The sequence below is a fragment of the Macrosteles quadrilineatus genome, unplaced genomic scaffold (assembly GCF_028750875.1).
Source record: "Macrosteles quadrilineatus isolate MER2022 unplaced genomic scaffold, UCM_ALF_1.0 Scaffold_9__3_contigs__length_116548681, whole genome shotgun sequence".
Lineage (NCBI taxonomy): Eukaryota > Metazoa > Arthropoda > Insecta > Hemiptera > Cicadellidae > Macrosteles > Macrosteles quadrilineatus.
This window is the reverse complement of record NW_026542602.1, coordinates 3,862,156-3,934,244: the sequence shown is the minus strand read 5'-3', so window position 1 is coordinate 3,934,244 and position 72,089 is coordinate 3,862,156. Positions and strand designations below refer to the sequence as shown.

The window sequence follows — 72,089 nt, the reverse complement described above, 5'->3', positions numbered from 1 at the left end:
CATCTGGGTTTCCTGGCGTTACATAAAATTGAAAGAGATAATTAAAGTTTTTATTCTGTTATAACTACTGAAATCTGTTATCAGAACTCCCTATTCAAGTTACAAAGTATTTCAAGGTAGTTGATCGTGGTTTGCCTTGCAAACTAATAACATTTTGTCAATTGGACGTTCTATAACATTGTGTGCAACCTTAAAACAATTAAACCCTTTATGTTTTTGAAAGCCAACAAGTGATGAAATAGATTCTATAGTAAGCGAAGAAGTAGAATCTGTTGAATTAAAGAACAGTTAGTCTCAGATAACATAAAAAGCTCCAGTTCTTGGCACTCCAATTATGAACGATTAGAAACCAATTTGTGTCTAACACACCTCATTATTTCTTCGGCAGTTAGCAATAAATTAGAGAACCTTTTTTAAATATTGGATACGTTACTTTACGCCAATGCTATTTTTTATTGAATAATAACACTTTTAAATGGGGAAGTGTCCGATCCTGGATTAAGTAATAATCTATAATATTACAAATCTTGTGCCTAGAGATGCTATAACCCCTAGGTTAAACACAACATTATTAAAATAACATAGTTCATAGCACAGAGAAGTTATGTGTGCTAATTCACGTTTTGAAATAACATCGTCCAAATTATTTCACGGGTAGGCTTAACTCTTAAAAAGTGGTTGAATGGTTGTATCCAATTGATCTAACAAGTTTCTCGTAGAAAACTGCAAATGAAACATTGCAGGCTCGAGATCGTGAGGAGGTAAGCTATAAATGTAATAAAGAATAATTGGGACCTCTATTTAGTAGTTGTAGAACAAATAGTCATCAGTTAAGTAACTAAGTTGTAAATTATAGTTTACTTGAAAAACGAATGTTTTTGTATGGCTTTCATTGAAAATGATTCTTCATACAGAAATTATTAATTAATTGAGTGACGTACCCTGTATGTTTTGCATATAAGTAAATCTCAAGCACGATCTACCAAATAACGGCATTTCTTAGCTGAAAGTAACAGAAGTATTAAGTATGCTAGAAACATCGCAATATAATGCAGGTCCATCGACAATCTCATCTGTTTCATCAGTAATAAGAGAACACATCTGGCTTTCTCGTGGTTCAAATCAATACAGAGAAAAAAATTTTGTTCTCATAAGTTGTTGCTACTGAAATCTGTTTTTAGAATTTTCAATCCAAGCTAAGCTACAGAGTAACTAAAGGTAGTTGATTTTTGTTCAGTATAGTTATAAATTTGGTTTAAAATGCTCTTTGTTCTTTGTTTTAAAGTATTTTAATTGCTTTTCTCAGCAATACGTTTTTGTACTCATATTAAAATATTCCCTTCTACTTATTGTTGTGTTGCATTAGTTATGCTATGTTCTAATTATTTGTTATCTGTTATGTTTTAATAATATCTTATGTTGTATTTAAAATGTATAAATTAAACAATTATGTTCGTTTGTAACCATTATAAAAGTGAGTTGAATTTATCTCTCTCATATTCTTTTATTTTCTAAACTTCCAATTCCTAAGATTACGCCTCTGGTCCTTTGAACTACTCTCAGTTCTTTTCCTATTTTATTTTTTTATATCTCTATCAGTTTTTGTATTTTATTGAAATAACATTTAGTTCCCATACCTAATGTCAACACTCTCTCTGCAACCACCCATTGGTCTACTCGAGCCTGGATATTGGAATAAGTCCTTCCTCTGTACTCAAACAACCATGTTTACATCTTTATAGATAATATTTAAAATGTTGGTTACTAGAAATTCTTTGCATAAGCTGTCCATCAAATTATTAAGACACAATAATTACATTACGATCCACGCATGGGCGGTTAGTCTATATGGACGGGCAAAATGCAAGATTAAAAGAGGCCGCCAACCTCTAAAAAAAAATAAATAATAATAATAAAAATACAATAAATTAATGCGTCTCTTATCGCTGTAATAGAGTATGGCATAAACATATTAGGTATACTTTCCCTTTTTAGACTATAATATTTTATTTCGTCATAGTTTCTTCATAAAAAGATGTATCAAATGCAGCCAATTCATACAATACATTAATCAAACATCATTAAGATGTAAACTCATGTATAAGAATAGCCTTACATCATTTAAGAATATTATACATTATACTTTTTTTAGATTACAGTTTCACAATGATGAATATAATCAATATGCAGAACAGCAATATAATGTTGTTTAATAAATAACTACCACTTGTTAAAACTTACTTCATATCTCTTAGTTAAACGCTAAGTGTTTGAAAGCAAGCAGGTGCGGTAAATAGATGCTTTACCAAGCGAAGAAGGAAAGTCTGTTCAACTTGTAAAGAAAAGGTTGGTCTCAGTAAACTGTAAAAGCTTCAGACTTCTTGGCACTCCAATTATGAACGATTAGAAACAAATGTGTCTCTAACACACCCCACTATTTCTGTAGCAGTTAGCAATCAATTGGAGAATCTGTCTTGTATAATGAATTAGTCACTTTTTATTGCTTTTTTTGTATTTTTATTTTACTTTCAGAGTCCACACCAATGCTGTTATTATTAAATAACCACATACTGTACTATTTAAAGTGGGGATGGCCCAAAGCCAAGTTTTTGTAGAAGTAAAATGTAACCGGCCACTCTTTTGTCCAGAATGACGTAATACAGCAACTTCACTATTTAATTAATGTTCGAAATTAATTACTGTGGTTGATTAACGTAATTTATGTTCTCATTTAAAATAAATTACTTTAATCCGTAATTTAACATACAGATAATTTTTTTGGTAATTTGCTTTTAAAATCAAGACACACCTGTTGACATATTATGCAGATGAGTCCTTTAACCTTTCTAGTATATAATGTAGCAAGTTTTGGTTAACTGGGTGAAATAGCCATAATATTCTGTAGAAGAGTGAGTTCTGAATAACCAAATAACGGAATATCCAAGTATATAAAGACCATAACTAATGAGTGGTATGTGAATCCAAATACAATTGGATAATATTTCTGTTTTATTACGTTTAAGTTGTTCAGCAGTACGACACAGCAAGAAGTATTAAACATGGCAATAATAATACGTTTCATGTTCATAAGCAGTCTCATCTGTTTCATCAGTTTTCACATCTGGTTTTCCCGCGGTTCCCTCAATACGGAGAAAATAAAGTGTTATTCTTATTGTTGCTGCAATCCGTGTTCGAAATTTGAGATCGGGAAAAATAAAAAGTTGTACATAGTGTCTTCATTCGTCAATTACTAATTACAAAGGCTATATCCTTTAAAGTATTAAATAAGTATTGTGGCACTTATTTTATTTACAATAAAATATGGCTTTTGCTCATAATCTAACGCATTATAACTAATAATCTATTTAATAGATTTAATATCCTTATTTGTGAAACAGACAATTTTTAGGCTAGTTCTGTCTGGTTTAAGTAGATATTTTCTTACTAACTACTTGATTCTTGCTATTCAACCAACAAAATCTGTTTAGACTGAATATAACTATATATTTCTAGACTAATGCTTGTCCTTAAAATGTTTTAACAAAATAGTAAACTACTACTATCCTAAATAATACAAACACTCTGAGTGCTGAACCATTTTATCTCTGGTGTTAATATTCCCGCAATGTATTCTATCTAATGACGTTACAACTATTTACTTGTAAATAGATGCTGAGAGACAATGTTTAAAAAACGATACAAGATTCTTCAATTATATTTCCATGATAAAAACGTGTAGCCAAATTTGTGGGTAGTATTAATTTTTAAGTGTGGACAGTAAGTACTGGAAATCCCAAATTGATTATGTTTGAGTTATAGTAGGTTGGCCTCACCAAGTTGTGCCTATTGCTTTGGTGTTATTTAAGTAAGCTAATGCTGATGAAAACCAAATGAAATTCCTCGGGGAAGGATAGTTAATTAACGCCTGCAAAATAGTTGGACTGCAAACCACAACGCAGTGCTGTTGTACAAACTGTATCCAAACAGATGCAGGCGCTAGAGTAATGTTAAAACTTTGATTACTAAACGTGTACCTCTTATCATATTGTAAAATATAAAGGGTTTACAAACACCGAAATAATTATATTTCAAATGTCAAGTTGCGTTTAACGTAATGGCATTCTTCTTACGGTTCTTCAACAATGCAATGGAGTGGCATATTACAAGTAAATAATTATTCTTACTATTTAGTTGTATCAGCTTAAAAGTTGGTAAAATAATGATAAATGCTTAACATCAAACGCACTATACATACTGGACAGAAAATACGTTGAAATAGTTGAGAGCTTATCCGTATGGTAATGGACTGGGGAGTATTGTTTGATCTCAATCTACTGTAAAAGGAAGCAAACACCATTAGCTAGTGCATATTAGGCTAAATTTGTATAACTCCATATTTATGTTGGATTCAACATCATATTATTTAAGTGAATGTAAATTACAGTATTAGGTATACTTAAATGGCTAAGCATTGTGATCTATAATTAACACCGATTCCGATTTAATTTTCCAGGGAAGTACTGTAAACTAAGGAAATTTTTAAATACATAAAGCTAGGTAATTTTGTTAAAAAAATTAAACCGATCGAATTTCACTGATCCCGTGTGTGTGGCAATCGGATTCGTATAATAAAATTCTAATGATTCATTCGGAATGTGGGAATTAATGCATTGCTCGCTGTTTGCTGACTAAAACGTCTGTAGGAACATAAATGTGGTTAATTTAAACACATCAAGTAAAAAACGCTCCGCCATAATGATACAAGCCAAATTATGTTTAAGTGAAATGAAACAGTTATCGCGTTCCAATATTGAACAATAATATTATACACCATAATTACAAGTTAAGTTGTGATTCGATTATTACAAACCTCTTTTTAAAATCGGATTTAAGTTTTTTTTTTTTTTTAGAATGAACACAAAAGGAATTTGCAATTACAACAAACTGTTACAAATCGGACGATTGTTTTGTTTCATACAATGTGTTTCTTAAGGTGTCCAAATGTGAAGTCCTGAACGGAAAACCCATATTTGTGAAATGTATATCAATTATCAGCTCTTTTAATCTGAATATGAATGCAAGGTTAGGGTAGGATCATAGACAAATAGAATAAATCTATGGTAGAATGGAGTGTGGTGATCTGTGTAGCTTTTTTCCTTACTAAGACCAGCTGTTTCATAAGTAAAGATCATTTATTGAATGGTCAATTAATTAACAAGCCGCAAAGACAAAGGATGCAGTGCTTTTGTCCATAGAACAACGTTAACATAAAGAAATTCTGAATCAGAACACCAGTTAGTACAAAAAATACTGCCTCTGGCTTTGATTTAGATAAGATCTTATATATTTTGTGATGTCTAAAATGAATAACTATTGAATTTTTTTATATCAATCACATTTCATTGTTCAATTTTTGACACAATTCCGTTGATTTTTATATTTGTAGGTTTACCGTTACATTCAAGTTATTTTATATACTGATTAATCTTTTTGTTGTACCGACAAGATTTACATTTTTACGCCACACTACATTATTTTGACAAACATCCCATGCAAGGATTTAATCCAGAAAACAGCTGTTTGCCGCCAGCTTATTCAAATGGGGTTTCATTGCGTACTACTGTACTGCAATGGGTTTTACCGGACACCAATCAGCTGATTATACTGTATTTAGGTGGCAATGAATCGTTATAAACAAAAACATAAAGAGGTTATGACTAGTGATTTTTAGTGTAAAAACCACGATTACTAGAAAAAACCCGGTATGGATCATAAACATCAACAAATGACGTTTTTGGCCCGAAAATAAACATGATTTAACATTGGTTAAATGGAACTGCTAAAACATATGTTCAATGCTATTAGTATAGGATTCGGGCCAACAACGTCATTTTGTTTATGTTTATGATCCATACCGGGTTTTTTCTAGTTAAGTTGGTGGAAATATATAAGGATTTGTACGGATTTAGTAGTATGGCGTAAAATATCGTACGTCACTCGTCCAAAATGTGATTACCGGACTCGTATGGTAATCCCGTACTCGACTTCGTCTCGCACGGGAACGACCACACTCGTCCGGCAAACACCTATGGTAATCCCCGACTTCGTCTCGCACGGGAACGACCACACTCGTCCGGCAAACACCTATTTTCAGGACTAGTAACGTAATATACTATTTCAGTGCCGCTGAAAGGGTTATTGAGACTGTTCGGCAGAGTGATATTTAAAGAATTGCCAGAACATACAGTAAAAGATAGAGTTTATGAGACGTATGTTCTGAGTAACTGACTTAACAGTACGTAAAATATTTTTATGAGAATTTTACCCTTAGATCTTAGAGTACACAAAGCTTTATTATGTGACTTAAAAAAATTATTTTGAGACATGTAGCCTATTAATTATCAGTACGTAATGGTTTACTATGTGACATATGAATCTTATACTTATAAAAAAATAAAGGATTTCAATGAAAATTATATGCTAAGACTTTACTGCGTAAGGTTTATTAAAATACCCATACTCTAATACCTACCTGCATAAAATATGTGTTTAACGCAGACTCTAATAATGCGCAATGTAGGACCTAGAGCAAAACATGGATGCTGGCTATCATGCTTGCCTCTGAAGAAACTTAATCTGGACATGTCCCCACAAGAATTTAGAGATGCCCTTGCTCTACGTTATGGGAAAACACCAATAAACCTCCCATTAAAATGTGAAGGATGCGGAAATGAGTTCAATACAGAGCATGCTCTAAAATGTCGAAATGGTGGTCTGATAATAAAAAGACACAATGAAGTAAGAGACACAATAGGTAGCATGATGGAACAAGCTTGGGGAAACTGTATTAAAGAGCCCTTGATAGCAGAAGGCAGTCATCTCAACGAACCTGCACTAAAAGCTGATCTAGCTTTTAGTAATAAGTTGGATAAGATCAAGAACAATTTGTGCTGTTTTAAGGTCAACCAGTATGTGTTTGAGGAGAACAAGAAAGAAATGGCGGTCAGCGAGAAAATTTGAAGATGGAGCTGGGATTCCAATTTTTTTTTTTTTTTTTAATTAATTGTTAATTTCTAATTTTACAGTCCTCTACTCTTTTTTGTAAAATTTCTATTGTAATAAAATGATTGTATATTAAAAAAAAAATTTAAATATTACGGATAGATCTTGAAAAGGGTAAACTTTGTACAAAATAAAAAAAGAATACAGTTCATTGGGAATTAAGTGTAAAAGGATTCTTTTTTGCAATTCAAGTCCGCCTCTGGACCTTACTGAAACGAATGTTGAGACTAGACCTATACAGTATAGACTAGTGGTCGTCCACTGGTCGAAAACTCGACCAAAAATATGTAATAGGACAACTTTTTCACCTCTTTTTTCTCAAATAAAACATGTGATTGGCATTTCTTCCATTTCTTTAGATTTTTCTGTTTATATTTTGTTGTTATTTCGTCACCAGCATGGAAACCCTTAAGCCCATGTAAATTGTTTAATATTTTAAATTAATTTTTGTGCTTATTTTTTAGCCTATTTTAATTTAAGAAGGGATTCTGCACATCTACAGGAAAATATCTGTCCAACAGTATGCGTAGATTTGCCTTGCGATAGACACGATATGGAAAATGGTTTTAAAGAAATATGCTTGTCTATTAATATAGACTAGTTTTACATTCAATTCCAAACCTTGCGTGAATATTATTAGGTATAAGACTCATTCGAATTGCACTAGACAATAAATTGAAAACAATATAAATTGATTGATCTGAAAACAAAGCGATAAATTGGGTTAAGTTGAATACTCAATATTTATGTTTTAAACATCTTAATTGTCACTAAAAGTAACTTTATCTATTTCTATCAAATTTGGTGTTATCAGTTATAGAAAATAGAATTGTAGTCTGGATCGGTGTTACTACAGTATCAAGTTGAAAATAAAAAGAAATACTATAAATATACTTGTCCACAGTTCAAAGAGCCGACATCATTGCTGATAAGACTTTCTAAGCAATGATGAGGTGATGTTCTATGGTTCGTACTTGACTCAGTATCTGGTGATAAAGTTATAGATAAAAGGGTAAAGTTCGCCTTATCAATAGACAAGCTTTGGATGTCTGAGTCATTGAATAGTTTTACTTGCAGACGTAAGGTTTGGGGTTTAAGTGTATTTTCATCCTAAGATCTAGACTTAGTTTAAACAAAAAAAACTCAGTTTGTTTGAACCGGAGAAGGGTGGAGAAGAATGGTCCTTTAAAACTTACTTTAGTAAATGGTAAAAAAAATCACTAAACTAATAACAAAACTTAATCGCAAAAATCCTTAATTTGGGACTCAATAGTCAATATGTCCATTGGTAATTTTAAGTAGGCCTAAATGCATTAATAAATCTATAAAAAAAAAACTCCGTTCAAACAGCCGTGGCACCTGACGGATTAGGACACCCCATGAAAACCCTTGGGGCCTCCTAATCTCTCAGGTGCCACGGCTGTTTGAACGGAGTATATGTTACAGTACCTCAGTTCATGATATAGCCTTCCGGCATAAATGGTTTGATTTTTTACTTTCGATTGACGCAAACACATAGAACCACTTCTTTTGGATATCTAATTGCAATGACAATGAATGCGATATCGTAATGAAATACAAAATTATGGAATATCGACTTAACTAGTAGGCCTACTACTATTAAACAAATAACTTACATTTCAATTGTTATTGCGTTTTCTACGTGTGTAATTGTAATAGCAATAATTACTATTTTTATTGTAGTTGTATTAGTATCTCTTATGAACAAATAATGAAAGTTATAAAATATGAAATATGCACATATCTGGCTAATAGTAGTCCTACGTCAAATATTACGTTAACAGATTTTTAGCCAAATCTTTACCTTCACGCATCTGTAAAAGTTGTTTTTTTTTCAACATCATACGGTCGGTAAGGGGGGTCCTCAGGGCTGTGAGAGCCTAAATTGACCACTGCGTGGAGTTGGACATGTGCCGCGAGGGATCCGAAGTGACCACTGCGCGGAGTTGGACAGTCGGTTTTGGCAGATTTCTGACCACTGCGCGGAGTTGGGATAAGCCCAAGCAAACAACTTCGTATAACAACTGACTATTCAAACATAAAAGGTATAATCCTAAATAATGGTTTGGGTATGGCCATCAAATTACCGTAAACAAACGTCTAAGAGTTGTTTGGCCACCAACACAACCTTCTAGGTAAAAACAGTAATTAATTATCCGTAGACTATATGCCGTGAACAATAATAGCCTAATGCCTTTTAATAATGTTGTTTAGCGATAAACTCCTGTGACTTAAGGTCTTAAGAAGTATAAAAACAAGTTTGCTTCTAACTCACAGTAAACAAACGTCAATAATAGTATATTACTTTCAAGTTTCACGACCGAGGCGAAGCCAAGTTGGGAAAATGAGCGGGGCTTGAAAAACCACTTATTTCCCGTGTGATGAACGATGAACTATGTTTTTCGTCATAATAATACTTAAATTAGCAAAGTAGAAAACGAAAATACTTGTAATGTAAGTATAACCTCTCAAAACACCTTCCAACTTGATTCCAATATTGCTAATTCAAATAAGCTGCTGTTTAATAAGCGATACTATTAATTCGTCTATTACAATTGTGTTACTGTACATTACACGATTGATATGTGTAATGTACGATATGTGTAATTGATATGATATGTGTAATTATTTACAAGAATGGAAAAATAGATCAAGAACCAACTAAATCAATCGATAAATAATTTCGATTTATCCAAGTACTTACAATCGAAGAACTTTTTACAACAGCTGATTTTTACTCCCTAGGAACAAAAAAGCTGTTTGGCCACCATCTTACCTCTATAAAAGTTGTCTGACCATTTTATACTGTAACCAAATGTCTAAAAAATTTTACGTTGAAAATTAAGCTTATTCTCTAAAGTCTTTTGGAAAGTAGGCCTATTACGCAAAAGAAAATCTCCTGAAGGACCTTATAAAAGGATTTTAAGCCGTTAGACTTTAACCACAAGCAATATAGAAATCCCTTCATGTTCTAAACAATGTTTGTATCGACGGCGGGCGTATGCCCATGTGAATGCGATTGCGTCTGCGTGTCTGCGTGTTGCGTGTTGCGTGCTTTATTAGCACGGAGCACGGCCGACCTTGGGGACCGTTACACACGAATCTGTCTGCCCGAAGCGTCTACAGTGGAGTTGTTTTGCCTTTGTGGCACGACTAGAGCCCCATTGGCTATCTATACAACGTTGTACAAACTAGTTAAATACAATACTTATCTATAGTAGTCGAGGGACGTTACACACAAGGATATCGATTTAGGATTATGTATGACGCAAAAAACATAACGGTTTGGAAAATTGGAATCCATACAAATCCAATATAGTAGGCTATAGGCTACCTAATAAGAAAACGAAAAGATACTTGTCAGCAAAAACTTCATGCAAACTTATGGTTAAGGTATGACTCATTCAAGTTTCACGACTAGCAGGCCAATTAAACCATTGGCAATCCTGAGTAGCCTACGTCTAAATGTATGTCCTGTCTTCACTAATCATTTATGGACATTCAACTTTCTACTCCTTGAGAAAATATTCTGAGAACTGTCCAGGAAAGCTGATAAAAAACCATCAGTTGATCATCTTCTTCAATATTGTTGGGAATTTTATAGACCACAACTAACTGTGAAGTCCAATTTTTTTTTTTTTTAAGTCAAATCCTTGCAAGAGCTTAAACAAATTCAGCTCAAGAAAAGGGGTGAAACAATAATGAGTAGACTCAATGAAATTTAAATGACTATACTAATGTTCAAAAATACTAGAAATAATTTTAATTGTTGGTCATCACTCATCAGCTATGTTATAATGCAATTAAAAATTAATTTATTTATTACCCACACCGCGGAAACTATTCAAAGAAGTTTGAACTAAATATTAACAAAATGACAGTGGTAACATTGTGGGTTCGCTCAGTCCTTAGACCCCTGCAACGTCAAAAATTCAGATACTGTAGAGTAGTAATTTTAAACATGTTCAATTTTTCTTCTAGCTTCGTCCAGCAAGTCTTGTGGAAGCCTTTGTCGTAGACTCCTAATTGTTCAGATGCTTCGCCAAGATAAAAAGCCAATGCTGCAGGAATATCACTTAGAGACTTTGATGTTGTTTAGTAAGGGAAAGTTCCAAATACCTAAGTATTTTTTTCCAGGAATAGTTGTATTTTATACAGTATAGCTATAGTTTGTTGCTAAAATATGATACTCTAACCATTTTAACCAACAAAACACTTTACTATCAGAGAAACGTATTTATCTACTCCTCCTGTAATTTATTTTGTTTGGTGCACTATTATAGTGAAGGTCAGGGTTAGTCTGAGGCTGAAGGGTTCCCTCTCTACCTAACGGTATACCCTACAGCAGACGGCTGGGAACATTGACAAAAAGTGAAAGTCCTCTAGCAGGACCGGCTTCTTGGTGACTCCTAAACTAAACGTGTTGATAGCAGCGGAAAAACAAACATGAAAAATTAGCAAATTACCCTATAAAGGGAAGTAGCTATTGCCATAGTTGGCACCGTAAGACCTGGGCCCGGGACCGATTTACTTTTTCATTTTGATGTCCCTAAAGGCTAAAACATTCCTTCATGTATATATAATATTATGTCCGATTATTATTAAATTTGGCTTGAAGTTGTAGGGTGGGATAAACTAATGAGTTCCAGAACCAGCAACTTCAGGCCATAGGAATGGGGTATTTTGGGGTTTTGAAATTTTCAAAAACTGTTTATTTTTCACCCTTAAAAGCATATAAAAATATCCAATTTTAAATACAACCATCGTGTAGAGCTTAAAAACATAATATTGAAGCATCATTGTTGTAAAATTGGACGTTACAAATAAAATTTAAAAAAGTATGTAAAGTACTATTCAACATTTCCATGTTATTCTTATGGATAAAAAGAAATATGTTGTAGTTTGCCTGATTATGGAAAAGTATTTGATTTAATGTAAAAAGTATTTTATTTTGTTTAAAATGTATTTAATGTGCAATGTTGATAAAATTTGGCTAAATATGTTATGTTGGTTATAAAAGTACATCCTCAACCGTAGCAGCACACCAGCTCGAATTTTAATTGTTTTTTTTAGGCACTCGAATTTAGTCCTTATAATTAACCATTAGATTTAATCTCGTGTTATTTAAATGGGAAATAATTAAATACTTTTTTATGTAAATATTTCAGTAAAAATCCAATCTCACAATTGAAATTTAATTGCATAGTCTGCAGGTTTGCTGCGGTAGGTTTATTGGTTTTTTGGCATTGCTACATTATTAATTTCAGTTTAAACAAGGTGCAACACATATAACACATATCAACACATATTATAAGCCAGTCAATCACGAGAATTTACTTTTACATGCTTTTACTTAGTCAGTTGTGGGAAATTTTACCTATAATTTTATTTTAGTCATATCAATTTGACGAATCTTCTTCACCTATTGTATTAAGATTTTTTATGATCTACGTTAGCTGCATACAATTATTGTAATACAAATTACATTTTAAAATCATTTATTAAGAAAATGCTTGTAATTAGTAATCCATGGTTCCATGTTTACATGTAACGGAATTGCCTTAATTGGCTTGTTTTTTGCCAAACGACTCCACCAAAGACTCCAAAGTTGTCAACGCTGGCGACATCAATCATCTGAAAGATGAGACAGCATTTTTTGTACCTGTTCACATGACAACATTTAAGTTCGCTGTTTTTGTTGCCGGCATTATCAAGAGCTGTAAGAAACCGGTTTTATTTACGGACGGCTTTTGTTGGTTCCGTTATATTCTGCCGGAGCAAGAAAGTAGAATACGTGTCAGTGGAACAACAACAGTACTGCGGCAAGGGTTGAAGTCTTCTTCTTGTAGTCCTTCTGCCCGGCGGTGTAAACCTAGGTTAACTTCACTTCTACAAGAATTTATTCCAGCAGTGCACATCTTCACCTCTAGTGACGACTTAAATTGTACTATTAAGTCAACCAGTGATATTGTGCGTCGATCAATTCATACACAGAATCAAAGAATCATGCCAGAAAAGAAATTTTTCGAGCGGCTTCCCAAAACGGTGACTCCTAAGAATTATGATTTATTCTTGAGACCTAACTTATCAAAGTTTACATTTGAAGGAAAAGAGATAGTGAAAATTGTGGTATGTACAAAATAAACATTTCTAAGCTTGTGTAGGTATAGGTAAATCCTAACTTTAGGATGAAATTGTCACCCTAACTTATGATGACAAAATAATTGGGAATGCAGGACTAGCCTATAATAAGCTTTTGGATTTAACCTAACTTGAAGGCCTTAAGTTAAGGTAGGCCCAAGTTAGGGGTAGTTAACGTTTGCGATTTTGGAAAATGTTAGTGATCGGCCTAGCATAGCCTAGGCCTACTGTACGAAGGTTATGCTAGGCTTACATAGGGCTTAGTCACATTAGGCCTAAGTCTTTGGTATTTATTTATTTAGGGGTAGGCCTATCCTAAACTTACTTTTTTAGAACCGTTGAGAGTTTTGTAGAAGCATGTTGATTGTTAGTAGGCCTAAGTTAGCTTTGTGATCTTTCTTGCAGAATCTGTAGGCCTAAGTTAGCCTAGCTTAGCCCTAACTGACGATTCCTAATGCAAGTAAGTTAAGTTATAATGTTCGGTAATTATTTGATATGTCTACAACGCGATATCATGTAATTTTTACATGTCTACTTAGGCTTCAGTAATTTTCACGCTGAATCCAAAAATTCAATCAGTTTTTGTCGGAGAGATTCCTAAGTGAATAGCCTACAGTTAAATAATTAATAACCTATTAAGCTTCAGTTTTGTTGAGTTGAGTTATTCACACGCATTTTGATATCTTTATTTCATTGTGTTTCACCCACTTAACTGTGCAAAAACAGTCTGGAAGTAGGCCTAGCATAAATTAATGAGTCGGCTCAACCAAACCTTTACCAACCTAATCTAACCTCACTTCAAAACCCTTAATAGGTAGGCCTACAAATCCGCATAAAACCCGACCTAAGCTACCTTCCTCACATGCCTAAATGAAATTAAATGAAATATTATTTATTTATACAGGCAAAAGTAAGGGCCACATGGCCCTTTCTTACACTTAACCTGTCATAAATATAACACACATATTTTACCAATTAGGCCTACATTAATATACAACAAAAACAAAATCTAAATCATGGATACAGAAACTTTAACAAAAGAAAATAACTTACATTTTAAACTGTACAAAAATAATATTCCTCTCTCTCACACACACACACACCAAGCACATCTGTCAGTGACCAACCACGCGTACAAGCCCCTAGGACAAACCAACCATGGCCATAACGTTCAAAATACATATTTTTTAGCGCTGCCACAAACCGGGAACGGTTGTCAAGGGATTTGATGGCTAAGGGGAGGTCATTCCAAAGTCGGCAAGCGGTCACAACAAACGCTCTATCGTAAACTGCAGTCCTATGATGAGGCATACGCAAAGTCAATGAAGCATAGCGTGAAAATCTAACACTTTCTTCAGCTACAAACCTAAAATCATCTACGAAATATTTTGGAAAATTTGTTTTTATTATTGAATAGGTTAGCAAAAGAATTTTAATTGATCTAAGGTCACATAGCTTTAATAGCTTAGAATTAATGTAGTAAGGCGTGATACGCTCACTGCGTCTCAGATCATAAATGAATCTCAAGCAGTAAATAAATAAGAACCGATTAAACTTAAGTTATTTGGTTTAAAAACGAATTGATTTCATTCCGCATTAACCTTAAAGTTGAGTACAAACAGCTGTTTGCTCTCCTCCTCTCTCAGTCCTCAGTCCACAAACGGACCCGTCCAGACCACGCCATATTAGGCTACCATCAGTACCGCTCAATGAACCTTAGATTTGTGGGCTGCACTTTACTTTAGGTCCTACACTCATTCGAATGAAAATATCGATATATTGTTTGGTTAGTTAGGTTAGGTTAACCTTATACCTAACTAACCAAACGATATATCGAATGAAACAATCGATATATATCGATCGATATTTTCATTCGAATGAGTGTAGGACCTAAAGTAAAGTGCAGCCGATTTGTGATATTAACCTTCATTTTACGGCCACTTACATAGGAATCTCTCAGACAAAAACTTATTGCATATTAGCGAATTTCCCTAAGTTATATAGGAAAGTAGCTATTAAGTTACCGTAGGTGGCACGGTAAGACCTAGACCCAGGACTGATTTACTTTTTCATTTTGATGTCCCCAGAGGCCAAAAACACTATTCGTTCAAATTTTTATATATATACGTCCGTGAACTTGAGTAATTTTTGTCCGATTTTGATGAAATTTTGTTTAAAGGTGTAAAGCGGGATAAACTTGAATGAGTTCCCGAACCAGCACGATCGGACCATGGGAATGGGGCTTTACGGGGGGTTTTATGGGGTAAAAATTGGTTTTTCTCACTTTTGACCCTCAAAACACAAAATTTCCCAATTTCTCTTTAGACCTTTTTAAAGAGCTTAAAAAAACAAATAATTTATTAGGCCTATATAAAAGTATTTTTGTTCGATTATTAGTAACGGAGAAAATTAAAAGAATTGTAGGCCTACAGTCTAACCTTGATATAACGAACCTCGATATAACGAATTCCTTGATATATAACAAATTTTTTTTAATCCCCTAGAACTCTCCATAAGACACAATGTATATTTTACCTCTACATAACGAACAAACCATAACAACCACCTTGATTTAACGAATTTTTCGTGATTTCGGATAAAATAAGACACCTCAATATAATGAATTTATCATTGTCAGAACCTCTACGTAGCGAATTTAACCTCTGCATAACGAATTGTCTACGTCTTTCCCTCGATATAACAGATCCCCCACCCAATTATTGTTTTGGGATTGTTTCTTTATCAAATGAAATGGAAAGGTCACGTCATCGCTTGCGCTACAGTAACATTCGTCTGCTCCGTTTTACACATCTCTGTCTGCTGTCGCTGCGCGCGCTATGTTGCAACTTGCAACTGAGAACTGATTTCATTCACCGAGGTGAGGACTGATGACGAGGACGACGTAATGTTTAGTAAGCTCTGATTGGGCGATAAGTAACTATGGGGAATTGTACAATTTTTGGATAAAGTGAAACATAAGAAAGAATATAAAAACAAAACCAAAGAGAAAGAATAGCAACATCGTTATTTTAACATTCCTTTTACGAGTGTTTTTATTATCCTTAAGTTGGCTCATGATTATACACTTTTATAATGACTTATCTAATAATTAATTGTTTTCCATACGATTTGTTTCAACTAGCAACACCAATGCTGATTATTATTGACATTCCTCTGTTGTGATAAATCAATACTGTACTGTAAGTAGCCTACCGGCCTATCGCGAGCAGTAGCTTACAAAACTTTCTACTGTTTTGTTTTGTTCTTTACATGGTTTATGACTACACAATACAGTGTTTGGATAGGTTTTAGGAGGGTTAGAACAAGCTGTGATAAAACTTACAGCTTTTAACCTGTACCAAGGTCAATGCCATTGTCATGATTGCGCAATATTCGAGATCCCTCCCCTTTATTATGCCGGATAATTTAGGTTCTACTGTACAATGTAAACACTGTAGCTACTGTAAAGTATTGTAGCCTATGCTACTTTAATTGTACTGTATTTTAATGAGGTCAAATCCCGACCTATATTGACAGACGCTGGTTCTGAACCTCGACTTAACGAAATTCCTGCAAACCTAACCTCTATATAACGAACCTCGTTTTAACGAAATCCTTGATATAACGAATATTCAGTTTGGTCCCTTCAGATTCGTTATACTGTAAATTTAAAATTCCCATGTTATTCTTATGGAGAATATTGTCAAATGTTGTAGTTTGCTTGTTTATGAATATATTTTGATCAAACTTGGCAAATTTATTTATTTTGTACTAAGCTATCAATATTTTACTCAAAAACACACTTTATTAGTTTCCTTGTAGCAGCAAACCTAGGTACTCGTTAAACCTAATGTTATTAAAATTATATTTAACTGAAAATCAATTCAGACAAATAAAAATTCGCTTAGTCGGCAGGTTTGCTGCAGCGGGGGTATTTGGATTTAACGTAAAAAAACTGTGAGTAGACATCTAAAATTAAAATTCACGATATCGCGTTGTAGGCCTAGATCTAAAATATATTGCCAAATGTTCATAGGACAATATATACCTATAAGTTAGGGTATTCATTATTAAACACCGGTACCTATTAAGTTTAAGTTATTCTTGGACTAAGTTAACTTCAAAGGCCTAGATTAGCTTAACTTAGGGATTGAGCGGAGCTCCTGTTACCTAGTACTTACACGTTGTTTGCCCCAAAATGCTTGGAAACAGTGAACCATCGTCAAGTATTTTTATCATAACTGCTGATCTCATCATCATCCCTCATTAAAATTGTTAGGCCTATAGTGTAGCCTACTTGCTAGATTACATTCTGGCTGCACGTTAGCATGGACAAAAAGAATTAAATATAGACCGTCAGCTGTGCTGCGGTTACCATGGGTTCTGGCTCACCGCTGGGAGCGCCATGTAGTTACGGCCTATGCGCTACGTAACTACACGGCGCTCCCAGCAAAGTGTGCCAGAACCTGTGGTAACCACTGCATGGCTGACGGTCTATAGCCTATTTAGGCCTAATTCTTTTTGTTTATGACGTTACGTAGTTTAAAAAGGTCCTACATTTACTCACATACTTCATGTTTGGTTAAGGTAAGGTTAGTTTAGATCAGTTTCATTTCATAATCAGCTGGTAGTTAATGTTTAAATTTATGTAGAATGTAGGACGTAAACTAAAGTGCAACCTACATTCTTTAACATAGGCCTTAAATGCAATTTTGAATTTTTTTAAGACTAGGCTACCGGTATCTTAAAATACTTCAGAGCTTAAAATACTACCGTAACTTACTAGTAACTTTGCCTAAGTTGTATGCAAATTTGATCAAAATTCAAGATGTTCAACAATTAGTAGGCCTACGTAACATTAGTAATTTAGTAACAATTGGTAATTAGTAAGTTAATTATACATCAGTAGGCCTACTACAGTTCGGCCGCTTAGAAAGCGACCTCCTCCAGCATTGGTTTAGCATTAGCACGCAGGTCGTTTTCTAAGCGGCCGAACTAGGCTATATAGTTGGTAAACGTGTAGACTAATGTTTTGTCGTGTTAAGTTGGGACAGCCAAGCCTATCGTGTTCCCAGCCACGGATAAAAATAATAAACAACGCCTTCAATTTGTGAGAGAAAATGTTTCCTACTTTTTGATCTTCTCACATTCACTATTTTCACGAGGTCCAAAAAGTATGATGTCTCTTTCATAAGTTAACTCACAATGTAAATATTTAGGCCTATTTTAAACTGGTAGGCCTAAATGATTTTTAAATTTTTTTACTAAAAAAAACATCCTTTAGACCTTGTGAACTTATTATATTTTTGGATCTTGTGAAATTCTCGCAATAGGTCCATGGATAGGCCTACCTTTTGTAGCGCGTGGGCATAACATTCCCATTCATCTATTTGAGAGGGTAAGCTACCTACTACCTATTAGGTAGGCCAATATAATATTAATAAGGCATCTAATAATGGATTGATTACTCTAGTCTTGTTAATAAAGGTGTGTCACAAGTTAACTTAAGCTGTTTGCAAGAATGTGACAAATGAAATATTTACCATAATAAATTATTAGAAACTGACACATGTTAACATGTTTTCCCAGATAAATGAACCTACAAACAAAATAGTCTTGAATGCTGCTGAGTTAGATGTTTCTCATGCGGTATTGACCACTGCAGACGGATCTTTGTTGACACCGAAGCGACAGATTTCTGTAGAAAATGAAACGCTTACTTTGGAGTTCGGACAATCTCTCGCTGCCGGAGAAGCCGTTTTGGAGACTCATTTCAGCGGAACTCTCAATGACAAAATGGTTGGCTTCTACAGGAGCAAATATACTTTGTAAGTTTTGGTTAATTTACGATTATAGACGTATAATTTTCTTTATTATTAAAACATGTTGAGTTGAGACTGATTTAGGCCTATAATTTTAGGCAATGGTTAACTTAAATTTAATGTCATAGTTGTATTTAACTTGGCCTATTGCCCTAACGCAAGGGCTACTAAAAATTAAGTCTTTCTCGTTGCTTGATTAATTTAATAGTAGGTCTAAACTTAAATTACCGTACTCACCAGACTTCTTTCAGTTTTATTTAATTTGGTCTGTTTAATCTTAATCAATGGATTGTTACACAGTAGTTTCAGGTGTCAAGTATTTTATTCATAGATCTGTTAAACCTGAAAAGTTAATCAAAAACGTATATTTAAAACTGTTTAAGTCGCTACCTATTAAAAAAAATGTTGTTCTAAAGGCTGTGTTAGTGTTTTATAAGATAAATGTTTTTAAATACATTTCTGGAAAACATGATGCAGTATGTTTGACACTACACAGTAACTTGACTTAAGTTACAATAGGCAAATCCATTTTTACTTTCTCCGCCTGTACATAGTAACTCAAAACTTTTTGAGTTTTAGTTTTGACTTTTGAGTGGATATATCCGTTTTGGGTCCCCCTAAACCCAAAAAAGTGTTAATCAAAGTAATGTCCACGGTGTGTGTGTGTGTGTTTGTATTCACCGAATTGTGGCATCCTTCACAGGCACACGGCCGTACTGTGGCACCTTCAAAAATTGTGGCACCTTTTTCAGGGTGCCACAGCTAATTCGATCATTTTTGAGGTTTTCCAGCATTATTACGTCGTTTAAACATCACATGCCACAATTGAGTATTTTTGAACTCGTTGATGTGAGTTTAAGTAGCGCAGGTACACACCGAATTGTGGAACACGAAACCATACAGGTAGCTAGCGCGCCTCGCGCCGTCCGCCGGAACTATAACTTTCCTAATGCTACGTTGCCAATTCTCGCGCCAGCTTACACTCAAAATAGTGGCACCATGCCACAATTCAGTATATATCAACAGTGTGTGGACAGGATGCCACTTAATGAGCTGTAGAGCTTGAGCAGCGTGTAGAACAGTGCAACAAGCAACTAATAAACTAATAAAATACTATACTGCCACGTACTATAAAACAATTTAAGTACCATAAATAATATACTTTTGCTCCGAGTGGTGAACAATGTTTTACATTACAAATAATTTGTGTAGTAAATAATAATTTAAATTGATTTACCTAACCCGCCATGTTAAACTTCCCTATCCCAAGCGTGATGTATACAACTTCCTTACTTCTCGAGTGATGTAAAGTATCAAAAACTCACTCGGTGATGTAAAGAAACCCATTTAAATAACATTGAGTGCTTAACTTAAAAAATATAACTCTATGGAGCCAACGATGTTCAACGCTAGAAATCAGCTGTGCGCTTGAATGTTATTATTATGCTTTAAAGTATTTTCCTACCTAACCTAGCTTTTGTTAGTAAAAGAACGTTACTGATAGAAGATGAGTGAAATGGATAATGAAAAATATTGTACGTAAACCCATGTTTATTGTCGGGTCAGGTAAAATCTTGTACGTTACACGTTACGCAAGAGCGTGCTGTTTACATCACTTAGGTGAATTATGCAACTCGCTTCCGCTCGTTGCACAACATTCACCTGCGTGAAGTAAAAACGCTCTTACTACACTTGTAATGTAAATAGCTATTACGTAACCATTAAAAAATTGATTTTTGTTTACAAACATAAATTGGTAACGTAGTTATTTACGTAATTGTAATGAACTAAATTTAGACTTCCACCCCCCAATGTCACCAATGGGCTCTAAAGGTTGGTATGTAACAATTCATGACGGTTGAACAATGGCCTTTAAAATACGCTTTTAATTTGTTTCCTAGCGTTTACCGTATCTTAGAAAAAGTTAGTTAACAATAATTACAAAAACTTGTTGGGCGAAAGAAAAATTCTAAAAAGCTACAAATTAATTTATAATATATGTATCTACTAGCTGTAACCCGCGGGCTTTGCCCCGTTTAACTTCTTAATTTTCAAGATTATCTCGTTCGCATGGCTCAATCAGGTCCTGGTTGAAGTTTGTTCGCTACGCTCACTCACCTTTAGGTTGGAGCTCGTTCGCTACGCTCACTCACCTTTAGGTTGGAGCTCGTTCGCTGCGCTCATTTGCCTTCAGGTTAGCTCGTTCGCTACGCTAACTCGCCTCCAGGTTGAAGTTCGTTCGCTACGCTCACTCACCTTTTGGTTGCAAATTAGCTGTTGTCATAAATGTAAAAGAAATAATAGTGCTGCACCCTGTTGGTAATCCTTGTAACTTTAATGCTATTGAACATCATAGAACAGAACCAACTGGTTTAATTGAAACAGCTGTTAAGATTCAATAATTCCATTTCTCATAAGGTTAACATGGGAAACTGCAGAGCCACTGGGGCGGAGCCCGAAAGGATTTTTGAAATAAAAATATGCCTATATGTTAATCGGGAATGTGAGCTATCATCATGCCAAATTTCAGCCCAATCCGACCAGTATTTTTCGCGTTCACTTGTCACAAACATACATCCATACATCCATATATCCATACATCCAAACTTTCTCATTTATAATATTAGTAGGATATCGTATTAAAGTGTGTTAAAGGTTTAGCGTTTGGTTTACAATGTAAAAATTTTCAAAGTCACAAGATGGTTTCTGAAACTCTTTATACAACTCTCCTTTATAAAAATTAAAAAAAAAATATTATCCAAGAAATTTATCTCTTTAGCCACAAAATCCACCGTTTTTTTACTTACCTGACGAAGAAATAAAAACAGCCGTTTTTTTACTTACCTGACGAAGAAATAAAAACAGTAACTTTGTTATGTCATATTTAAAAACTCATTTAAAAGTACCGACTTTATTTCAAGATTTAAAATAGAAAATATAAACTTTTGAGCTTTTAATTAGAACCAATAGTGTCCTAGACTAATTGAAATCTTTCACACGAAGTGTCAACGATTTACCTTTAGTCTAAATGTCAAGTTATTTTGAAGCTGGACATTGAGTTTTGGTGCCGTTTTCATTGGCATCTACCACTTCTAACCTGCACTAAGATAGCGGACCTGGCTTCATCTGCTTGTATGTTAGTTATATAGATGTGCTCCATCTATTGGTCTTATGTGATCGTTGATTTAAACTAACGGAATTCTGATGAAAATTTGATCATGAATTATTAGCAGTTTTGCAGGATGATTAACAATAGGTTTTTTTTTTTTTTTTTTTATTGCTTGTTAGTTGGCGACAAATCTTAGAGATGTGTATACATTTTTTAGGACAAAATTGAATTAGCAGATGCCATGGTAAAGAAGCGTACTAGAAAAAGTTACTGTCGCCTCATCCAATTTTTACAGCAGTCAGCTGTTGACAAGCTAGGCGAGCAACCGCGACAGTGAGGACGGGGAACAGCTGATTTCATGTTCCTAGTTGGCAAATTGTCTGCTAGCTACTAACGTACACATGCATAAGCCATCAGCGGTAGCACCAGTACACAAGACTCGTTTCGGCTATCTTATTATATACAACGTAGAAATAACCAAACACTTCATGAGTCTACGCAATGTACAGACAAAACAGTAAAGACTTTATAATCTTATAACTAACTATCTGCCCATGCTTCGCAACGGAGTGAGAATCTTTGGGTCTCTAATTCCACCGTAAAAAAATAGTATATTTCGTACCTAGGGCCTAAAGTGAGGTTTTGCCTACTCGATATCGGGTTTTAAGTTCGGGACGAAGTCGAGAACGTGAAACGATCGAGAGCTGCAAACCCATTTTGGCTCGTGGTACGAGCGGTTTTTTTTTACCCAAGTATGTTTTGCAATATAACGTGTGAGGTACCAAATTTTAAGGGGGGTAAAAACGTATTGCTAGTCAACAAACACCATAACTTACCCGATTTTTATCCACAACATCCTACTCCTAGGCCTATGTGTTGGTCATAGCTTGGGCTATGGGCCAAAGAACGTAGGCCTACTTTTAATAACAGTGAAGTACACAAACACACCCACAACGATATATTTATTCATAATAGCACTCCGTTTCACATAATAAAGTTAAAACGACCAATTATACGAATATTTAACGCCGATTACAACATCACTTAACCTCGAAATGGTGTTTGTTGACCAACGACAGACGACAACTAGACCGGCTCAACAGGTGAATTTCCAATCAGCTGTTGGCTAGTTCTCAAACTCACCACCAGAGCGATTAAGCCTCGACCGAGGAAATCATGATTTGAGCCGGACAAGGATTATTCGCTGTTCAACCGTCGACTTGTTCACGAGAAGCTCTGACGACTGTACGATATTATTACGAAGGTTAGCTACTATATTAGTTAGGCCCCTTTTTACGTTTTACGTTGTTTCTGTTTTACCTTACGCATACTTAACTTATTATACCTTTTCGTTTTCTTAATATTCCGTTTCGAATTACCTAAATTTAATATCTTAACTTGAGTCTTGACCCGCCAGTTCCTGCCTGCCAGTGACTAGCGGTGGCTATCGTTTATTTAATTACCATTAATTAGTTTCGAAATTACGATTTCTCCGTTCGCTTAACAAATAATTATCACGTCTAAAATTATATCTCGTTTTCACCGTTTTAATACCCCGAGACTTGTCGTCTATGTTCTAAACCCCGTCTTTGGCGGGTGAAAGAATCAAGTCTTGGGAGCAGCTGATTTGAACAATCAAACAGCTACGAATATTAATATTAAATCTATTTTAAACAACATCACGATAAATTCTCCGTCCAATTATATTAATTCGGCCCCGAAGACTCTGTAGGAATTGTTTTGCCTTTTATTCGATATTAGATCAATTACCAACGTCTTCAACTAATTAGTTTAAAGTTCATTACGAGTATTTAAATCACATTGGCTTAAGATTGAATACTCGTCGGCCCTACAGAGTCATTCTAAAAGTTAGGCAAAATTCTCCAAAGCACTTTTACGAAGGCTGGGATGATATAGCTCCAACTGGGCGTCTGCAGGATTTCCTGAGCGCTTCTAGAGCTCTGAGCCTTCGATTAAATTTTAAATAAATTGATCAGTCAAAGCCGTGACAACTTCGTATCGACCCCTGGATTTTTCTCGGCTCCTTCTGAGCACTCCGGGGAAGAAATTTGAGTGTGGCCGGTTCTAGGGGTAGGCCTAGCCTGACTTGGTGAATACTAGTTTATTCCCCCCCTAGAATTTTGCGTCACATCTCTGGCGCCCGAACATTTGGACTCGATAACACGGTCTTGACTTGAACATTTAGACGAAATGACTGGAGAAACAAAATCAACGACTTCTAGTACCCCGACGACTATTGCCCGACCCGATACGCTACCGATCGGCCACGTGACGATATCCACGGTGGGAATTCAAACGTCAACGACGACCACGACCACGACGACTATCTCCCAAATACCTTCGACGATGGAGAGCATCCCGAAATCACCGTTGGACGACTCACGCGTCGGCTGGATTCATACTCTGAGCAAACAGCTCCTGATAGCCGAGATGAGTAAATATCATCTAGAAACTGAGGGTAGCGTTGCCGAACTTCGCAAACGGTTCTGTGATTATTGGAAGAACCCGTTGGGAAACATCGGTCAGCCGATGAACCCGATGGCGATAGCGGTATCGGGGCCTACTGCCTCTACAGCCTACGATACACGATCTCAACCACAGTGGCTGGCACCTCCTTCAACGCACCAGGAGATGGCCAGCGTTCGAGAAATGCTGGGACTCCCACCAAACGCCGATTCTGAGTCCGTTCGACGAACTCTCGCGACGTTGGTGAAGCTGCCGGCTAACGCCCCGTCACCTGGTCAAGATATTACGTCACGTCACACACTTTTCGGACCACTGGCGGAACACGACTATCGTACTACGTTTGATAGGCCCAACGAACGGCCAACAGCTTACCCGACGACCTACGAAACGACCCTGCCTCAACCGTACGCCTTCCAGTCGCAAACCCAGACGTCTCGTTACGATTTCGGCGACCGGACAAACCAGTGGTCACAACCCAATCAAGACCCATGGACGTCGCGATTCCAACCCGGCTTCTCAACCTCACGTCCAGACAACCCTAACCCGTGGGGTGGGACGAGAGTGGGGGACGACACGCCGTCGTTGTGCAATCGGGTTCGCAAGTGGAATCTGCGGTTTGACGGCAAGAAGGACCCGGTATCGTTTCTAGAACGTCTGGAGGAGTTAGCGGAAGCCTACTCGATCGACCTCAACGAAGTGACGAAGGCGCTGCCGGAACTTCTTCACGGCCCGGCTTTGCTTTGGCACCGTAACTGTCGCGGTAGTTGGCGCTCGTACGGAGATTTTAAACGCCAGTTCGAGGATCAATTTCTACCTCCGTTGTACCATCAGGACCTAGACGACGAGGTAAGGCGACGGACACAAGGCGAGCGCGAATCCATTCGGGACTACGTCGTCGCGCTCTCGACGCTGATTCGGAGGAGCGGTACGTTCTCGGAGCAAGGCAAACTTGACCTCATCTACCGCAACATGCGCCCGGAGTACAAATTAACTATACGTCGTGCCGATTTTTGTACTCTGGAGGAGTTGCTGGAGAGAGCTGAGGGCTACGAGGCATACGTTCGCAGCCGGCAGACCTTCCGTCCGCCACCACCACCTTCGCTGTCACTGATTCCGGAGACCGCCTACGTTCGCGATCGGAAAGTCGACCGGGTCTACAACAGCGCGGCAATTGATCGCTTGTCGGACGACCATGCCGAGGAATCCGAGGTGACGGCCAGGTCACGACCTGGTAAACCCTTGGAGGACGGCCGCAAGAGAACGACGTTTGCGCGGTCAAACCCCCGTGACCCTTCGCCACGAGACGATTATAGGCGGAGGCGGACGCCGGACTCTACGAGAACCAGATCGCCCGGTACGACGAACGAACGAGCGGCAGGCTCTCGGCAATTCGTGTGCTGGAACTGCGACGAAACCGGACATCTGTTTCGCGAGTGTTCGAAGCCCAAGGTCCTGCGTTGCTACCACTGCAAGAGGGTAGGCATCTCGACGCGTCGCTGCAACTGCGGCTCGGGAAACGGACATCGGGTTCAGTCTGCGGGAGGTCGCCTGAGCCCCGTAGAACGAAACGTCGCACGACCTCCGAGGAGTGGAATCGCTGGCTCGGCTTCATAACGGAATTCACGGGAACCGTCAGCCGCGAACGCGCCCCCAGAGATGACCGACCCTTCGTCGACGTGGTCATCTCAGGTGAGACGTTCAGCGCCCTCGTCGATACCGGCTCGTCGGTCAGTCTGATTGGAGATCGCGCCGTACGTCACCTTCGGACGTGCGGCAGCGTACCCGACCAGGCTGACGTCAACCTACGTATGGCCAACGGAGCGAGTTGCCGTGTCTCGGATCGGTACAGAGTGGACGGTGAAATCGCGGGCCAGACGTACTCGTGGGAGGCCCTGTATGTCCCGAACCTGAGTGTGGAGGTGGTACTCGGCATTCGGTGTATTACTGACCTCGCTCTTGTCAGTGTACACACCGCTGTACTGAACCTCAGCAACGACGACGTTCCCCCGCCCTATCCGGTAAACGCCCTCGAAAATTTGACCTCCGAAGAAGACACGAGACTCACGGAATTCTTGGAACGCGAGCTGCCACTGTTTGACGACGTTTCGGGGAAGACGGCGTTGGCTGAGCACACGATACGGCTCAAAGAAAACGCCGCTCCCGTCAAGCAACGGTATTATCCCAGGAATCCCGCGATGCAAGCTATCATCGACGAAGAGGTGGCGACGATGCTCCGCGATGGTGTTATCGAACCATCGGATAGTCCTTGGAGTTCGCCAGTCGTGCTGACGAGGAAGAGTAACGGCAAATTTCGTTTCTGCATCGATATGCGCAAAGTCAACGAATGCTCTGTCCCCGACGCGTATCCGCTGCCCAGAATCAACGCGATTCTGGAGAAACTACGGCCGGCGAGATACATCAGTACACTGGACTTGAAGCAAGGCTATTGGCAGGTGCCGTTAGCGAAGGAAAGCCGACCGATCACCGCGTTCACCGTACCCGGGTTAGGCCTATTCCAGTTCACGGTTATGCCCTTTGGACTCCATTCCGCCGGAGCGACCTTTCAACGCCTCCTGGACAAGGTCATCGGTCCGGAGCTTGAGCCGAAGGTGTTTGCCTACCTCGACGACCTCGTTGTGGTGTCCGCAACGTTTACTGAGCACTTGCAGATCCTCCGGGTGGTCTTCGAACGCCTTAGAAAGGCTGGCCTACGTTTAAACCCAGAGAAGTGTAACTTCTGCAAAAAGGAGCTCAGATATCTCGGACACGTCGTCAACAACGAGGGGATATCGACCGACCCAGAGAAGGTCCGTGCTATCGCCGAGTTCCCACGACCTACGAACGGTAAAACCCTTCGAAGCTTTCTCGGTCTCGCGTCCTGGTACCGTCGTTTCGTGGACAGGTTTGCCCAAGTAACCGCCCCGATGCGACAACTACTGAAGAAGAACGCTCGGTGGCTGTGGGGCCCTGAACAGGAAGAATCGTTTGAGGAACTAAAACGACGCCTCACCTCCGCTCCTGTCCTGGCCTGTCCCGACTTCTCGGTCCCGTTTGTCCTCCAGACCGACGCGTCGACCATCGGGCTTGGAGCCGCTCTCACGCAGAACCAAGAATCCGGCGAGGTCGTCATCGCGTACGCCAGCCGACTGCTTACGGACCAAGAGAAGAATTATACAACGACGGAGTTAGAGTGTCTTGCTCTGGTTTGGGCGACCCGAAAATTCAAACCGTACCTCGAGGGTTACGAGTTCGTCGCCATAACCGACCACGTCGCGCTGAAATGGCTGATGAGGCTACACGAGCCTAGCGGACGTCTGGCACGGTGGGTGATGGAACTTCAGCAGTACACCTTCGAGATCAAGTACCGGAAGGGCACCCTGAACCGCGTCGCCGACGCTTTGTCGAGGCAACCCGTGACCAACGAGTGCCAATCGGGCCTGGTCGCGGTGAGTCATCTCACATCGGGGGTGACAGACGCGCCTCGCGAGCGACGCACAACCAGACGCAGGGAATCGACGAGACCGGAAAACCAACCGAGTGACGCGACGCAATCCGACGCACGCCCCGACGAAGCCAACAACGTCCCTCCGACTGATTGGTACGACCGGTTGTACGCAGCTGTGACCGCCAGCCCACGACGCTATCCACGATATCAAATCGTGGAGAACCGCCTTTACCGAACCTCCCAACGCCATGGGAGTGGTGGTAAGCTGTCCTGGAGAATGTGCGTTCCTCCAGGGCAAGTAGAGGCGGTACTACGACAGAACCACGATGACGCTACGGCAGGACACCTTGGTGTCAAGAAAACACTTTGCCGTGTAGGGCCCGAATATTTTTGGCCTGGATGGCGTCGGGAGACGAAAGCCTACGTGAGATCCTGTGATGCATGCCAAAAGTACAAGGTGGCGCAGACGAAACCGGCAGGGAAGATGTACTTCCGGGCTCCAAAAGGTCCGTGGTACACGGTGTCCGCCGACCTAGTGGGTCCGCTACCCAGGTCTGGCAAGGGCCACCGCTTCCTGCTGGTGATCCAGGACACGTACAGCAAGTGGGTTGAGCTATGTCCTATCGGGTCGGCAACGGCCAAGAACGTTGTCAGTAAAACTAAGGAGATGCTCCTTCGATACGGAGCACCTGAGTCCATAATCACCGACAACGGGACTCAGTTCGTTTCGAACCTCTTTAGAGACCTGGCGACGGATTGGGACATAGCTTTCACAAACACAGCTCCCTACAGTCCGCAATCGAACCCGGTGGAACGAGTCAACCGCGTTGTGAAGACCATGATTTCTCAGTTTGTGAAAGAAAATCATAGGTCATGGGACGCCCATATCGCCGAGCTCCAGTTCGCCATAAACACCGCCGTCCACGATTCGACGGGTTACACGCCGGCGATGCTAACGTTAGGCCGCGAACTCAGAGTCCCGAAAGCTGTCCGAGGGAAAACGTTGGAGGCGACACCCGACGTTGACGGACAGCCAACGCTCGCCGAAGTCCACGACAGACGAACGCAAGAATTCGGACGCATCTACGAGAAGGTCCACGCCAACCTCAAGACCGCCTACGAGCAGCAGGCAAGGTACTACAACCTCCGCCGGCGGGAGGTGAGGTACCGCAACGGCGATCGCGTGCTGCGGCGGATTCACACGCTGTCTTCCGCGGCCGACGCCGTGGTCGGGAAGCTCGCCCCCAAGTTCGACGGACCCTGCGAGGTTGAGGAGCGGCGTGGGGCCAACCTGTACACGGTTAGAGACGTGCGCACGGGGGTGTCACACGTGGTTCACGTGAAGGACCTGAAGCCCTACCACCAACGTTGAGGGCCGACCCCTACGGATGATTCAGAAGTTCTTTAGTTTTATCGTTCTTTTATTCGTTTTTCGATTTTACGAGAGGTGTTTTTATACCAGTTGGTTTTTATTTTCGTTCAAGAAGTCCTTTTTATTTTGTTTTCAAGAAGATTTTATTTTTTCGTTTACTTTTCCCTCTCGTACACGACCTCTTCTTCACGACACCGTTTCTTCAGCTGCCCTTTTTCGAGACCCTTTGGACCATCCCCCCTACGTTTGAAATCTTTTTTTTCTCTTTTTTTTTGTGAAGTTGGTAAGGGGTGTGAGGTACCAAATTTTAAGGGGGGTAAAAACGTATTGCTAGTCAACAAACACCATAACTTACCCGATTTTTATCCACAACATCCTACTCCTAGGCCTATGTGTTGGCCATAGCTTGGGCTATGGGCCAAAGAACGTAGGCCTACTTTTAATAACAGTGAAGTACACAAACACACCCACAACGATATATTTATTCATAATAGCACTCCGTTTCACATAATAAAGTTAAAACGACCAATTATACGAATATTTAACGCCGATTACAACATCACTTAACCTCGAAATGGTGTTTGTTGACCAACGACAGACGACAACTAGACCGGCTCAACAGGTGAATTTCCAATCAGCTGTTGGCTAGTTCTCAAACTCACCACCAGAGCGATTAAGCCTCGACCGAGGAAATCATGATTTGAGCCGGACAAGGATTATTCGCTGTTCAACCGTCGACTTGTTCACGAGAAGCTCTGACGACTGTACGATATTATTACGAAGGTTAGCTACTATATTAGTTAGGCCCCTTTTTACGTTTTACGTTGTTTCTGTTTTACCTTACGCATACTTAACTTATTATACCTTTTCGTTTTCTTAATATTCCGTTTCGAATTACCTAAATTTAATATCTTAACTTGAGTCTTGACCCGCCAGTTCCTGCCTGCCAGTGACTAGCGGTGGCTATCGTTTATTTAATTACCATTAATTAGTTTCGAAATTACGATTTCTCCGTTCGCTTAACAAATAATTATCACGTCTAAAATTATATCTCGTTTTCACCGTTTTAATACCCCGAGACTTGTCGTCTATGTTCTAAACCCCGTCTTTGGCGGGTGAAAGAATCAAGTCTTGGGAGCAGCTGATTTGAACAATCAAACAGCTACGAATATTAATATTAAATCTATTTTAAACAACATCACGATAAATTCTCCGTCCAATTATATTAATTCGGCCCCGAAGACTCTGTAGGAATTGTTTTGCCTTTTATTCGATATTAGATCAATTACCAACGTCTTCAACTAATTAGTTTAAAGTTCATTACGAGTATTTAAATCACATTGGCTTAAGATTGAATACTCGTCGGCCCTACAGAGTCATTCTAAAAGTTAGGCAAAATTCTCCAAAGCACTTTTACGAAGGCTGGGATGATATAGCTCCAACTGGGCGTCTGCAGGATTTCCTGAGCGCTTCTAGAGCTCTGAGCCTTCGATTAAATTTTAAATAAATTGATCAGTCAAAGCCGTGACAACTTCGTATCGACCCCTGGATTTTTCTCGGCTCCTTCTGAGCACTCCGGGGAAGAAATTTGAGTGTGGCCGGTTCTAGGGGTAGGCCTAGCCTGACTTGGTGAATACTAGTTTATTCCCCCCCTAGAATTTTGCGTCACAAACGTCCCTCTTATTTATGTGAAATATTTTGAGGAATCAGCAAAATCAAAAATAACAATAAATAGTTGTCTAGGCAGCTGTGACAAAAAACAAGTCTATTGCAATGCCATGGATACAGCTTGTGCATTTAATATACATTAATGTTTTAAGTAAATAGGCGAACAAGTGATTTTGCGGCCCTAGGGATGTAAACCCCTGCTCGGTCCCCATATGACGATGACAGCTGGCATGGCCAGCAAAACGTAGCTTTCAGCCACCAATATAAACCAGCCAAATGTATGTAAAACAGCTAAAAACATCATAGTGAGGTGAAAAATTCGTTACACATACTTTTACATTACCGTGAATTAATTATATGCATACAGAAAAAACGGAGTCATACTTATTGCGTATTTTAATGTAAACTAGTGGCTTGTAGGGACATAGTCCCTAAAAAGCTACGGAAAAGGAATTATTGTTGGAATATTTAAACAAACTCAGAATCAAATTATCTATATGTCAGGATAGGCCTAGATATCCCACTACAACATATCTTTTGTGCAAAAAAAACAAAACAGTTTGTTGTTTGTCTTTGTTTGCTTTTGTTGATAACGTTATGTTCAATAAAGAATTTGAATGATTCCGGAGTTTAACTGCTAAAGGCAGCAAACACGTTTATGAATAAATATTGGTTTATTAAGGTAGCTTTGGTTTTTTGGTTAATGCTGATAACAAGGCTTCCCCGATGGAAATACAGTATTGGAAATTGTCTTCGTCAAATAAGAAAAGGCAAAAAATGGTGTGTTGAGATACCCTACCCAGTTATTATTTCTAAGTCTATGCTCATTTTGTAAAGGTTTAACAAAATTATTCTTAAGTAAAGGCATCCCATTGACAGAACTTGGACCTAAATTTGTTTGTGATCAACATTAAAAAACCACTATTAGCCTAGTGTAAGTATGTGGTGTTAATCCTCCTAAAGATACGATTGATTTACATATTCTACCAAAAAAGGGCCTAGTCAACGTCTAATTACCAACTATTTTGCGGCTAGTTAGGGTTCCATTACCCAGTTATCGAAACTAATCACGACATAAATATTTTTGGTTCATTTAAATACCTGTACGAACCTACTTCATCTCTATTCCCAAATTGTTTTCTAAGAGTAACCGTTGAGGTTATTCCACTTCATACAAAATATTGATTAAACACTACAATAAATCTCAAATATAAATGTTAGTAAATTAAAAAAAAATTGGAATAAATCTTTTACATATGTTTTGAAATAAAAACAAAGAAGATCTTCTTTTAATCTTGAATCGTTTCTTAAATCTTGAAAACAATTTATTTCAACTTTGACATAACTAAAAAGTCTTGATTATTAAAGGTAACGTTATCCCTTTATATAGTTGGTTTTAGTATACATTACATTGCAGAATTGACTGGCAAATGAGTAATCCAAATGTAAGCTTACTTGCTAATGATAAAATCACGATCAGCTGTATTGAAGTAAACAAAAATCAGCAGTAAATGCCTTCTAATGCTATTCTTATGGAGAACATTGTACGTTATATCTAATTTTGTGTTAAGATTTTGGGAATTTCACTATTTTTCCCGCCGTCATGGGATAAAGACCTTTAATTTGAGCCCTCTCACGTCGTTCTACGACTTCCCAGTCGCCCACAATTTTGACGCAAAGAATCGGCTTACGTAATTAATATATAGATTCCCATGAATATGATAATTTACCCAGCACATTAAGGCCTTTATTCCAAGTATCTCAGTTCGTAAACCATACATACAATGTGACGATAAAATATCAACAAAATAGCATGTAGTTTTATGTAATCCTCACGACATTTCATTTGGTTCATTGACTTTAAATCCAATAATTGTAAAAATTATTGGAGCTTTGAAAAAAACTTCATATAAAATCCTTACACTAATAAAAGACGACGTCATGAGCGCGGGAAATGAGCTACAGCGGCTAGGGCATAGCCACATGAATACAGAACGGAATGAAGGAACTAGAACGGAGAACTGGCAACAGCGCACGCGAGAAGTAGGGGGGGCGCACACACCGCTCAAGCACTACAACGCATTAGTGGCATCCTGTCCACACACTGTTGATATATACCGATTTGTGGCATGGTGCCACAATTTAAAAACTGGAATGTTAGATGTTAAAATGGAGTGTTCATTAAAAATATCGATGCAGACATGTTTCTACCACCTTCCTTCATCCACTGGTGGCCGCAGGTTGAAAGATGCCACAATTAGGTGTTTGCGAGTATTCGGTAAAACCCCGTATGTGTGTGTGTGTGTGTGTGTGTACAGAGCTGGCTACAGACCACACCTGTCGACCGATTTTGATGAAATTTGGTACGTAGGTACTAAGCCATGACAAATATATCTGCGGGCGTTTTTTTTTTAATTCCTTTTTTTAGGCTATATGGTGATTTTTTCATAAAAACTGAAAAAAACTGATTTTCTCAAAAACAGCCTGAACAATTTTGATAAAACTTGAGTATTATGTTAGGCCTATAGTTCTATAAATTCTGAACAAAATTTTGCAAATTTCATTTCTGTAAAAATTACAGTTTCCAAAGTTACCGGTATTCATCTTATGTAATTTCCCAAAACAACCACATAAAGTACCGGTAACAAAATATAAGATTTTAGGAATAAAGCCGGTTTTGATCAAAATTAATGTGTTACAGTATGGTCCTTATAATTCTTATAAAAAATAGTGCAACCATTGCTGTAACAATTACATTTCACAAGTTAATGCAACTTTTGTGATTTATCCCTAGAATATCATAGTTACTCCCACCGCTTACCCATGATAAAGGTTGTTTGAATACAAGCTTATGGGAAAAGTATATGTCAGTTTACTTATACCGTTTATTATCATTTTGATCTATGTTTTAGAGTTATTTTTAAAATTTAAGTTAGTTTTTACTTCTTATTTATTCAGCAGCTAAGCCCCATCATAACTTGTAGTTATCTTATCATAATAGCTCTTCTGTGGCTTCTTAACACTACTTTTATCAGTCCCCTGTCTAAATAATTCTTGTTTTTATGACAACTTCCCATTGTATTTTACAGGAATTCATTACTTAAGAGCACAACCTATGTTCTTTAAATTATTTACAAACACATTTAGATAGGCTATATAGTTATTTAGAGCAAATTAACAAAATGTTGAATAACCTGTAATATTTTAAAATGACAAACCCCCTTAAAAAAACTCTATAAGCCTAGTTAAAGAAATACATGTTTAACTAAAACTGAATCTGGTTTAAATTGTAAACCACTTTGAAGTTGAATCTGAAACCGTATTAAACATTCACATCACTGTTTTGTTATTTTTAGGTGCCTTAATTAATTATACCTATTAATAGGGAAATATTTAATCAATTTCATCCTTAATTACCAACACTAAATCCCTGTTCAGTGTTCACGCTTGGTTAACAAGGTAGCCTCTCTGAAATAAAACTTATGCCCAGTAAATGCAAATACAGTACTGTATAATATTAGCATAAATATTTTCAAATGCAAATTAAACAGGGAATTAGAAAATAAGAGTGACTTTTGACCTTGGTACACATGTTGCAATTTCTACTAAGTTACTTGCACGTGCAATTGTACTTGCGTAACAGTTGTATAATAAATACTAACCTATAACTTACCTTCACTAGCTGAATGATTGACCACACACTTATTCTCATTGTACTTTTATCCTTAAAAGTATGAAGTGAATGACAATATGTGTATTTCAATAAATTTAATACCTACTTTAATAGAGTAAACAGGCCTACAGGTGTTAATCTTTATCGTTTACCTACTAGAATACTATCAGAATCAGAATCAGAAAAGCTTTATTCAAGATTTATACATTATATACCTACATGAAATATATGCATAAATACAGAATGGCGTCAAAACAGCTTATTACTGATTAAAAATACTTGGTTAAACTAAATAGGCCTAAAACAGGAAAATTTAATTAATGTAATTACATGTTGTAAAACTCTTCAAATGAGTAAAATGCTCCATCAATTAGTAATAATTTAAGTTTTTTTTTTTAAAGACCTAATGTTTTTTATATCAAATATTTCTTTTGGTAGATGGTACAAAAACTTAATACCTGCAGCTGTTGGTTTCTTGTTATAAAACTCGCAGTTTGTGTTGTGTTACGGATGGATAATTTTTATGCCTAGTATTATACCTATGATTATCCCCCAGCAGTGGCACCTTGTCTTCAGAAGCCCTCACATGCATAATAGGGTGCAATATATATGAGCTGTAAACGGTTAGAATTTTTAATTTAGGAAAACAATTTTTGGCCGATTCTTTATCATCCAGATTTAACATGGTTCTTATTGCCCTTTTTTGAAGGATTAGAATACTTTGTAAATTTTGATTACTTGTAGCTCCATATAACTCAATACCAAATGTAATGTGTGAGGTGATATGTGCATGGTAAACCTTAAGCATTATCTCAAGGGAACAAAATTTTGACAGATTTCTTAAGGCAAATAAACCCGAGGAAATTTTATGTAACAATTTATCCGTATGGAGTGACCATGATAAATTTCCATCAAGCAATAAACCCAAAAATTTTGTTACCTTTACCTGAGTAATTTGGAGATCATTTACTTTAATACAGAATTCTGGATTTTTCTTTTGTGCTGTACTGAATGACATACAATTGGTTTTATTAAAGTTGAGAAATAATTTATTGAAGTTTAAGTAGTTTTTTATAGATAACAGATTTTTTTGGGCCGACTCTTGTATTTTATTAAAACATTTACCAGAAACTAACAAATTTGCATCATCAGCATATAGACACAATTTTGCCATATTATCTGTTAATGCTGTTGGCAGACCTTTAATATAACAAAAAAATAAAATGGGACCAAGAATCGAACCTTGAGGTACACCATATTTGATACACCTCAAAGAGGATTTTACATTTCTTAATTGGTTGAAATTATTTATATGATTAATTTCCACATATTGTAATCTGGAGAAGGTGCCATAGCACCGAATCCTATAGTGCCGAATTGTGTTTTGAGTCCCAATTCGCCGAATATCACGTTCGACGGAATAAGAATTTAAAGTTCTAAATTGCCGAAAGAGATGTTTGTGTTAAACTGCCGAAATATATATTTTAAAATCCTAATCCATCGAAAAAACAGTACAAACGTGTTAAGGTATCGAATTAAGAATCATTCCAACAGCTCCGAAAGTGAAATAAGTCCTAAACTCTCGAATCTTGTTGTTTTCGGCTATTTAAGACGATTTAAACTTACTTTCGGCTATTTGACACCAAAAAATGCCAACCACCCGAACAATAGAAGCCCCACCATCCGCCCGACGTGTCCGATTGGCTGATCTACAACCAATACGCTGCAAGAGTACATCATGGCCGGCCATCGCTGCCAGCCCAGGAAGTTCACCCGTTCACTAGCGCCCTTCCGAACTGCGGTCAGTATAATAACTAACTTCAGTCAGACACCAGGACCAGACCAGGGCCAAACAGATCAACGTCACCCACAAAAGTCATCTCCACTCGAATCTCGATATGGCCATTGATTGACTATTGAACCCAGAAGATATTACCATTGTTTATCTACTTGTTACATATTACTAACCTTTTGTTTTTTGCCAACCAAATACAGCCTATCCAAGGTGAGTAAGGTAATCTCTTAATTCTCTGTAATAATTTATTTAGATCCTTACAGTTGTGTGTTTAAGAGTTAACTAAGTCCTATACTGACATTAGAACCTCAAGTCTCTAATGCCCTGAAACTAATCCTAAAACATTAATTAGTTAGTCTTAATCCTTATGAATTACCTAAGTTAGGGCCTATGACTCGGATCCTTAATAAATCGATACATAGTACTTGCTTTTGTCCAAGTATATCTTGGCCTAGGATCTCTTTATTTTATTTATTTATTTACAATTACCAAATATTACACATTTGATTGATACAGAAAACAATGTGCGATCTCACAGTAAGTTAGCTAGGTCACCTAGGCCTATGCTTGATTTATCAAATTTACATGAATAAACGGGTACAGTTCCGCAGAGAACCTGCGACATGTTATCGGATGACTAACGATTTAAATTGATAATTATCTAATTCAATATATCGTTTCTATGCTTTTTCATTATGTAAAGATTGAATAGGGTTGTGATCTGTTTAGGTCTACGATTTTTTTGATATTTAATCAATATAAACATTAACAACAACAAAAAACTGTGATATTTAATAAAAAATAAAAACTAAAACCACAAACTGTGACTAAATGATTTAAGGTTAATGTATTTGTTATTTATTGTTTTTATTAATCATTAGGTTTAAAATAATCGATGCAATATTAATATTGAATTGGATACACATTTAGCCTATATAATATAGTTATTCATCTGATAATATTGTAGATTCTCTGCGGGACTGTACTCAAATAAATAAATTAAATGATAAGTTGACAACTTCAAAATTACCACATCCAACAAAGCAAATGCCTTATTAGCCTTAAAATTAACAATGTGAAATTTTTACTTAACTTAGGCTAGTTCATTTGAAGTAGGCTAATATTCAATAACAGAAAGGGTTATTAATTTCAGTTTCAACAAGAAGTAAAGGCATGAGATATGAATAACATTAGACTTCAACAGAAATTGAACGCCAGCTCACTTCGTGAAATCCTATTGAGAACCCGTCCAGACGGATGTACCATGACAATTTCCCTATCTGCCGATTAAGTGGTGAAGACTATAAAGCTCACTGGTTATATAATCAATGCCCGCTATTTTATGCTTAAAGATCTACATTTCATTAGGAGAAGTTAAACGATTCGAATTTACCCTCTACAACTTCTATTTCAAGGTAACGCTGACTGGATATATAATCAATGCCCACTATTTTATGCTTAAAGATCTACATTTCACTAAGAGAGGTTCAAAGAAGCGGATTCACCCTCTACAACTGCTATTTCGGGATAAAGCTCACTGGTTATATAATCAATGCCCACTATTTTATGCTTAAAGATCTACATTTCATTAGGAGAAGTTTAACGATTCGAATTTACCCTCTACAACTTCTATTTCAAGGTAACGCTGACTGGATATATAATCAATGCCCACTATTTTATGCTTAAAGATCTACATTTCACTAAGAGAGGTTCAAAGAAGCGGATTCACCCTCTACAACTTCTATTTCGGGATAAAGCTCACTGGTTATATAATCAATGCCCACTATTTTATGCTTAAAGATCTACATTTCACTAAGAGAGGTTCAAAGAAGCGGATTCACCCTCTACAACTTCTATTTCGGGATAAAGCTCACTGGTTATATAATCAATGCCCACTATTTTATGCTTAAAGATCTACATTTCACTAAGAGAGGTTCAAAGAAGCGGATTCACCCTCTACAACTTCTATTTCGGGATAAAGCTCACTGGTTATATAATCAATGCCCACTATTTTATGCTTAAAGATCTATATTTCATTAGGAGAAGTTTAACGATTCGAATTTACCCTCTACAACTTCTATTTCAAGGTAACGCTGACTGGATATATAATCAATGCCCACTATTTTATGCTTAAAGATCTACATTTCATTAAGAGAAGTTAAAAGAAGCGGATTTACCCTCTACAAATTGTATTTGAAGGTAACGCTGACTGGATATATAATCAATGCCCACTATTTTATGCTTAACTATCTAAAGTTCATATTTAGAAGGTGAACGAAGCGAATTTACCCTCTACAACTGCTATTTGAAGATAAACGCTGACTGGATATATAATCAATGCCCACTACTTGATGCTTAATAGTATTAAAGTATATTGAACCATAGACTAAGCAACACGTTTTATCTAAAGCACAAATAATGAAACTAACTTTAAAAAAATTAGAAACAAATTGTAAACAAAACATGACATCGACAGTGCACTGGACAGAACTAGACACTTAAACCGAGCTTCAAAATTTACAATGGGATGTTAAGTCTACTTGGTGTTGGTTAGTCTATGCCACAACCAAAACAAGGCTCGGTCCCCCGGTACTGTTCCTTATGTGATGAACAATCACCCATGAAAAAATCATCCTTAATCTAACTCCCGACAAACCAATATTTTTTCCTTTATTGACTGGGCTATTAGCTCATTATTGTTGCAGCTGCTTCTGTTTTCTCTAGAGAAGTTTAAGAAAACAGAAAATGTGCAAAACAATACGCTAACATAAGTGTTCCTTTCAATTTTTCCCTTAACTTGAACCCTTATACTGTAACATTATGCTTGATAGTATGGTGTAGGGGCGGTCAGGGGGCGTTCGGGACCTTTTTAGTATCTTTGCTGGCAACCTGACCGCCGCTTACTATGCGTTGCCATTGGTACCAACATCACGCGGCTTCAATGCCCCGTCTTCTGAAAAGTCAGTTTTAATATTTAACATTCCTTACTTTTTCCTTCGTTTTAAATTACTTATTACCCTACATAGAAATTTTTTGTTGGCTTTTCGTCTTCTAATTAACTATATATAAATAATGAATCTTTTGTTAGAAATCAAGCAATCTTTAGTACTGGTAAAAAAGAAGGTATTTTAAAACTAATGTAAGTCCTAATTTGCTATAAGTTTAAAAAATCGAAATAAAAGCTTACGTTACTAATCGCAATGCTCACGCTGTTAATAACAGTTTGAAATAACAAACTCTTCTTGTAAATATTTTACCATTTTCAGAAGCTGGCCTTGTTATAGAGTGTTATTAACAATCTTTTTTCTGATTTACACATATCAGCATTTAAAGTTTTCCATGTGTATATTCGCCATTGTTAAGGTAGGTAGCCAACATTATATAGCCTACCACAATTGTTACCAAATTAAATACAAATTTTACTCATTATTCTTTTTAAACAGCAATAACAATTTTTTCACTTTACTCAAATACTACTCGATATCCTGCATTATTAGTCTGTCATAATGTTATTTGCTTCAATTGGAATTCTTTTGGTTGGTTACTATAATAACGTCAATTATATTTTACTACAAAACGTTGTATTACAAAAATGTTTATTAAATTATAACCTGTTTTCTTACACCTAAGATTTCTCATGCTTAAGTCTGAGTAAACCCAGTGAAATAAGGTGTAGCTACATTTAATATTTTGTTGTTGTGTTTCTGGACCAACTGATTGAAAAATAAATAAAAGGTTAAAATACCTGATTGTCACCTTTGTGGTACAAAGTATTGTCCTAGTGGATTATGTACAATTCAGCGCGAGCGCCATCGTTGGATCCGTATAGGACAATACTTTGGGCCACAAGACAACAATCAGGTATTTTAATCTTTTATTTATTTGTAGCTACATGCTGAGGTATTGAAAAAAGTGCGAAATACTAACTAGGGTGTCTACTGCCATCTGATTTAGAAATTCCACTCTTCTACACAGTAAGTACTGTAATGAAATATTCTAATATCACTTAGCCTTTTACCATTGACTTTATAAAGTCAATGCTATTACTAATGTTCAATATTTATTTGTTTCTCAATAAAAGAAACATATCTACGTCACATATATTGCGATCGCTTTTAAACAAAATCATTTATGTTTTATATTATTATTTTTTACATATGAGGGCATCTCGACTCCTATAATAGCCAGTTGTTACTCCAATTTTTTTTTCTTTCACAAATTACTGATACATAACAGATAAATAACAGTCATTTTGTAAAATATTTTGAATGTTTGGATAAAACTGCAAACCTGATAAGTATGTCTTAAATTTGAACATAAATGGTGATCTAAATTTAGTTTGCAAACATTACCAAGGTTTGTTTTAACAAATTTTATTCAAAACATCATTGTATTTTCCCGATTCAATGACATGTCAGTAAAAGTGTATTATTCATTTCATAATTCAATGAGTAATCCAGTAACTTAAAACTTTAGTATAAAATTAATTTAAGTCCAAGTTAAGTTCACAACCTTTTTATGCAATATCAGTAAACACTCTGTATACTGTAGATATAATAATTTATCACGTCATCCTTTTGGCGGCTCGGCCGTAGCCCACGTGGCTTTTGCCAACCTTATAACAAAAGTTCCCCGTTAAATCCCTGCTGTTGAGCGACGGTCAGCGTTGGTCTCGGCTAAGCTTGATCTCGGCTAACGCTCTATGTTGTGAACCCATTTTTTGGCCGTCGGTTAAAATTGGCCGAGAACAACGATAACCGCGGGCCACGAAACCCCGTACTCGCGAACCGCCTCTAAGTTTCTCAGGTTACTCGTTGAACTGCATCTGACACTGAGTACTGAGCAAATAACTGCATGCATATAAAGACTCGCGATTGCGAGTTTATAAAAGTAAACGAACATTTGCTATTCGAAAAACGAAAAGTTGAACGGAATATGACACATGTGTGTAGACGTCTACTCGTTAATCGGTGAATAGCAAGACAACTACAATACTTCGTGCTTGGCGAAAGTTAATCCGAATGTACTAGGGTGGGGTGGTGGGAAACGCTGCTGTGGGCGGAGACTTTGGGCACCGACGCCATGGTTTTACCCCTCGATCGCTCCTGTTGCTCCTCCCCTTTAAGAAGGGGGAATGTTCTATTTTTCGGCAGATTACGACTTTTAATGCATTCTTTCGACAAATTAACACAAATAGATCTTTCGGCGATTTGGGACGCTTAAGTCGTACTACGCCGAAGAAAGTTTTCGGCATTTTGATGGTGAATATGGTTTCGCTAGATTAAGATTCGGCAGTTTAGGACAGAAATAACAATTCGGGTATTTGACACTTATAAATCCTAATGTGCCGAACTATTTTCAATAGAGTCCTAAACTCCCGAAATAAAGTTTAAATCGTCGCAAATTGCCGAAAGAATTCGGCACTATTGCATTCGGCAGTTTAGGACTTATTTGTCTTTCGGCTAGTTGGGATTCGGTGCTATAGGACCACACCTGTAATCTGTTTTCAAGGTAAGATTGAAACCAATTTAAAGCATTGTTAGCAAAACCAAAACTTTTTAAAATTGAAATTAATGTTGAATGGCAGACACTATCAAATGCTTTACTAATATCCATAAACACCCTGACAGTGCTCTCACCCTTATCAATAGCATCAATTATAGTTTCTATCAAATCAATTTGTTGCAGTGACAACAGATTTACCGGGCCTGAATCCATGTTGCTCAGTATCAAATAAGCTATTATTTTCTAAGAAATTCATTAATCGTGAATGCATGGCACGCTCATAGATTTTTGATAAGCATGGCAAAATAGATAATGGTCTGTAATTAGAAGGGTCCTTATTTCTACCAGATTTATGTAATGTTTTAATTTTAGAGATTTTTAATTTACTTGGAAATATTCCTGAAATTAAAGAAGAGTTGATTAAATGAGCCAATGGTTTAGCTAAAACATCTTTAGCACTTGAAACAGGCATAGGAATTTCATCAAAACCACAGGTAAACTTGTTTTCAAAAGAAGAAAAAATCTTGTCTACTTCAGCTTCATCAACAGGCTTTAAATAACATTTTACTGAATTTGCAGGATTTGAGATTGCACCAAGAGCTCCCAAAGACAAGTCCCCAATCCTATCTACCAAACTTACAAAATGATCATTAAATATTTCGCATATATCATCGGGTTCAGTGTATTCAAAGTTGCCAATTTTTAATTGGATTTCATTTTCACGTACTCGGTTTCTGTTTAGTTCCCTATTAATAATATCCAAGTAGTTTTTGAGACATTACTGGCATTTCTTATATTGCTTTCGATATAATGTCGTTTAGCACTATTTAATTGGGCTGCGTAGCTTCTTTTCAGGTCTTTTAGCTTTTTTATTAAAAACTTATCCTTATTTACCCCAATTTCTCGGCTTAATAGTATTATTTCATCTGTAGCTAACTTAAGTTCCGGAGTTATCCAATTTTTTGATTTTGAACAGGCACGAGACTTTAACTTAAGAAAGCAACTATCAAAATAAAACATAAGGATATTAAAAAATACATCATATTTTTCCTCTACAGTCGCTAAATATAAATCAGTCCACGTTTCCTGTGCAAGATAATTTTTGAATTTGGTTAAATTTTCAGGAAGGAATTTTCTACTAGATTTAATAGTAGGTTTGTTAAACTTTTGTTTGGAAGAGATGTCCCGAATTTCTAAGAGTTGAGCGTCATGATCAGAGAGCTCAGTTATTAGGCCTGATACTAAAAGATTGTTTTTAGGAATTGTAGTAAATATATTATCAATAGCACTTTCACCCTCTAATGTTATTCTAGTAGGAAAGTCTACCAAATATTGCATATTATATTCATTAAAAATATTATTGAATATCTGATAGCCCTTGGAAAACTTAACGTTAATATTAATGTCTCCAGCCACAATTAGTCTTTCATATTTTTCAAAAATAAGGCCTAACAAACTATTTAATTTTTCAAGAAAAATATTTTCGTATACAGATCCTGGAGTTCTATACAAACCAACCAATAAAAATATGAAATCATTAACTCTCGCCTCAATCATACAACATTCAAAATACTTATCCTTAACCAAATTTTCAACTGCAGGAATTATAATTTTTTTACTTTAATGTGGTTACAGTCACGAGAAAGAATCATAACACCTCCACCTAAGTAGGTTTTCCTACAGTAATAGCTTACAACATTATAGTTAGAAATGTGTGCAAAATTAATTTCATCATTATTGAGCTTGTGTTCACTAAGAATAACAAAATGGGGCTTTAGTTCGTCTAAAATGATTTCAAGGAATAAAGTACGAGATGAAAAATGCTGGATATTTTGATGGAGAATTAAAACGTTAGAGGAATGTTTGTTTGTTACAATAGGAGAGGAGGGGTTATTTTTGAACATTTTCACATTATTTACAGTACTATCTTTACACCTCAAACAGTCATTTGGCAAAAAAGATACATTTTCAGAGATGTCTAGTGGGTTTTCAAAATCCAAATTCATAAAAGTTTGACTTTCCAGTCGTTTTTTGTTAGTTAAATGAACATCATCCATGTTATTTTGACTATTATTTATGTGTTTTTCATTATCAATTGAATGTATCTTTTTTGACAATAATAATTTCCTATCTATAAAAAATCATTCTCATTGCTGCCAGAAATGGGAGTCTTTGGCAGATCATTATTACCCTGGGTATCACTTGTACTCTGCTTTTCACTACCACTTTTGCACTTGATATTTTCACTATGCTGTAACTGGTAGTGTGATGGGGTGAGTGGAGGGAAGGTGTTGAGGCTGGCCAGGGCCTATTTCATGATTATGTTATTATTGTTTGTAAGTTTACTCAAAAAGTATATATTTAACATCGTAAGAAATAAGTTACTTTCACTAATTTTACTTTTTATAACCTATACACCAAATCACCCAAAAAAACCTAGTAGGCGTACTAAGTAACAACTTTTATTGAAATAAACACAAAAACATACAATAACAACTAACTGACCTTTAAGAACTCTTAGCGGTTGGCCACAAGACACATGCAGCGCATTAGATGTTTGGACCACCGGCTGCAGTCGGCCATCACGCAGCTACATTCAACGTGTTAATTGATTTGAACATTTATGAAGAGTACCATAACCTTATTTTCTTAGGTCATAGATTTTTCTTTTTTCATGCTCTTTCATATGTCACAAGGGGTACTTTGCTATTAAAAAAATTATCAAGTTCCGGGGAAGGGGGGGGAAATATCTCGCAAATTTATGAACCGATTTTTAATTTTTTTTCATCAAACATTTTCTTTTTTCATGCTCTTTCATTTAATATGTCACAAGGGGTACCTTGCTATTTAAAAAAAATAAGTTGAGGGCAGGGGGGAAAGGGGGGGAATGTGAATGTAACGTTGAATTCAAAACAATTGGGCCCCCTACTTCAATAGATGATTCCCGCAAACTGCATATTTCTATCTATTGCGGTTTTTACATAAATAAAGATGCAAGTTTTAAAAAAAACACCCTGTATAGAAGAGCCTTTTCAGATGTCTAGTGTGTGTTTATTCTCATCAGATGCCCGAGGTCATCCGGTGTTGGTTTTATTGTGTTACGTACATGGCCATTTTCCAGGAAGCTCCTGTGTCATTCATAAAGTGCCTTTTGAAAACTTTCTTTGCACTTGAATCATTGACTCATGTTTCCAAAACTCCATAACACAAGATGATTTTTTGGAATCAACGCTTTTCAAATTGACTGTAATGGAAATAAACAACATTAGGAAATAATTGTCAATCAGCTGATAGAACAGTGAAATTCAATTCTTTGTTCTTCAATACCACGTAAATCATAGGCCTACTTCATTGCAATAAATATTCTGCTCTGTCATTTTGAAACGCCCCTGTATCTAAACAATGGTACCGAGTAATTTGCAAACATTTGTTTACTAGACCCGAAGGCTATGCTGCGGTCACTTTTCTCTGCTCCACTCACGCTAGGAAGATGTTCCCTTGTTGGGATGAGCCGGCAATAAAAGCGACTTTTGACATAACTGTGGCTGCTCCAGTGATCTCTCGTACTGTCATTTCCAACATGGTAGGTAACACTGTAAACGTCGTGTATGTTTTGTGTTTGTTGCAGGGGCGAGGAAGAGAGGTACGCGGCCGTCACGCAGTTTGAGTCGACGGACGCTCGGAGGTGCTTCCCTTGTTGGGACGAGCCTGCAATAAAAGCCACTTTTGACATAACCCTCGCCGTACCACAACAGAAAGTTGCCTTGTCCAATATGGTGAGCTGGTATCTATATAATCTTTGATCCTTTATTACTGAAAAACATAAATCTAACAGAGATATCTGTAACCTGGAATCCAAGTTTGACAATTTGGGGAGATACGTGTTGCAGAGACTGCAAGACACGCTCCTTGGCGCTAGCCTACTGCGCATTGGAATTGTTAGACTTGACTATTTCTAATGCCAATGACGATGTCCTTAACCAAACCATACACGTCTAAGAGGTGCATTCTGACTCATAACGTTGTTTTTGAACTCAGGACAGTCAGAATTATTTAATTTGTTTAAAAAATTCATCTTTTTCACATTGGATAGAGTAATAGACATTTACATTAGTAGGCTTACTAATAACAATAACATTTCTGCTGCATGGCTAAATTAATCTGTGAATTAAATTCAACATAAAATATTGTGCATAAAATATTTCAAACCATGTTTCGTCTTTTTAGTTTTGAAATAAATTTTGTTTTGCCAATGAGTTATTTTGTCTTTTAGCCAGAAATTGAAGACAGGATTGAAGGAGAGGAGAGAATTGTTAAGTTTGGAACGACCCCGATAATGTCGACTTATCTAGTAGCAGTGGTCGTTGGAGACTTTGACTACATAGAAGACACTTCGAGTGACGGAGTCAAAGTGAGAGTTTATACCCCAGTGGGGAAGAAGGAGCAAGGAAGGTTTGCTCTGCATGTTGCCACTAAGGTAAGCAACATTAACATACAGCAAAGCCCCAAAGGTAGACTGCATTTTTGCTGAATTGGCCATAATGAGTGACTCAAATCCATCCAAAGTAATCAGTTGATGGGTAGATTATTTGTGAGTTACTCATTTGATCATGCATTGTGTTATTTTTAACCTAAACTTCTATGTCTAATATGGATATTTCTTCTTCATAAGATGAGGGGGAAAATCTTTAAAAATACTCATAGTTAAATTGATAGATAATCCTGGCAGCTTAAAGGGTAAGATACGATAACTGTACTTAAATGTTAACTAAACTGTTGACTAGGGGTTTTCATAGTAAAAATTGCATGTCTAGGCCTAGTGTTGAAATTGAAAGTGATTTTATTTTCATAAGGAAAAACTTTGCTAACAAAGTTACAAATTTTTTTTTTTATATTTCAGTCTTATTTTATAACCTTGAATACAATGCGCCATTTTTTAATTCCATTTATGCTTTAAAATCTTACATACGGCATATTCTAATGATTCTTTATTGTAGCAAACCTAATAAAGTATAGCACATTAGTTTGTTCACGCTTTAGTTTGTGTCGATTCTAAAATCTTATTTCCTTTTTCATAAACCTCTTTAATACAAAACAGGAGAGTAAATACACAGAAATTATGTTTTACTGTGTAGGCCTAGGCAAATATTCACTGCTAAGTTCATCAGTGATTAAATATGAGTTTTAGTACCAGCCCAAGTCCGCTTCAACCCAGTGAACCATGAATTATTGTGATCAAAATATTTTCATTTAAAACTTTGCTGCTACAGGGGTATTTTTTCCCATGTCAATGCCAGTGGTATTTTTATATAGAGTGTTATTCAAACACATTTGGGAAAGCCGTCCTAAACTCTTATGATTAGGGGGTGCGCCGGAAATAGACTCCCCTCTATGCATTGTATAAGGTGAGAGTGTTGTATTGTTTAATTAAAAAATGTTTAGGCCTATTTACATAATAAACTTGTTTGTAGGTGTTGCCATATTACAAGGACTACTTCAACATCGCTTACCCTCTGCCAAAGATGGACCTGATTGCCATTTCTGATTTTTCTGCTGGTAAATATTTATTTTCCTCCTGGAAACTATTAACTTAATTATACTGTTGGGTATCTTACCAATTCAGACTAATAAAAAAAATATGTTTAAGAAGGTGTTATTGAATCTGCTTTAGTTATTCTTAAAACACGCTAAGTTTTAATTAAATACATCGACAATAATTAGCTAGCAAATGTTTCTCCATAAATATCACAATTTATGTTTTTCCTACAGTACATTAAACTTACAATTAATTAATATGCAAATTGAACTTTTAAAATATACGTAAAACATATGTATAGTGCTCACCTCTGAATCTGGAGGTCTTGGGTTTTATCCCAAGCGTAGTGTATCTAGAACGTAGACCCAAGTTTCATTTATCAATGTGCTATCAATTAATAATGCCATCTAACAAAAGTTTGACATTAATGACAATACAGTAGAACCTTTTTAATCCGAACCCCCGTAGTCCGAACGTCCACTAATCAGAACGCCTCATTGCTGTACTCTATACACAGTACAGTGGTTCTTTATTGTATACTGTATTTTTTTATATACACAACGTAATTGTTTCCATTGTAATGTACAGTACTGTTTATTCACTATGTTTACTACTGTATTAAATTAATACTGTATTTTACTTTATAAAGCATTTTTCAATTTTCCCAAAACAATTAACATCTATTTTAGCTAATGTTATGTAACAACAACAATATGTTCTGTAATCTGAATTATTCACTAGTCCGAACAACCTGCGGTCCTAATTAGTTAGGATTAAGGAGGTTCAACTGTATATAGTAACAAGACCATTGTTTTGCCTGTTCCCCTACAAAAATTTAAAAGTGCCAATGAGGTAGAAAAATACAAATTTAAGAAATATGTGTCATATCCTTTTGCTTCAACATAGCATAGTAGTTTTTTTTTCTGGTAAAGGCTTAAACAAAGTTGTAACAATCAAAGGATCACGGTAGCTTGGACTTGTGTTTTTTTTATCAACTTAACTTGGTATCTGAACAAATATTTTTGGAGCTGTGTTTTTTTATCAACTTAACTTGGTATCTGAACAAATATTTTTGGAGCTGATGACCCTTCAACAGCGGTTTAACATAATCTGAGATTACAACTCCTTTACAGAACGCATTACAGATTTTCAGTATTCTGCCTTAGTTTTATCTGTTGTGTTTTCTGTTTCTAGGAGCCATGGAGAACTGGGGTCTAGTGACGTACAGGGAGGTCTGTCTATTGGTAGACCCAGAGAATACTTCCACTGTTCGTAAACAGTTCATCGCTTTAGTCGTCGGACATGAGTTGGCTCATCAGTGGTTTGGTAAATATCCAAGTGTGAGACTTCTTAGCATTACAATTGTGCTCAGTAAGGTTTGATTGAATTTGGATTAAAGTTTATAGGCCTACTTATCTAAATTCAAGCCTACAAGGTAATTTCATTTTTGTGTAGTCACGAATCACTTAACATATAAATAAGAGGTTAACTTACCTTAGTATCGTTTTGTGACTCTTAATACCTCCTCTAAGAGCGGATGACGCCTACAATGTAATACACACACGTACACGACAAGTGATTAAATAAAATAAGCTAAATAAAATTTTTTTTCAACAGTTGTCATACAAAGTGGTTGTTTGTTTTACTTTGCTCACTACTATTCCTCTCACCTTGTGTTTGTTTCCCAGGCAACCTAGTTACTATGGAGTGGTGGACTCACTTGTGGCTCAACGAAGGTTACGCCTCATTTGTTGAGTTCCTTTGTGTCGCCCATCTGTTCCCAGAGTACGACATTTGGACACAGTTTGTCACCGACATGTACATACCTGCGCTCCAACTGGACTGTCTCAATAACTCTCATCCTATTGAGGTTTGTTGACTCCTTGGAAATCACGGCAAAAGTGATAATTTCTCACTCGGGTTTTCTTTGCAGATGTGTTCTGCAATAATTGCAACAAACAATTCAATTCAATTCAATTCAAATTATCTTTATTCATCAAGTACATTAGAAATATATACATGAATAGTGTCACAAAGTATATCAACAAGTTGATAATTATACTGTGAATATGAATATATAGTGAAAATTTCTTCCTCTAACAGCATTTTACATTCTTGCAGGTTCCTGTTGGTCACCCAAATGAAATTGAAGAGATTTTTGATGACATCTCTTATAACAAAGGAGCCTCTGTTATCAGAATGCTTTATCACTACATTGGAGGTGAAGTATGTACAAAATTGTATTTTGAACTCATAATCTACCATTATTAGTAGGCCTAATACACTAGTGATCTTCGAAACCAGAAATTTTGAATTTTGAAACGTAAACAAAAACTTAACCAAAGAAATCTTGTAAACCTAATTAACGTGATTGTAACCTGATGTACCTGTTTAATGAAATAATGTGTGTCTCAATGTAAAATTGATGATCCATTTATTTATTTATTTTATTAAATTCTTTAAATTTAGCTCAGGATTCATCAACCATGTAAATGGAATATTAACTGTAGGCTATAATGTGTATGGGAAAAAATTTTCTAAAACATTCATTAACATAGCCTAGTTAAATAAACATCGTCAATATTTAGTGGTCATGTTTTATTTCAATGACTAGAGTCATGTTGATCATATTGCTAATCATGTCCACCGTCTAAAACTTCAATAATGAGAAAATTAGATTTTTTTCCATGTAAAGTCTGTTATTTTTATTATACCAATATTTTCAATTGTTTGAATTTAGGTACAACATAAACTGTTTAGTCACGTTCAATCGTGGTCCAATTGTAAACATCATGGAGACTTATTCTTCCATGATTGTAGGGAGATAATAAATTTCCGATTGCTCAATCTTTGCATACACTTACAATCGCTAGAATAAAGGTTGTGCTCAATTTTTGGACTTGATGGTCACTTACTCAAGCTTTTAAGCGAGCCAATTGCACATCCCTGCTTAAGAGTGTAAAACCTCAAATTTTTTATGGCTTAGGAACCATCCACAAGCATACAAGGGCTACAAACGATCTAGGTGTTTTTGTGCCTGTGCAACCTAATGTTTAAACAATGAAAGGGATTTCCTTTCCGTCTTCCTTCCTTCATTCTTTTCTTTCCTCCTTACTTTCTTCTTTCTTCATATATCTTTTTCTTATTTCCTCCCTACCTCTCCTCCCTCTGTTGTGTATTCTATTCTTCACAACATTATCTTCATTTGTAGGACTTCCGTAAGGGCATGCACCTGTACCTGACGAGGCATCAGTATGGCAACACGTTTACTGAGGACCTGTGGGCTGCGCTGGAGGAAGCCAGCAAGAAGCCGGTGGGTGACGTCATGTCTACATGGACCAAACAGATGGGCTTCCCTGTCATCTCTGTTGAGGTTGTGGGACAGGAAGGCAACTCTCGCACATTCAAAGTGTCTCAGGTCAAGTTCAGAGCCGATCCGAACCAGGCACAGCCAGGTGAGTGGAAATATAATTATCTGTATAGTTGGAGAACTTGTGTTGTGAAGAAAGCCAAGCCACAGTTTAAAAGGTCTGAAGCAACTAAGGTTAAACATGGGCGGAGAGAGGAGGCGGTATCAACATGTGCATGATGTGTTTTCCATGGTATTGGCCCACCGCTGTCAGTCTTTTGCCTGCAGATCATGGAGAGTCTGAAACAAGCCAATCAGCAAACAAGGAATTTTACTCATACTTGGTGTGGGCCATAATTGACTTTTAAACAAAGTTTTTTTTTTTTTTTATGACGAGACTAATCATCCCAAGGGGAGAACCCAGCTACAATAGTAGTGTATGAAGTAAAAGTGACTTTGGTCTTGGAGTTTAAATAGCTTGCTTGGCTCTGACAAGACCTCGGTGGAAACCTTAATTAATGGACAACCTTTTATTTCATTTTTGAGGTGTTGCCTTCCAGATTACTTAACAATATTATAGAGGATGGATAACTTTTTGTTGCCATCGTAATCCTTGGTCGTCTGGATGGCGACCAGTTTCAACACTCAAGGTGTCATTGTCAAGCCTTAAGACGTGTTGTCACTCCTAGGAGGTCGTCATAAAGTCTTTAAAAATATACACGATTCACAAGCAAACATTTTAACGAATAAATAACACAGTATGGCCATACAAGAATACTTATTATCACGGCGCAGTTGATGGTTCAGGGTGTAGGTCTAGACTCAGTCTAGTGTAGTCTAGGCCTACACCCTAAACCATCAACCGTAAGTTACTGGGGTAAGTTATTGCTGATGAGGTTTCTGAGTTAGTTTCCACGTAAGATGCTCAATCGGTCTCTCTCATTTGTAGACAACTCGCTGTGGCTTGTTCCGATCAGTTTTGCCAAGTCAAACTCTCCTTCAGAGTCCTGCTTCACCACCATATTGAGAGAAAAAGAACTCACAGTTACACTGCAAGATGTCTTTCCTACAGACTGGGTAAGTTGTTGAATGTTTTGATGATATGTTTGAAGTTGATGTTGAGTTTTTGTTTAGGGACTTATAAAACACATTTTTAAATGCCACCGATATTTTAGGTGTACCTATTTTATATATTGGGTTATTTATAGGCTAATGTTACATGCAATGTCACATGATAATTTTATAAGATCGGACTTCTCTGTCTACGGTGTTATGTTGTGGCCTATTTTTAAATAACATGCTTTTTGTGGATTGTTGTGTAGTTATTGCTCAATATAAGTGAGAAAAGGTTTGAATGATTTTTGCTGTGATTTTTTGAAATTTAATCTCAAATACCGCAAATTAGAAAATATAATCGTAGGCCTATTAAAAATGTCATAAGACAAAATTTGCATGCAGTTTTTATATTTCCTGCAAAATTTGTCAGTGTAAGAAAACCCATAGATATTGTACAATACACAACTAACTACATCTTTTATTACCATTTTTGCAGGTAAAGCTGAATCCAGGCACAGTTGGCTACTATCGGACCAAATATCCTGCCTCAATGTTGGAACAGTTCAAACCATCCATACAAGACAAGACCATGCCTCCTTTAGACAGGCTGGGGCTGCTGGACGATCTCTTTGCTCTAGTAAAAATCATTTGACTACTAGATCTGATTAACTAAATTGTGATTTTTAGAGAACATTTTTGATTTTATAGTTCTGAACCAATAAAATCAGAAACGCCCATCACTATTTAATATGAAACTATAAACAATTTTATGGCCGTAGGCTTTCCAAGATAAATTGTTAAATGGGTTTGGTATTGCATAGTGACCCTAGTAAATAAAGCAAGTTGTCAAATAAAGTGGCTAAGTAGGCCTATACAAATTGATTAAACTTGAACGATTTCAATTACTTTCCTCATTTTAACGAGGCTTGAGTACTCTAAGTCTAAACACTTCTGACAAAACGATTATCGTGATAATAAAATATTAATGGGATCGTAATTGCATCATTACTCTAGTCATCATGAAAGTCACAAACGGGTCAATCCATGTCAAGTGATCAAATACCAATTACCTCACCATTTTTTACAGGATTGATCTTTTTACATTAGATACATCTATGCAAAATAAGCTTAAATATGAAAAAAAAAATTTTTATCTCATCTCGTTTTTTTGTTATTTTATTTTAAAGTTCCAAAAAAAGCGTGGTTTTGCGCTTTAAGGGATTTACGTTTTATTTAATATCTCAAGAAAGAATAAAGATAGAAAGGTAAAACAAAAACCATTCTTTTCAGGATTAAATTAGCTTTAATTTGATATACAACATGACAGTATTTAAAGTATTTAAAATTTCAACCCCCCAAACTCAAAATTTCAAAAGCCAATCCCAAAAAACGCATATGATTAAAAATTTTCAAAAAAATACCATTGATCCTTAATGTTATTAATAATTTATGTCCAAAAATTCAAGTTGGGATCTCAATGGGATCCATATTAAAATAATTTTTTTGTATAAGCCTGGAATGTAAATAGACAAGTCGTAGGCTACAGGGCTAATAGTTACATTCATTAGCTACAAAAATGTCTAAGTAACATAACATACAATAAAAAGCTAACAGTCTATAGGCCTAACCAGTTGTACAATACAAGTACAGTAAGCCTAAAGTGTCTAAAATTTGGTAACTTCACTTTTTAAATAAGATATCAATTGAAATAAATGGACTGCTACCGAGTCGTGAATCGAGCATTCTGATATTATTACAAAGCTTGTATACTTAATTTCTCCTTTCTCATTGTATAAACAGCAAATGGATGCACAGTATCTCAGAGATTACTATTCCAGTGGAAAGACTGTGCCTCGTCTTGGACCACAAAAGAGTAGTTTTCTGAAAAGTCCAAACTTACAACTGCTTCATCCTCTTGAATGTTTTCTTTCAAATCTTTGTAGTACTTGGATTGCTGACGGGATATGAATGAATGCTTCGTTAGTTCAACAAGCTGTTAAAAAAAACTGTCCACAAATTCTACAGTCTTGCAAAATGTCTCAAATGTACACCTATCCACAGAAACCCATTAATTGTATGTGATGGTCTCTATCATCCCCTCTTCAAAGTGGTTCAGAAGTACTTCTTTTAGTTTTAATACTCCTGGACACTTTACACATTTGTTTAGGTAGGCTAGCAGTCAGAGGTATTTTCTTGGCACATTATTTGTGAAAAACATTGTTTGTAATCGCCAAGATCAGTAGCTTCATCAATCTTCACCTCTTTCAGCTTTCCTCCAACAATCATTCATTTTACATTCTGTTGCATTGTGCACACGCAAACAGAGTGAGTTCCATTTCCCCCAGCCAAGATACAGTTCTTCGGTCTTAAATCAGCGAACTTTGAGAAACCAATTTTCACAGCTGATTCTGTTTTTTTAACAGTTCAAAGTATTCTTTTAAATTTAATAAAACCAGTCTCTTTTGCACATGTTCTTTCTATCCATTTACTTTCATCGCTACAAAATCATTCTTGCCTGGTATAATTCGACTCACATCATCAGAGTTGTAAAAAGCTTTGACTTAATCTACAACCTTCTGGTCCAAAGTTTTTCCTGGCTTTGGGTCTGGACATGACATTTTTCCCTTTTCTTTAACTAACGATTTAGCTCTTCTGGCCATCCTGTTACTGACACCAAACTCGATTTCAATTTTTTTACAGTCCAACTTTTAGGTAATGTTGTAAGTCTCAAGAACTCTCACTTTTTTTTGTAGTTTTCTGAAATTTTTCTTACAATGTCATTCTGAATCATTTCTGAATCTGGGTTAACTTGCTCTTCATCCTCATAGAAGCTTGTATCAAAGGAAATTGATATCTTATTTAAAAAGTGAAGTTACCAAATTTTAGACACTTTAGGCTTACTGTACTTGTATTGTACAACTGGTTAGGCCTATAGACTGTTAGCTTTTTATTGTATGTTATGTTACTTAGACATTTTTGTAGCTAATGAATGTAACTATTAGCCCTGTAGCATACGACTTGTCTATTTACATTGCAGGCTTATACAAAAAAATTATTTTAATATGGATCCCATTGAGATCCCAACTTGAATTTTTGGACATAAATTATTAATAATATTAAGGATCCATGGTATTTTTTTGAAAATTTTTAATCATATGCGTTTTTTGGGATTGGCTATTGAAATTTTGAGTTCGGGGGGTTGAAATTTTAATTACTTTAAATACTGTCATGTTGTATATCAAATTAAAGCTAATTTAATCCTGAAAAGAATGGTTTTTGTTTTACCTTTCTATCTTTATTCTTTCTTGAGATATTAAATAAAACGTAAATCCCTTAAAGCGCAAAACCGCGCTTTTTTTGGAACTTTAAAGTGAGATTACAAAAAAACCAAAGGAGATAAAAATATTTTTTTTCTAAATTTTTAATTGGTTTTATGTGTATATTAAATAAACCAAAAACTAACAAGAAAGAAAAACATAAGGGAAAATTTTATTTTTTATTTTGATCACTTGATATGGAATGACCCAAACAAAAATCTAATATCCTAAAACTTTTATGTGTTCCTAACCAATTACAGTGTTCAACAAACCCAACTTTATTTTAAATCATGTCAATTCTTGGTTTAAGTTTTTTGCTGAAAACCAGTAAAAACCTTCAACTAACCTATCTCTATTATTTGTTGGGTACTTTCGTATTATACGGAGGCCACTCTTAGACAGCACTGCGGCTGTTGTGTTAGTTTGGGTTATCATACATTTGTTATGACTCATCTGGTATCGTTCGATTCTAGGGGTGTGCGATGCATCGAAAATGCATCGAAATTTCGATTCGATTCGATTCGATGCATCGAATCGCGATTCGATTCAGTGGTGGTCAAAAAACGATTCGATTCACGAAGGAGTCAGTATCCATATACGAAAAACGCCTGCAGAAAGTCAATGCAATACCCGCAATACAGGAGCGCGTTGCTGTTGCGTTTCCTTTACGAAGGCGTTCTTATTTAATACATTCTTTGCATTAAATATAGCTTTCATTGTTTTATATTTTTTTGTTTTGACATTGCAAATGATTAGAGGTTTGTTTTTTGTCTTGATGTAAGCAGTGTGTGAAATATTTTACTACTGTGAACCTAGCCAAAACAAGGTAGGTTACTCCAAAATCATTTTAAAAATAAGTCCGAAAAATTTTTACTTAATACTTAACTAGTAAGATTAATGTTATAGACTAATTCATTTGGTATTTTTGTTAGGTGTCTGCCGGTCCCCGTCCCCGAATTTTTGTTGGGGCAAAAGAAAAAAAAAGAATAATTTATTTCCAAAGAAACACTCTTATATTATTATATCTATTATTACAGAGGAATTAAAATGTTCAAATGAGAATTAAAAATTAAGTTGGCTCACGACCTTTAAGAATAAAGACACAACAGAGCAATTGCCGCACTGCCACTAGCCAGAGCCAGGCCTAGTCGTCTACTGATAAGAGTAACAAGATAAAAGCCGTGACGCAACACTAACAGTGCAAAGAAAACAAAGTCAAAAGAATAGAAAGACTATTTATCCAGACATACTAGTATAATCATTTATTGTTTATTCAATACCTAATTTACCAAAATGGTTTTTATTATTTTACATAATAAATTATAAACAAAAGAAATATCTGATATAGTGAACAGATCTGTATCTTGGTTAGATGGGGTTAAAAAAATATATTTCTAAGATCCAATACAATATTTACAACTCACAAATTACATTGAATTAATTTCTTTGAAAATAATCTCTAACAGTTTTGTGTTTTTGAATAAATAAATATATTTCTTTGTCTCTACTTCCTTGTTTCATCACTTGCATTTTGTCAGCAATTGAAGCAACTGGGTAGCAACCGGGTGGTGTAAGAGGGGAGGGGGAGGGTCTATGACCTTGAATTCACACATCGTTGCCCGGGCCTGGCTGGTGAGACTGATTCATTGTTTTTGTTGACATACTACTACCCTTCCTTAAGAGAAAAAGGCCCTGCTGTTCCAAAAACATTGAGGGTAGTTTAAAAACCTTGACCTGTGTTGCCAAAGGCACTAGGCTAGAAGATAGCATTTAACTTTCTTGTCTCTTGATTTAATATTATTTTAATCTTCTATATATTATTTAAGAGTTACTTTTAGGGTACCTAATTAGTTGTGATATTGTTTGGCTTTATTTTATGGATTTTTAATTCTTTTCATTCATTAGCTATCAAAATCAGTTGTTTTAGGATTTTAATCTCTTGCAGTAGGTCTATACTACTGTATGACATGATATGCATTTTTTAGTCCTTATTAATTATACCATAAACAATGTTTGTATGTTATTTACTGTTTTTGAGTTTTATAGGAAATTAGTTTACACAATATCTTTTCTTCAATGAGTTCTCCACTTGACATGTTGCTTCTAGCCTATTACTATTTTAGGCCCTATAAAAATAATGCCTAGGTAAAGCTGTAGGCCTACTGATGCCAATAATAATTCTTTATTTATGATGATGTAACAAATAATGTAAGTGTGAGGTTATTATACTAAGGAGGTTAGGAGGCAGGGAATGAATGATACATATTGCATGGTGGAAACATATTATTTTTATTTTCTTCTTGCTTGCAGTCCTGAAGCCGGTCCACAGGCCCTAAACTTGTGATATGTAAATTTATTTCTTAATGGTCTTTTTATATTAAGTTCCATTCAAATTTGTTGTAATTTAGCTACCGGCACCTATTTAGTTATTTAAACAGTTATTAAAATGAGAATGAATGTCTTGATAAAAAAAATATTTTCTTCTTTCTTGCAGTTGAGCCAATTCAAGTAAAAATTATGAAATAGGCAAGTAAAGCAGCTCACTGGTATTTCCAGCAGTTATTCTAATACATGTGATTGAAAATAAATATTTTTTTACCTAAAATTCATATGTTAAGTACGAAATAGGCCTAATACCACATCAACAAAAATTTGTATTACACAAATGTGATACATTTTAATTATTGTTAATCCACTCAATTGACAATTATGAATAGAAAAATACCGTATTGCTTCGAATCGAGTTGCATCGAATCGAATCGAAAATCTTTAGAATCGAATCGTTGCTTCGAATCGAAAATTTTTTGCTGCTTCGCACACCCCTATTCGATTCATAACAAAACGAGGAAAGTCCTACAAATATATTTATGATAACACAACCGCCGCAGCGCCCTGTAAAATAAGTGGCATATTATAATACGAAAGTACCATTTTTTTTGTATGGATTATGTGATTGAGAAATTTTCAAAGTGATTAATTATATTCTGTAATCTTTAGGTACAAGCAGGACAAACACAATCTGTTGAAGCGTTAAAACTTATGGAAGCCATGGACCAAGAAGACAACTACACAGTTTGGTAAGTGTATTGAATATGGCTATTTTATTTATATATTATCTATATATTAATTTGAAACTGTTTTTCTTTGTGACAGCTAATTTGAGAGAACGGCTGGACGTAGAAACTCGGTAGGGGTCTCTAAAGAAAGGTTTTGGTCCGTAGATGAGCCATCAAAAGATAAACATGGTAAATTCCCTTGGGGCTCTGCCCCAGTGGCTTTTAAATTCCCATCCCATGTTATTCTTATGGAGGAAAAACAGGTTTTTGTGACAGCTAATTTGAGAGAACGGCTGGACGTAGAAACTTGGTAGGGGTCTCTAAAGAAAGGTCTTGGTCTGTAGACGAGCCATCAAAAGAGAAACGTGGTAAATTCCCTTGGGGCTCTGCCCCAGAGGCCTTTAAAGTCCCCTCTTCAGATTTGTTTACATCACGACCATATGCATACATTTACACTACTTTTTAATGAAACAGCTGTTAATATTTAAATTGTGCAATGGTTTTTGCTGATTTTAAAATTGATTTTCTTCTGCATCGTGTCATGTTTTGCAATATAATGTTGTAATATTGTAATGTTATAATGTGCAATCCATATCAGTGGAAAATCCTAATATCACAGTAACTCGGCTCCTCCTAATATCACAGTAACTCTTAAAATGATTTCTTATGGAGTTAACTTATGTCTATTGTATGAGTTCGTTTCTGCCTTTTTTACCACTTCTTGGAGATTGTACGTAGGTGTGTTGCACGTAGATGATATTCTTTGCGTATTGCATCTGTAGACGATACTTGGGTTGGTGTAAATATTACAATGGAAAAAAGAGAGAAATCCTGGACAATGTGATATAGGCCTACTAAAAATAAAACTGAATTATAAGAAATAGAAATGATGGTTTTTTTTTCATTTATAATCGTTATTATAGAGAACCTAATGCGGCTATGAGTGGGAAACATTTGTAGAAGCTTTTGAAAAAAGATAAGACAAACAATTTTGATTATATCTAACTGTTGTGTACATCGTGAGTATTTCCATAATCTTTGAGTCGACTTTTATAAAGTCATCGGAAATTATGACCGTCATTCGTTTTTAAATAACGCCTGTAATGCTTTGCAATTGCTCGAATTCGAGTAACAGGTACACTAGTAGCTTATTAATTGTAAAAATAATATAATAGATCTGTCATGTACGTGATGGATTGTTGTTTTTATAAATTAATCAAAGCTGGGCTTCACTGGCTCAGCTCTTTGGATTCAGCTGTGTGGAAGAAATATATCTTATTGCTTTGCTTCAGTTTTGATTTGAATACAAATTACCGGAAGTCAACTTACTGATGGTTTTTACTCCTTCAATTATCTTTGGAGAACCCAATTCTATGTTTTAGATTGCCAAATGCCAAAATAGCTTTCCCAATTAACTATTTACTACATTGGAAAGCTTTGTGGCTTAGTAAGATTTTAAAATGTCTCAACTTTTACTGAGTCCTGTTGTTTTAGGTGCACAATTGCCAATTGTCTAGGAAAACTGCAAGTTCTTCTGTCCAATACTGACTTTGAAGACAAATTTAAACTCTATGGACTTGGACTTCTAAAGAACATTGGACCGAAACTTGGATGGGAGGCGAAACCCAAGGAGAGTAAGTAAAACTTCTGAATTAGCATCTCTGCAATAGTGCTATGAATACACACAAGTCTATATTACATACTAGCAGAGTACCCGTCCTTCGTACGGGGTTGGCATATAAGTATAAAATGTTTTTTGCAGATTTACTCAAGCTTTGCGTTTGCAATGAGGGAGGACATAGTTTGATAAAATATACTTCTTTAAATTTACAGTATTCTATAGTATTACACATCTACCATAGACATAATTGTTCTACCACTTCACCTAAACAATAGAAAAAAATAAATTATCAAAGATTTGCAAAATATAACAAAATGTTCATGAAGTTAATAACATAAACATAACTCTTAGAAACAATCCTACTTTGACGGTTAGTTCTCATTGCGTATCACAGTTTTTTGGTGCTGCTTAGTTCAAATTAGCTGTCTTCATAAATGCAAAATAAATATAGTGCTGCACCCTGTTGGTAAATCTTATTACTTTTTAATGCTTTTGTATATAATAGAACCAACTTTTTTAGTTGAAACAGCTGACTAAATTCTTTAATTCCCTTTAAGAATACTCATAAGGTTAACATAGGGAACTACAGAGCCACTGGGGCAGAGCCCGAAAGGATTTTTGGGATAAGAATATGCCTATATGTTAATCAGGAATGTGAGCTATCATCATGCCAAATTTCAACCCAATCCGTCCAGTAGTTAATGCGTGATTGAACTTCAAACAAACAAACACACAAACTTTCACATTTATAATATTAGTAAGATAAGATAAGTAGAAATGGAAAGGTCCGGAAACTTTGGGAAATTTTCATGAAAAATATATTCCGGATCAGAATATATCAGTTGCTGGTTCCATTGGCGATTGGTAGGAATTGAACCTGGGTTTCCAAGGACTCCTGCGCTGTCAATAGCTTCATTGTTGAACATTTACTTGTCTACTCAGGTCATCTGGATACACTGTTGCGATCGCTGGTGCTTAACAGATTGGCCTCGTATGGAGACCAAGCTGTGATAGCCGAGAGCAAGGCAAGATTTGCTCGCCACCTCAGCGGAGAGAGCCCCATCCCTCCAGACCTGCGTGGTGTCGTCTACAGAGCCGTACTGTCCGAAGGTGGCGAGGAAGTGTACGACACGATGATCAAGGTAACTGTAAATATTGGGTATTTTTGTCAAATTTTTAAAGTTAGACCTTACCACCACGGGTTTTTTCATGGTTAAATGTCATAATCATCAATAATCTTATTTAGGGTTTTATTAGAGTCCAGGCTTAACTTAAATTGCAGTAGAACGTCAATAATCCGGACCGTCAATAATCCGGATTTGCTACCTTGACAGTTAAAATATGTACACAGTAACAATGGACTGATTGTTGCATGTGTGGCTCGTTATTGGACTTGCGCGGGAGCGCTGGGGGTGAGAGAATAGAACGAGGGAGTGTGGTTTGCAGGAGCGGGAGGGGAGGGGTGTCTGAAGGTCACAGCAACAAACAACCACTATCTATCGGGCGGCCATTTTATGTCTAGTCTATTCAATTCAATTCAATTCAAATTCTCTTTATTCATTCACAGTACAAGTTTTTATACAATGAATAGCGTCAAATAATTATTAAGATGAATTATGCTTTACTTATCGCTAAAACAATCATTATCTTTTCAAAACAAATTTTAAGCTTAAGAATAATAAACAAAACAAAATTAAATCAAATCATCTTTCTAAACTATCATTTATGATTTCTCTTGAATTCCAAAATTCATCCAAAGAATACAAAGACAATGAAAGGAGATAATTTTTCAATCTTTTTTTAAAAACGTCAAAACGTTTTTTCTCTATTATAACTTTAGGTAAATTAAATAAGAATTTTATGCCAATGAAACTACATTTCTTCTCAAAAAACTTAAATTTATGTCGTTCAACCTGCCTAGTATGCCTTAATTTGTAGTGTCGAATATTTGTACTATTAGTTTGAAGGTTTAATTTTTTTACATGTAATATAGTTTCATAAATATACAAGTCATAGACTGTCATAACACCTAATTTAGAAAAAAAATGGTTTCATTGATTGGCGTTTATTTTTAATTTTGAAAATAATTCGAAGTGCTTTTTTTTGATGATGAAGAATTTTATCCAAATTTTTCTGGGTAGTTCCTCCATAAATTGCTATACCATAGGATATGTGAGAATTTATTAATGCAAAGTATATGGTTTTTAAAGTATCAATATCACACACCCTTGACATTTGTCGCAGGGCGTATCTACCTTTTGACATTTTATCAATTACATGCTCAACATGCTTATCCCAATTTAGGTTTTGATCCAATATCAATCCGAGAAATTTCGTGTACTCCACTTGACTCAAGTTTGAATTATCAAGGTAAATATTCGGGTTCAATTTACATCTTGATTGTTTTGTGGAGAATGATACAAAATTTGATTTACTGTAATTTATTAGGAGATTTTTGCTACTTGAGAAATCATCAATTGATAAAAGATTTAGAAAAGATTTCAGTTCGACTTCCTCTTGGGAATTGCCTGTAACTGTGATGTTGGTGTCATCAGCATAAAGACACACTGAACTTCCTCCATCGACAGCTAGTGGGAACCCCCTCATATAACAAAGAAATAAAAGAGGGCCCAAAATAGATCCCTGGGGGACACCATATTTAATATTTTTGAATTCAGAGTAAACATTTTGAGTATAAGAGTATTTATTATTTGGATGGCAGAAATTATGCTGTATTTGGACACATTGTTGCCTTCCTTGCAAGTATGAACTGAACCACTTAAGCTCTTTATTATTTATATTTAAGCCGTGAAGAATTTCTATCAATTTCTTATGTCCATTTTCTTATGTCTAATTTCTTATGTTTCTTATTTCTACTGTATTTGTAGTTCTTCTCGCAACTGAATGTTGTAAACACTGTGTCGTCTGCTTTTAGTTATTCTTTTCAGTTAAAAGTGTACATCAGTATCGTTGGTTGATCATAATGTTGTGTGTCCATGTTAACTGTTTGTGCTCATTTTGTGGCTTATAGAAGTTAGGCCTATTGTTTGACTGTACTGTATTAGTTAGGATGGACGGGATTGAATTTTTAGTTCGGGACGGGATGGGATTTTTATTTCCTTCCCGATTTTCGGGACGGGACCGGACGGGATTTTTTTCTGTGCATAAAAAGAAAATACTGTATTGCAGTTACCAAAAAAGACATACAAAATCTATTTTTACCATTTGTGGCACTGATCTACAAAAACCTAAAAATAGGTAACAATTTAAGGGTACCTATAGTAACTTGTGACTCGCGGGTCACGGGGTGATCGTCGGTATGACTCGCGATCACGGCTCGATCATCGTCATGACTCCGCGGTCACGGCGCGATCGTCGGTATGACTCGCGGTTACGGCGCGATTGTCGGTATGACTCCGTGGTCACGGCGCGATCATCGTCATGACTCGCGATCACGGCGCGATCGTTGGTATGACTCGCGATCACGGCTCGATCATCGTCATGACTCGCGATCACGGCGCGATCGTTGGTATGACTCGCGATCACGGCTCGATCATCGGTATGACTCGCGATCACGGCGCGATCGTCGGTATGACTCCGCGGTCACGGCGCGATCGTCGGTATGACTCGCGGTCACGGCGCGATCGTCGGTATGACTCCGTGGTCACGGCGCGATCGTCGGTATGACTCGCGGTCACGGCGCGATCGTCGGTAGGACTCCGCGGTCACGGCGCGACCGTCGGTATGACTTCACGGTCACGGGATTATCGTCGGTATGACTCGCGGTCACGGCATGATCGTCGGTATGACTCGCGGTCACGGCATGATCGTCGGTATGACTCGCGATCACGGCTCGATCGTCGGTATGACTCGGGGTCACGGCGCGATCGTCGGTAGGACTCCGCGGTCACGACGCGATCGTCGGTATGACTCGGGGTTACGGCGCGATCGTCAGTATGACTCGCGGTCACGGCGCGATCGTCGGTATAACTCGCGGTCACGGCGCGATCGTCGGTATGACTCGCGGTCACGGCGCGATCGTCGGTATGACTCGCGGTCACGGCGCGACCGTCGGTATGACTTCACGGTCACGGGGTTATCGTCGGTATGACTCGCGGTCACGGCATGATCGTCGGTATGACTCGCGATCACGGCTCGATCGTCGGTATGACTCGGGGTCACGGCGCGATCGTCGGTAGGACTCCGCGGTCACGACGCGATCGTCGGTATGACTCGGGGTTACGGCGCGATCGTCGGTATGACTTGCGGTCACGGCGCGATCGTCGGTATAACTCGCGGTCACGGCGCGATCGTCGGTATGACTTGCGGTCATGGCCAGATCGTCGAAATGACTTTGTCTCCTGCGTTTGCGGACCTATCGCTCGCAATAACGGCATTATCGGCACTTGCGAAGCAGAAAAATCGCCGACGATCGGACCAAATCCCATCCCGAAAAATTCCCGAGTCAAATGTAATCCCCTCCCGATAATTGGGAATATTTTTTTCCCTAAAAATTCCCGAAATTTCGGGACCCGTCCATCCCTAGTATTAGTACAGTATTGTCGATCATTTATTGCGTGCCTGTGTTTACTGTACATGAACTGTCTTGTTTTCTTTGTTTACTATTTTTTGTTACAGTTTAAATAAAGTGCATTACTGAACTAATTAAAGTTTTACTTGTATTTTCCTACTGCTATTGTTTATATAGGTAAATTCTCAGGGTTTTGTTAACAGTTTTTTAAGTTTTAAGGCATACAAATAGCGTATGTTTGAAAATCCGGATTTTTTGATAATCCGGATGGGGTCCGGTCCCAATTAATCCGGATTATCGACGTTCTACTGTACGTATTGTTACATACATTTAATATTGTGGTAGTATTTGAAGGCAAAATAGTTCAATAAGGACAATTTCAATAGTACAAAAACATTTAAGGACCATACCAATAAAGGATGATTTTATTCTTGAAAAAAACATCTGTATGTACATCTTGTACCTTTACATTACATGCCAATAAATATCATTCATACGATTTAGATTATTATTCTTTCACACCTGAAATGTCCCACAATATTACATTGTTTATTATGATTTTGGTTGTGATTATTAATTATTTTTGTTTTATTTTAAAAGCTAATTGTTAAGTAAACTTTATCTAATGTAAATTGGTTTTCAGCTGTACAAAGAGGCTGACCTTCATGAAGAAAAGTCTAGAATAAGCAGTGCGCTGGGTAACCTCAAGGACCCAAAACTACTCAGCAAAGTATTGGATTTCTCTCTGTCGGTAAGAGAACATCTGCAAACATCAACTGGATAAAATCCTTTGATTTTACACAAGTTAGTCTTTAATTTATTTTGTGATGTGACACCGCAGAGTATGTGTAGTACACCATCATTTCTTATGGTTATGAGGCAGGCACTATTTTGAGTTTCAACAGACATTCTGTACAAGGTGATGAGATTGTTTGTGAATTACTTGTCACAGCAGCTGACATTTAGCGGCATTGGGTTTCCAGTTAGTGATTTGTGAGGTGTGCAAGTCTGAGATTTTAGGAGACGTCTCATGTAATGTTATATATAATGTTATATTATAAATTATTTATTTGCTCACAATTCTTTTCAAAATGCAATTTAATGTTATGGTATAAAGTGAAATATCTTTTGAGGTACATTAAAATGATGAAAGAAGAAAATAGAGTTTGAAAAAAATATTGCCTCACATAAACTTCTTCAGGAAACATGATTTTTCGGAATTACTGTAGTAATTTCATAGCATTTAAATAAATATCCACATAATAAATAACTAGGTATATTATATTCCAATAATAAATAACTTGAACTTATTAAAACTTAATTAGGATAAAAGTTATTTCTATGTACAGATGTAAATATTTTAATGGGGATATTTAGAAATTTGATGTCAAAAAAAAAAAATACTCTAGGGGGAATTTGTAGCTAGGATGTTGCACTTATTAAGATAAAATATTTTTGGCTTAAAATGATAAATATTTTTAAAGAACTTTTTGTAAGTTAGGCCTATTTATAGCTATATTTTTTTCAAACACTTCAAGAAGGAAACCTTAAAAAAGAGAAAGAAAGAAGGAAACCTTGGTCTGTTCCAGCCTGATGTGCGAGCGCAGGACACAATCTACTTTATCATCTCTGTGGGTATGAGCAAGCAAGGGCGAGATCTGGCTTGGAACTTCATCAAGGATAATTGGGACACATTTGTCAAAAGATATGAGGTAATGGAGTAAATACTTGCCGTCTTCATAGGTCTGGATATCAACTAAGCCTCGTATATTCCTCATGGGTTCCTCTTATTCCACCATTTCTCTCTTTTTCACCCACTGATAACCTTATTTATTCATGTCCTTCAAAGACTCTTCCGTGGGTTCCTTCCCTTCGTCAATCTCAACTTAATTTTTCTAGGAATTTTCTCTTTTACCATTCTCTTAGGCTTATCTTTTTTGTGTCACAACTATCTTCTTTTTCGAGTGTTCTTCATCTGCTTTCGTACTATATTTAAATACAAATTTTCAATTGTGTCCATGATTTCTTTGCACACGACAATAGCTTGGGTTGCTATCATTTAAGTATTTGATCATTTTTTACTTTTATTTAAGTTCTTATTTCTATTTCTTAATGGGCTGTCCACCTTTGGCTATTCAGCCCTTAAAATATTGGATTCGTTTGATAAATACTTTTGAATTTATTATTCTTTTTTAGTTAAAGTTGTCCCCCAAATGAGTAAAACCAATTAGCTCTAGGCCTACCATGTTATTGCTTAAAGAGTGTTGTTGAACTTTACTCAGAGTTCCAGTTCACTGAACAATTAACAACAAGTATCTAAATATATAAAAGGCAAATGGTTTTATAATTGGAAAAAGCATTTTAATTTTCGATTGTTTGTCACACTGTACATAAGTGGAAATTCCAAACCTGCCAGATTCATCATTAAAGCTTCACTTTCACAAGCAAGATATAGCAACCTTTTGTATTAGATAATGTTAGACTTGTTTTCCTCCAGGGTGGCGGTGGCACGTTGTCAAGACTGGTTAAGCGGACGACGGAGAACTTTGCGAGCGAAGAGAAGGCCAAGGAGATTGAACAGTTCTTTGCAGATCGACACGCGCCGGGCTGTGAGCGCAGCATACAACAAACCTACGAGAGCATCAGAGTGAACGCGGCGTGGCTTGCTAGAGACAAGGTGTCCATGCAGGAGTATCTTACCAAACTGTACGTATACTTCATTTCACAGTTAAGTAGGGATGGATAAAGTTAGGCTATACTTTATTTCTTGATTTTCATTGCAAACTATGGGGACTGGAGTTTTCCAGCCATTACTTAGTACAAATTAATAAGTTTGGGACAGGACAAGATTTGCATTCCCTTCCAGACTTTCAAAACAAATTTTTTTTTCTCGTGCAGTGAAAAGTTTAATCTTTAATCTTGTGTAAGTATTATTCCAAATAGCAATAAGAATGATCAATTTTCAGTCTGTTCTATGTCACGATGACTGTAATCCGTGATCGGGATACTATCAATATTATCGTAGATTGTATATTATAGTAGACTAGATTTTAGATTAGAAACAGGCTGTCTTAACTTATTTCTTATTTGATAAAATTATCTTTGTTACTATTTTATGTGAAATATTTAATTACATTTTAATATTATGTAGCAAATGACGAACCCCTATTGCACTGTAAAATGTTTAAAGGGTAATAGAGATTCTTATTCTTATTCTTGTGGTCACTTAGACAACATCTCCAACCATCATACCAGCGGAATTGGAACATTTGCAATATTGGAGACACATTATTGTCACTCGCAATCATAACAAAATCACTGACATCGGAATAAATCCCGTTATAAGAAAATCTTGAATCATATGCAATCCCGCTTGAAGTATGGATGTATTTTTCTAAGAAATTTCCTAAAACTTCAGCATTCTCCATTCTCTAGATCTAAGGGTCAAGAGTCAATCTATAAAAAATATTAGTGACCTACCTATGTACATCTCTTTTTTTCTTGACTTATAGCATTTAGTCAAAGCTTATAGTTGATGAGTTAAAATGTGTTAAAATAGAGAAAAAATCAATTTCTAAAGAACAGTTAAAACTACAACAACAAAAACTATCAACGTATTTATTATTACAGTTAAATGTTGCTTGTAAGTAAAATGTGTGTTTGATGTGTAAGTAACTATTCTGCTCTCACGCATTGCTCAGCAAAACGTCATTTTCACACAGGTTGCACACAAAATGAACCCAGTTGAGTATTGCCAAAGGACCGAGTTTGCTGATGTCAATCTCTGATTTCTGTCGAACACAGTTTATCTGTTTGAAAAATTACACTAATAGAATGACTTTTGTAAGTTTGCCGCAAGGATCTTCAAGCATCTACAGTATAAATTGCTTTTAGACAGCAGTCGAGACTTCCAAGAGAATTTGTTAACAGACCTAGGCATGAAAGTCCTACTGATTATGTTGTATGTCTCTGTCAACAAATGTCTTCAATCAGACCTGTCCAAGCCTCACGCCATGTGTATTCTTAGAAAGTGCAAAGATACTTTTCTTAGAGATGACTCTGTGTGGCGTGCTCAACACCCTCCATACAATGGACCATAACCTGTTATTTCTTGTGAAATAAAATAAAATCCTTAGCAATATCGCAGAATTTGAAGCCAGCATATGTGTTACCCGACAAATGTGATCAGTCAACAATCAAAGACAAAGACCCTCAAAATATATAAACTCCAAACCCATTCATTAAACTTTCAAACCTGTCATCCTTATCCAAGACCTATACAACTCGGTCTGGTCAAAGTGTAAAACTCAAGCTTCCTGGACTTCCTTGGGAGGCTGATATGATGGCGTCAACTTTGCCACACCAGCTGTGTATTTATCGTTTTATTTCAATATTTATTTTGCAACAGCTGTTGTAAATTTTTTTTATGTTTTCTTTTGTTTCTGTTATGATATATGGTACCAGAGTCCTTTATATTATTGGTTTGTCAATAAAACGTTTGCGTTATATTCTTTGATATAGTGGTGCTCTATTTTATGTGGATATAACATTTCTTATTTCACAGTAACAAAAATTAAAGGAGAAATAGTAGTTTACGCAACGATTGCGTAAATATAGTGTTAACGACTCAAGTAGAAAATTTAAGGTACGAGCCTTGAAAACTTCTACAACCGTCATTATAGTAGTTTACGCAACGATTGCATAAAGATAGTGTTGACGACACGAGGAGAAAATTTGCAAGTGCCTTAAACACTACGAGTGTCGTTAACACTATTTACATGAGTTGCGTACACTACTTTACGGAAGTTGCGCACACTACTTTACCTACGACAGTGTTTTAATTACTAAATATCCCTAAAGGTTATGTTTTTGTTTATAACTTCTCATTGCCGCTGACAGTGATTCAACAAAACATTGTACCAAACGCTAATTGCACCACTCACAATTAAATTTACGAGCCTACGACAGCTTTTTAATAACAAACAATCACTACTCATAACTTAGAGTTATGTTTATGTGATGAAACAAAACATTGTACCAAACACTAATGCACCACACATTAACAATTAAATTAAAATTGGTCTAAACAGCTGATTAATTGATGTTCAAAGCATTACAATTTTACCTCTTCTCTCACAATCCTTGATTGGTCCATTACCTGTGTTGAAGTAAAACAACAATGCTGGTATGTGAATCTTTTCAATTCTAAGAACTGAACTGAAACGGCTACTTTAAAAAACGGTCGTAGGTAATTAAATTTTAGACAACAGTAACTCATTCAACTCTAAGCTTTAGATAGAATTTCTACTTCAATATCATAAAGTCAATGTTAAAACTTAAATTAGTATCCATGCATAAAGTCCAACCCTAAATGAGGTAAGATTGTGGACACTTTTGATTGATGATTGTTTGTCTTGTTCGCAGGTGAATCGCCATTCATTGCTGCGTGAAACCAAAGGAGCAAGGGTAAAGTTACCCAGAACTTAGCACTTGTTGTTTTATTATTTTTGTTTTATTTTTGAATACACCACGATTTGCTCTTATTTTGTTACCAGCTCTCATATAACTATGGTTTGCTCACATCCCTAATACTGAAACTAAATTAAAAGACTTGAAACAGTACCTTTTGCTAATTTCTGCAAACAAATCACTTGTATTGATGTATTGTTGATGTAATTGGTGCAATAAAATTTAAGCTGTTAACGATCAAGGTATTGTATTATTTATCTTAAAAGTATTGTCTTTTATTTAAATTTAAGCTGATTTCACCTAGGCTTGCATTTTAACAAAACAATGTTTGCGTTTTGCTTTGCTCAAAGTTTCAGTTTAGTTTTAAAGATAAAAATCTATTGAATCATTTAATATATTTTATAGCATTATTTGTTCACTTTTTAGGTAATTTTTGTTTAAAGCTTACTAAATAAAGTAACAATCCATATATAAATCCCAAAGTACCCATGAACTTTTGAGAAAACTACACCCCCCATAAACCATATACTTAATGTTCGTCATGACGAGAAACCTTGCACAAAACTATCCATTATTTCATAAATTGCCCTTTAAGGTTGTAATTCCTTTCTAAAGAGAACTTTCCATATACCTAATGTTAAAAATACCTCAGTTGTACTTATTTGTTTGTTAATTCTTTCAATTTATTACCTTATTGAAATCAAGTGTTGTGATTTGTTTGTATTACTGTATCAATAGTTTTATTAATTCAACGGGGTGAAGCTCGTGGGTAACAGCTAGTACTTTATAAAAATTGTTCAACTTTAGTAACCTTTATAAATGCATTTCTCATGCCATAAAACTTGTGCTAAACTGATTTAAATCCTAAGGTAGAAAATGCTTTTACTGCAAGTAATTTTAATAATGTTAATGGAAATTTATATTTTAAATTTGAGTTTGTTTTAATCAAGAGGCCTACTTTCTTTTTTAGTTGTTAAACATTATCTCAAACCGCTGGTAGAAGCTCTTTATGGTCTTGGCATTTTGACTGAATGTTAGTCATATTTTTTATACAAAGTTTCTATTTTATACTCGATTTAGGTGTGCTTAGAGTGAATCTAGACTGAATTTTTGTAAGTTGATGTACATCTTTTAGAAGGTCATAGGTTTGTATAATCCACCTATTTAATCTTGCCGTGTTACCAAGAAATAAGTTTCTATCATAAACAAAAATGCCCCTAAATGGAAGTGTATTCATAGTCAAAATCAATGTACTGAATTATGTATCTCATAGTCTGATTTAAGTGTCAGTAGAGTCGAAATTTGATAATCAAAGTCATTTTTAGCCTAGTATTTGAAGTAGAGTTCAATCTAGTATTTGACTATTACCCAGGAAAGAAACCAACAACGAAAACAGTGGTTTTAATCATTAACAACGCTTGAGGCATTAAATTTTGCACTGCTATTTATTTCTCTGTTGGACTGACCAATATTTATTTATTTTATATTAAGTACAAACAAGTGTGTGTTGCAGAACTGTTTTGATTTGCTTGTAAATTATTTTGTTGTGAAATTTGTATTAAAATTGTGTTTATCTTTTGAAATGTTTGTTGTTTATTCAATTCACAGTTAACTTACTTGTTTCTAAAAATCCTAGAAGTTTAGTCAGTTGCATAAGGTGATTATGTAAATCTATAAAATTAATGTTGGAATTAAAAGCAGTGCCATGCTGTTGTAAAGCCTGTTTGGATTTGTGTTTGAGGTCTGGTTGAGGAAGTCAGTGCCATCCCCATTTGACTTCAATAAATCAATGTCATGATCCATACCAACCACAACTCTTGACCGGTTCAGAGAAATCATGTCAAGCAGAGTACAAGTAACAAAATGAAACGTTAGACAGGTCCATTGGGAGACCAATATGCACATGGCTTCAACAACAAGGTCAAACTCATGGATTAAAAACCGCTGCAAACTCACCTCCATAATCTTCACAGAAGTCACTAAAATCCAAACAGGTATATCTCATTTCGGATTTGAAATGTAGGCTACTTTATTGACATCCCAAGAACAAAACG

At 36.2% G+C, this 72,089-nt stretch overlaps 1 protein-coding gene across 1 annotated transcript; it reads left to right on the top strand.

Moving 5' to 3' along the window:
- Positions 1-12,760: 12,760 nt before the first annotated feature.
- LOC129002054 (puromycin-sensitive aminopeptidase-like) lies at positions 12,761-71,618 on the top strand. Its single transcript, XM_054429566.1, has 18 exons — positions 12,761-13,212; positions 18,814-19,052; positions 45,729-45,876; positions 46,374-46,577; positions 47,572-47,656; positions 48,831-48,962; positions 49,325-49,506; positions 49,758-49,862; positions 50,848-51,091; positions 51,935-52,062; positions 52,538-52,678; positions 58,356-58,435; positions 59,909-60,048; positions 60,978-61,177; positions 65,210-65,317; positions 66,156-66,278; positions 67,064-67,272; positions 69,991-71,618. Exons 1-18 carry the CDS (start codon positions 13,090-13,092, stop codon positions 69,992-69,994), a joined length of 2,595 nt encoding a protein of 864 aa, XP_054285541.1. The 5' UTR covers positions 12,761-13,089; the 3' UTR covers positions 69,995-71,618.
- The last annotated feature ends 471 nt before the right edge of the window (positions 71,619-72,089 follow it).

Excerpts from the sequence above, each read along its gene's own strand:
- LOC129002054 (XM_054429566.1), top strand. The coding sequence starts at position 13,090 with ATGCCAGAAAAGAAATTTTTCGAGCGGCTTCCCAAAACGGTGACTCCT. Across the intron at positions 46,578-47,571 it reads CTCTGCATGTTGCCACTAAG|GTGTTGCCATATTACAAGGA; the intron begins GTAAGCAACATT and ends ACTTGTTTGTAG. Across the intron at positions 60,049-60,977 it reads GGAGGCGAAACCCAAGGAGA|GTCATCTGGATACACTGTTG; the intron begins GTAAGTAAAACT and ends TTGTCTACTCAG.